The following is a 72,089-nucleotide window of genomic DNA, read 5'->3' on the forward strand; positions in this document are numbered from 1 at the left end:
GAGTCTATGCACGATTCTGGGAGCCACGAGATTCTGAAACATACAGGAGAAAACTGGAAAATTTCAACCCTGAATAGATGGAATCATATTATCTGTGAGAGTTTTAAAAGAAAGATAACATAGGAATGTTTCATAGGAGACATTCCTATAAAAAGCCCTCAAGAAGTGCCAAGAACCCATTTATAGGAAATAAGACCTCAGTATAACCTGAGCTCTTTGTGGGGTCCATCCTAGATATACCAGACGTCCTTAAAATATACAGGGTTCTTGTGCTTAGTCACTCTGTCATGTCCTACCTTTTGCGACTCTTTGGACTGTAACCTACCAGGTTCCTCTGTCCATGAAATTTCCCAGCAATGACACTGGAGTCAGTTGCCATTTTCTCTAGGGGATCTTCCCAACCCAGGGATCGAACTCACATTTCTGGTGGTTCCTGCATTGCAGGCAGATTCTTTACCCGAAAAGCCACTAGGGCTTTAAATACACAGGGTACTCCACATAAAAGCCCTGAGCTCCAATAAACTCTGCCTGACCCACATAAAAGAGATTCAGAATCTCTTCCCTGAAGCAATATATTTTATTGAAATTAACTCTTCTTTAATGTTTGAGTGACTGAACATGTACCAAAATGGAGATAGTTCCTCTAAGTGATCCTAGAACACCAAAGTCAGAGGCTTGAGAAATTATTTTTAATTGAAAGAAAAATAACAGGATTATATATATTTATTTCCTCCAAAAGAGCCTGGACTACAATTAAAATAATTTTCTGAATTTTAATTGAAGTGCAAACAGTGTTCAGAGATTCAAAGTCCTAACAATTGTCTGTTTGAACTCCTTTAAATGAATTTGACAATTGATATATGCCTGAATTAATATTATTAGTATATTATATAACAGATATATATTTACATATATAATTATTAATAAAATTAATGGTTTCTCCTTCCGTCCAGTGAAATGTCCTAGAGGCAACATCTTCTCAGATGGGACCAGCTTAATATGTAAATTAAAGCCCAGATTATAGTTTCTAAAATTAACTTTCTGTGGAAAGGAGGCAGGATTTTTTGGAAAGATAAATGATTCTATGTCTAGGAAAGGAAGGTATAAAAGAACGCAGAATTTCTTTATCAGAAACCAGGGTTTTATTCAAGGGTTAGTGAAATATCAGATCAACAGAGAAGTCTTTGTCATATGAGCCAGCAGAGAAACCAAACTTCTGCAGACTTTTGTGAGCAGACAGAATTATATCCATCCTCTGTTGAAATTAGGAAGGAACTGTCATAATAACTAAAAAGCTTTAAAGTGTTTCTTCAGAGAGATGAGAATCTAAATTTATTTCCTTGGGCAAACTCTAGAAGCAAATAACCTAATTAACTGGACTATTAACTGACTTGTGTAATTGGGTTAGCACCTTTTAACCCTAGGGACATTTGGAAGTAAATATAGGTATTTTTGTGAAAATTATAATAGAGCACTGATATTTTTTTGCATTTCTAATGGATAAAAGAATCTGACCTATTACACTGATAGCCTGGACTCTAATCTGAGATATGCAATCAAGAAATTTACTTAGATGCAACCTTACGTTTAATTTTTAAAAGTTTTTGTTGAAGTATAATGCTTTACAATGTTGTGCTACTTTCTGCTGTACAACAACGTGAATCAGCTGTATGTGTACATATCTCCCCTTCTTGAGCCTCTGTCCCATGCCCCCCGCCCCCAACCGTCTAGGTCATCACAGGGCACATCGCTGCACTATGCTAAGTTTTCCCTAGCTATTGATTAAAGTGTTAGTCGTTTAGTCCTGTCCGACTCTTTCTGACCCTATGGACAGTAGCCCGCCAGGCTCCTCTGTCCATGAAATTCTCCAGGCAAGAATACTGGAGTGGGCTGCCATTTCCATCTGCAGGGGACCTTCCCAACCCAGGGATTGGTATCCTGCATTACAGGCAGATTCTTTACTGTAATGTATTTTACATAGTGTATTTATGTCAATGCCAGTCTCTCAATTCATCCCACCCTCCTTGTCCCCCAAAACTTTACATTTTATAATTCAGTATTAAAACATTTGAAGCTGAAACTCCAACACTTGGGCCACCTGCTGCGATGAGCTGACTCATTTGAAAAGACTCTGATGATGGGAAAGATTGAAGGCAGGAGAAGGGGACGACAGAGGATGAGATGGTTGGATGGCATCACCGACTCGATGGACATGGGTTTGGGTGGACTCTGGGAGTTGGTGATGGACAGGGAGGCCTGGCGTGCTGCGGTTCATGGGGTTGCAAAGAGACAGGACTGAGCAACTGAACTGAACCGAACTGAACTGAACTGAAGAGAACTTTAGGTCTCCATAAATATAAATTTTACTTGTAGGGTGTGAGAATTCTCTATGTTCTACAACCACATTCAAAAAGGAAGTCAAATGGTACACCAATGAAGTGAATTCCTTAATATGAAGTGGAGCATTTTGCAAATTAGTTGATATTTGTGTTTCCTTCACTGTAAAATGCCTGGTTGTGTATTTTATTCATCATTATGTGCTTTGTATTTTCTCCTGTTGATTTTTTAACTAACTCATCCTTAGTTATCTGTGTTGCCCATAACCTTTCCAACTGTTGCTTGTCTTTCCACTTCACTTTCTCTAGAGTGTCTTTCAATTATTGTATCAATGTTTTCCTTTGGACCAGCAATTTTGAAGAAATCCTTTGAATTGAAGTTCTTGTATGTTCTTCTAAAGGTTTTAAAGTACTGCTTGTCCACTTGTCTCCTTTCAGATTGGAGTTCATTTTTGCTAACTGTGTAAGATTTGGATCCAAATTGTTTTGTCTTTATGGATGTGAAATTCCCAGAGTGTTCTTTTCAGTGTTCTCTCTGTCACATGTCATTGCCATTCATACACAGTCTGTTTTGGGCTTGTCTATTCTATTCCGTTGATCAATAGTCAGTCCTGATACCACATCATCCTCCGATGGCTTTACATCTTGATATCTAGCAGAATACGTTCTCTCACCTTCATCTTTTTCTGTATGAACAACTTGGATATACTTGGAGGTCTGCTCTTCTGTACAAATTTTTAAATCAGCTTGTCAAGGTCCTTATAAAACACTTGAGATTTTCAGTGAAATGTCAATGAATGGATAGGTAATCTGTGGATCACAGATACCTGTGTGATGCTGAGTTTTCTATCCACTAAATTGTTTTATCTTTCCATTTATTTGTGTCTTGTTTAGATTATTTAAATAAGGTTTGTAATTTTCTCCACACGGCTGTCATATCTGTTAGTTTTATTACAAGGCAACATTTTTGTTACTATTAGAAATAATATGTTTTTTAAATGTATGCCTTCTCTTTTTGCTAGTTTAAAGAAATACTATTGATTTTTGCATAAATATCTTAACCTATACACTTTGCTAAACCGCGACTAGAGCTAATAATTTGCATGAGATCTTTTAAAAATTTTTAATATAGATAATCCAGGATTAATTACTATTTCCTTTTCTTCCCATCCTCATGCTCTCCCCTTTTCTTCTTTTTTTACTACATGAGCCAGTATTTTCGGTGCAATGCTTAATGAGTGGTATGTGCTCGGTCATGTCCGACTCTGCGCCCCCAGGGACTGTAGCCACCAGTCTCCTCTGTCTATGAAGTGTTTCAGGCAAGGATACTGGAGTGGGTTGCCATTTTCTCCTCTGGGGGATCTTCCTGACCCAGGGATCGAAGCTGCATCTCTTGCATCTCCTACATTGGCGGGCAGATTCTTTACCACTGTGCCACCTGAGAAGCCCACAGTATTTTTAATAGGTGTGGTAATAATAAACTTTTACTTTATTACCAAAAGTTCCTGATATTAAAGGAAATTCTTGGTTTTTGTTTTTATTTACACTTACAGCCTCTGCAGTTTCCGGAAGGCTTGTGTTAATGAAGCTTCTAACCGAGAATGATCTTTTCCAGGTAATAAAAATTAACTGGGCCCAGTAGTGTCCTTAAGTGGGGGATATGATTTCTCCAAAAGCAAGAAGGGCTGTAAGAGTTTAGGCTTCTTATTTAGTCTTAAAAGGGAGGTGGGGAGCAAGAAGGTTTCATTCCTATTGGTCTGCAGTGTATCACAGGGCATGCCAGCCCATGGAATCCTCCCAAAGTTTACAGTTTATGCAAAGTTCTGGATTTTTTTCGGGGTTCATAAACCATTTGCTATTGGTCATATGATCATTGGAAATATGCTTTTAGGTTGATTCTCAGTTTCAGAAATAATCATAATGTCATCTGTATCATGGACTACAGCACTATAATCACACCATATAGTAACATCACACCAGGTCTGCCTCACTGGACTGTGACAGTACACAGGAAATTTCAAATATCCTTGAGGCAAAAGTACATTGGGAACCATTCCACATGAATGCACGCTGTTGATAACTCTCCCTAGCAAGCAATATAGAAAAAAGGCCTTAGCCAAGTCAACTATGGAAAACCGGTCATCTTTAGCTTGTGGAATAATCTGTGTAGCAGCTGAATACTCTGGCCCATATGGGGACTGCAGAAGCTATTGGGGTGCTGTTCACTGGCATCCCCTGTTGTCCAGGGCAACATCTACAATCTATCCATCTTCCTCACCAGCATCATCTCATTGCTGTGGGATGAGGGTGCAGGGCCCACTCGGCTACATCTAACATGTCCTTCATTAGGCAGTAATTTTTTGTGGCTGTAGGTATAGGATAGTGATTATAATTAACCATTTTAAAACTCTAAGGGCTCCCATCAAGCTTCCCTAGATTCCCTAGATTCTTAACCAAGAATCTGCCTGCAATACAAGAGACCCAGGTTCGATCCCTGAGTCAGGAAGATCCCCTGGAGTAGGAAATGGCAACCCACTTGGCTACCCAAGTATTATTGCTTGGAGAAGTCCATGGCCAGCTGGCCAGCTAGTCTATAGGGTCACAAAGAGTTGGACATGGCTGAGCAACTAACACACACACATACACAAGGGCTCCCATTATTGAAATCCAATTAGTACTGGATTTAGGACAGATTTGCAAGTTGTTTCTTTTTGTTAGTTTCCTCAGCACTAGGAAAGAGTTTCAGCCAATCATTATATTGATTGCATTCAGGTAAGGAGACACTCCCACAGTAGACTTTTATTAAAAATCACTTATTTCAACTTTCAACGAGAGTTTAATTTTTATTCTTAGAGGAGCATCTCCATGTCCACCTGAATTAATTCTACCACCTATGTAAGGGGCTCATGAGCAGGCCCAGGCTGTCTTCCTGTGTCCCCCTGACCCCAAAGAGCTTCTTCTCCAACTGCAGGCCATTTCACCCACACATTTATAAAAGGCCATGGTCTTTGCAAAGGAATTGGTCAGGAGACTGTATCCTTCATGTTATGCCCTTCCTCTATTACTGTCTGTGGTTGGCAGAATTCTAAAGATGTCCTACTGACCTCCCCTCATGACTCATAGGAGGAAGTCGAGATTAAAGATCCAAAACTGCCTCTTTTGTGTCCTCTGAGGTCTCAAGAACAAAATCACATGTTGGGTCCATGGTGGTGGCGCTACTTCTCTCATGACCTGGGTGAGGGGCATTGAATAGGAAGCTCGTTCCGCTGTCACAGAGCCAGCTCAGCAGTGCTTGCATCAGCAGCATTTCTGCAGCTTCAGTAGATACTGACATTTCAATGACAAGGGAAGGACAGAGCAATTACCCTTCTCTGGGAATGAATGGCCTCTGTCCTAATCCATTCTAGTCAGCAAGGATTTTTCCTAGAACTGTCCCCACAAAGGCAGTAGCCACAGAGGATCTGGGGTGAGTGCAAACAGTGTCCACAGCCAGAGACCCTGGAACTTGATCCAAAATTCTCAGGAGGGGCTTTGCCGGTGGCTCAGTGGTAAGGAATCCGCCTGCCAATGCAGGAGACACGGGGTCCATCCCTGGTCCAGAAAGATCCCACTGAGCCTGTGCACCGCAACTACTGAGCGTGTTCTCTAGAGCCCTGGAAGCCACAGCTACTGAAACTAGCGTGTGCTAGAGCCTGTGCTGTGCAATGAGAAGCTCAAGCACTGCAGCTAGAGAGCAGCCCCCAACTAGAGAAAGGCTGTGGAGAGCAGCAAAGAACAGCCCCCACCTGCCACACACTTGTACTTGTGTGTGTTATAAACTCATTGTTTTGTGGTCAGAGAATATATTGATAATAGCACTTTTTTTTTTCAATCTGTTGAAACTTACTTTATGATACACTAAGCACATGATTTTCTCTTACCTTTTCCGTGTATATATACTCCCTGCTTGTTGAATGAAGAGCTCTATAAATGTCCACTTTGTCTTCAAACTTTTGGTCTCAGGACCTCTGTATATTCTTATAAATACACTGAGGACACCAGACAACTTTCTTTTATTCTGTGGGTTCAATCTAACAATATTTCCCATATTGGACATTAAAACTAAGGCATTTAAAAATATTAATAAAAGTTTTAATTTTCATTTAAAATTAACAAGAAAACCATTATATACAACATCAAGAAATAACAACTCTAAAAAAGTAATCTTTTTCTAGTTCTTCTCATGTATGTTATGCAAAGGAATCTAAAAATGAACATATATTCTGAATTTATTTTCCCTCAACACCACTAAATGAGTTCTGCAGACTGGAAGAAAGAGCATCAGCCAGAAAATTGTGAGACATGCAAATTCAGAACTACTGACTCAGATTCTATAAGGAATGGTTGGAAACGGTGTTTTATCAGGCTGTCCAGCTAACTGATGCTTAGTTCATTTGAGAAGCCCTACTGTAATGATCCTTACATTAAAAAAAATAGTTTTGTTCTTATTTTTAAACTTTATTGATAGAGTCTACATACAGAAAAGTACATTAATCATAAAGGCAGAACTCAGTGCTTGTTTACAAAGTGAACACATCTGTGTAAGAACACTAAGATCAAGAAAGAAAACACCACCTGTACTGTTGACTTTCAACACTTGAGATTAATTTGCCTGTTGTTTGAGCTTTACGTTCAAACCATACCATACAGTGAGTACCTTTCTTTGGTTTTTCATTTTTGCTCAACATTTTGTTCATGAGATGCATCCATGCAGTGCCCTCCACAAAAGTGTATTCATTCTCATTGCCATAGCAATATAGCACATTGCTATAGCATCCATCTGGAGGAGGAAATGGCAGCCCACTCTAGTATTCTTGCCTGGAAAAATCCCATGGACACAGGAGCCTGGTGGGCTACAATCTGTGGGGTTGCAGAGAGTCGGACACAACTGAGCAACTGAACACACACACACATACACACGTAGCCATCCTGATATTAGACATTTGAGTTGTTCAGTTTTTCACAAGCAGACTTGTTACAGACATTCTTGTACTTGCCTCTTGGTGAGAATGTGTATGCATAATACATAAGGCATATTTATATATAATATGTAGTTCACTTGAAAAACTTTCTAAGAACATGTCATATTTAATACAGAACCTTCTACATGTCAAGGAAATTCATCACCACTGGAGACACATAAGCAGGAAAAACACACTTTTTTATTAATATTTAAAATGTACTTCGTATTATACTGTAAGTTTACTAAATACAAGTTCTAGCATTGGTAAATTTAGACTGTTTTGTTTTTTATTTTGTATTGGGGTATAGCTGATTAACAAGGTTGTGATAGTTTCAGGGGAGCAGCATGGGGCCTCAGCCATACATAAACATGTATCCATTTTTCCCCAAACCCTCTCCCATCCGGGCTGCCACATAACACTGAGCAGAGTTCCCTGTGCTCTATAGCAGGTCCTTGTTGGTTATCCATTTTAAATATGGCAGCCTGTTTTCCATGTTAAAAAAACTCTTTACAGGTTTGTTTTGACCATTTTCAGTCAATGCTCTATTCTGATCATTTTCAGATTGTCTAGGTCAGTGGTGTGCAATGGAAATATAATGCAAGCCACATATATAGCTTTAAATTTTCTAGTAGTCACTGAAAAATAAAAAGAAACCTGAAATTAATTTTAATGTATTTTATGAATTCATACCTAAAATATTATAATTTCAACATAATTAAGATGAGAAACTTTACTATCTTCATAGTACAATGCATATTTACAGTTTTCCAGCCACATAAACATTTTCCAGTAACTGAACCAAGTATCAGATTTAGCATTTATTAAAATTAAATAGAACTAGTTAACTCCATCACACTAGACACATGTGACTAGTGGTTATGTTACTGGAAAGAACAGGCCTAGGTCAAGAGTGGTTTTGTTGTCCTCCCCATGCTAACCTAAGCGGTGATAAAATTAAAGAAGTTTTTCTTTTACCTTCTGTGGAAGGCAAAATTTTGAAATAGACTGAGAAGTTTTTAGTCTACTTCTTTGGGAAGATTCTTTTGTACTTTCCTCTCAATTATGCTATGCACTTAAAACTGCTTTTAAAAAATAAAGCCTTTAAAAAAATGCAACATAGAATTTTGCTCATGGCACACATGCTGATGGTAGTAACATTCAATCCAATGATGAAGTTTGTTTTACACAAGGTACAAGAGATGAAGATGGCATGGCTAGTTCACCAGGGAATGGTTGCTAGTGGTGCCTCCAGAGGGGAGGATGGGACTAATGGGAGTGGTTAGAGGAAACAACAGACAAGGAAAGTACTAACAGGGAGTGTAGAGCTGTAATTTTATCCTGTATCCCAGTGAGCAGGGGTAAAGCTAAAGTAATCTGACTGTGTAATAAAATTCTAAATGGTATTTCTGAAACATTCATCTAGCAAGTGATGCACAGAGTGCCTTAGAAGGGAAACCTGAGGCTAGGAGCCCAATTATTCAAGCAAGAGAAGGTGAGGCCCTGATGTGGGGATAATAGAGATGGAGAAAATGGGGGTGGACTGAAGACACATTGAGGTAGTAAAAGCAACAAGATGTTGTGAGTAGTCGGATATGGAAAATATGAAGTAGGCAAGTACCTAGCCTAACTTCCAGGGAAACTGGCCAAACATTTGTACCATTAGCCAAAATAAGTTGAGTGAAAAAGGAGACGAGGGAGAGAGGGAGAATATCCTACAGTGGAAAGGAATCCTAAGAGCTGTAGTGTCATTTTACAGAAAGAATTCCAGCTCTGGAATCTGAAACTTGGTTTCCAACAGCAATTCCATCATTTTCAATTATTAAGCAAATTACCTCCAAACCTCTAGACCCTCATTTATACTATTTGTTACTTTGAGAACTTTCATGAAGAATGAATATTTATGCATGTTAAACTCATAGAATAAATTAGATGCTCAGTTTAAAAGTATATGTATTTGGATCTGCTGAATGCCTGCACTGGATACTACGCTGACTGCATAAACAAGACGAAACCTAGAGTTTGCTCTCAATCAGATTATAACTTAATCTTCTGGTCTTTAGGAATAATAGTTTTCTCGGGCTCAAAAAAATCACTGCAGATGGTGACTGCAGCCATGAAATTAAAAGACACTTACTCCTTGGAAGAAAAGCTGTGACCAACTTAGACAGCATATTAAAAAGCAGAGACATTACTTTACCTCCAAAGCTCTGTCTAGTGAAAGCCATGGTTTTTCCAGTGGTCATGTAAGGATGTGAGAGTTGGAACACAAAGAAAGCTGAGCACCAGAAGAATTGATGCTTTTGAATTGTGGCATTGGAGAAGACTCCTCAGAGTCCCTTGGGCAGCAAGGAGATCAAACCAATCCAACCTAAAGGAAATCAGTCCTGAATATACATCGAAAGGACTGATGCTGAAGCTGAAGCACCAGTACTTTGGTCACCTCATGTAAAGAACTGACTCACTGGAAAAGTCCTTGATGCTGGGAAAGATCAAAGAGGAGAAGGGGAGAACAGGATGAGATGGTTGGATGGCATCACCAACTTGATGGACATGAATTTGAGCAAGCTCTGGGAGTTAAGGATGGACAGGGAAGCGTGGTGTACTGCAGTTCATGGGTCGCAAAGAGTCCGGCACGAATGAAGGAACTGAACTAACTAATGAGCCTTCTGCCTCATAGAATTTTGAACCTATGGTGAATGGGCTGACATCATAATCCATTTTTTTCTCATAACACATACTCAATAATTGGTAGTAGTTCCTGCAGCGATCACTATCATATAAAACTCAATAGCTTTTACGAATAACTTTAATGTAGAAAACCACACAGCAATATAAATATTTTATAGCAGGTAGTTTACTTATTTCAAAAATCAGGAAACTTGAACAAATCATAAAAAAATCACATCCCATGATTAACTTCATGTTTTCACGTTTCAAATGAAACACTTTTTAAAAGGAAGGCTTAGCTGGTAAAAACGCATTAATGGAGTTTACTTCTGTGAAACAGATCTCGCAGGTTGCAAACGGGGGTCAAAGAAAATTCCAAACTCATTCTGCAAATACATGTAGGGTTACTCGGCATTCAGAGTCTTCCAGCTTTCCACTGTTAAGACCCATCTTTTTTCAGGACTACCAACTGAATAAGAGCAGCAGGTGAAAGAGATGGCAGGATTAAATCTCTAGCGTTGCCAGTCTACCTCGTCTTCCGTTCAAATACTGGCGCGTATTTAACTTCCGGCAAGGACCCCCTGGCGCCCACGCCCGCACCCTAGGTTCCCACGCTCCCGGAGGCGGTCCCGGGCGCAGGAGCTTCGGGGCCGCGATCGCGCATGCGTGCCAGTCCCGCGCATGCGTGCCGGCCCCGCTCGGGCCCCGCGGCTCCGCGCATGCTCAGAGGCGGAGGTCGGCGGGGCCTGGGCGGGTGTCGGAGGCCGGCTCCCCCCGCCCGCCTCCGCAGCCCCGCGCTTCCCTTCCGCGGCGCGGCCGCCGGTGCTCGTTTCTGTCGCGGGCGCTGAGTCGGCTCTGGCAGCGCCTGTGCGGCGAGCATGGCATCTTGGAGGCGCGGACCCGCCCTGCGACTGTGGGCCGCAGGTAGAGGCCGCGGGGGCGGTGCGGGCGGGCACGGGGACCGTCTCCGGGAGGGGAGAGGCCTGCGCGGTCGCCGAGATGCTTTCCCGTCCCGGGTCCCGGGTCCCGACACGGAGTGGGCGCTGTGGGGCCCTTAACCCGACGCGGCTCCGCTGGAGACGCGCGCCTTCCGACCGGCCGTCGGGGCGGTAGGGGGTTCGCGGAGCGCGGGCTCCGTCGGCTGGCGTCGAGGGCGCTCCTTCCCGGCGGGCGCGCACACCTGCTCGGCCCTGGGCTCTGAGCCTGGCCAGCTCGGAGGCATCCTCGCCCGCGCGGGCGCATCCTGGCCGGGCCCGGGGGCTGTGCGGTGTGGCCTGGGGACCGGCTGGTCCTGCTCAGTCTCGAGCCCGCCTCGCCGTCCTCCCCACGACGGGTCCACTCGCACCGTTTAGCTCCCACCGCGTGCCTGGCGCTGCTCCGTGATCAGTTTTTAGGAGTCCAACCCAATTTTGTTTCTCAGTTTCGGGGGGGGGCGGGGGCAATATTTTTGAATGGCATTTGAAGTTTATCAATGAGAAGATAATTGCTTCTAGAGAAAAAGAAATATAGACAACGTTCACGTCTACCCCAAAAACTGAGATGGTGAAAAACAGGATGAAAGTAAAAATTTATTTAAAAAGAACTTCCGTCCTTTAGAATTACTGGCCTAGGTAGAACTTGCTGTCACCACATGGTCATAAATATTTATTAAACAGGTGAACGACTTATGCTTTTGCCTAATTTGTGTCCTCGGATGGATGAATGATGTGTTTTTTGGGAGGTTGTAAAAAACCGGGAACATTTTATAGGTGAATAAGCGTATAATGGAAGCCATAAGATGAATTAGCATGTATTTTACTGTATACATTTTGTCTTTTGTTTTCAGTTTTTCTGCTGGATCTGGCTTTCTGTAAAGGACAGGTGGAAGATCTAGATGACTCGTGAGTATACATGTTTTTAAATAGTATCTTCATTTCTTCCAGCTGTGATGTTATATGAATACCGGTATGAGTCTAGTATTTTTTAAAATAACACTTGTTTTATTGAGCGCGTAAATCTGTGGTACGTAATTTGCTAATTTTGTTTGGAGGTAGATTTTTTTTTTTTCTTTGAAGTGTAGTTGACTTACATGTTAGTTTCAAGTGCACTACATTGTGTGAATATAATCTTTTAATAGCAAACAATGGCCAATGCTTACCTAGCACCAGTTTTGCTCCAGGAGTTGCACTAAGTGCTGTATATGCACAAAATAGGATTGCACTCGGCAGTTCTATGAACAGTCATAAGAGTAAAAACTGCTAGAGTCTTCTGTTTTACCTGTATATTGTTAGTCACTGCTGAGTGGGTGCTGGAGTTTGGTAACCATCCAGTAACACAGCGTGAATCCCCAGGCCTTGCTTGTTGTAGGTGAGGAGTCCAGCTTCAGACCAGAATCCTGTGTATGGCTTTCAGGCCTGAGCATGGGCAGTGACATGGCTTTTCCTGGCAGGGCTCTGGGGGGAAGCTGCTCTCCCCACACCAGACATGGGGCACAGACAGTGCACCGCGCTCTCTGGGGTGGGGTGAGCCCTAGTCGCAGACTCAGGCCCCCAGGCCAGCTGGGCTCTTGTGTGTGCGTCTGCATTCTCAGCCTGGGGATCCCTTTTGGAGACATGCTGGTGGGGGCCTCGCCTCAGGCATTGCTTAGGGAAACCTCCTTATTGAGGGGCTTAGCTGAGACCCTTTCTGCACGTGGACTCGGTATCTCTCCTCTCCTGTCCCTTCCCTCATCCCTCCCCTCTCCGCGTGGGTCCTCGGCGAGGCAGATGCCTTTGGTTCGGGCCTCCTCCCGGGTGAGATGCATCTCTCAGTGCTGAGGAGCTGGCAGCTCATTTCTGTCTGCCGGCCTGCACTGGCGCAGTGAGTGAGTCAAGTCTTGACTCTCCGTTTGGCTAGTTGTCCTCGTTCACCACCCCTGCCCGCAGCAGGGTACTCTGATGAGCAGAGAGCCCCAGGGTCCCGCGGGGCACTCAGCAGCCTTCCTGGTGGGTATTGGGCACCCTTGTGGATTGTTACAGGCGCTTCGATTCTCAGAGAAGCTGCTGTTAACACTGAGGTGATTTTGTTATAGTTTGTGGTGCCCTGAAGGGTGTGGCACCCCAGATCTGCTCCTTTCCGAGGAGGAGAAAGCGGGAGTGAGCCGGTGCATGAGTCTGGGACCCTGACTTTCCTCAGCTGGATGCTGCTGAACTGACAGGGTTGGCCCTCCTGTAATGCGCTTCCCACGTGGTAAAGAAGCCGCCTGCCAGTGCAGGAGATGAGGTTCAATCCCTGGGTCAGGAGGATCCCCTGGAGAAGGGAATGGCAAGCCACTCTAGGATTCTTGCCTGGGAAATCTTGCAGAGGAGCCTGGAGGGATACAGTCCATGGGGTCGCAGAGAGTTGGACATGACTGAGCAGCTAAGCAACAACAGAGTCTCCTGTAAGTGAAAAGCTTGTCTGGCCCGCCTTCCTAGCGTCCGCGGCTGCCCAAGCCTCCTGTGAGCTCCTGGATCTGAGGTGAGGGATCAAGGACAGTGGGCAAGGAGGCCGTTAACCGGGCCTGGGTTCTGGATTTGTGCTTTCTGCTCCTGCCTGTTGCTGGACCCCTGTGAAAATGAAGCCCTGGGATTAGGGTCGGTCCTGCCCCTGATAGGTGCTCTGTTCTGTCCATGACGCTCACCAGAATGGCCCTGTGCTGACTAAGGGACTAAGGGAAGTAGCCAACGAGCATCCTATGCTTGTCAGCTAAACACGGGGACTGAACTATTCTTCATCCCAGAGCGAGCGGACGTGCAGTGAATTGCCTCCTGGGCCCACAAGAGGATGGCCCTTGGAAATTCAGGCACCGTCCTAGCTTGGGCTGGTGAGCAGGGATTGCCATGGCTGAAGAAGACTGAACCGGAGTGAGAAGGCTGCCCTGCTTGTCTAACCCTGGCCGGGGCTAAACTAACTCCCCAGGGACTGATGACCACGCCGGGCCAGAGTGTTCTCAGCAGATGGAGCGCCTTGGCTCCTCATTGCCCCATAGACCCTCTGGATCCTGACTGCAGATGACACTCTCTCTAGGTGGGTCCAGCTGTCCCCGTGCCCTGCACTGACTTGGGCCGCACTGTCAGGTCCCGTGAGACCATGTTTGTTTGCTGTGTAGATTCCCCGAGGGCACTGGGTCTGGTGATGCCTAGGGTTTGCAGCCCCAGCCCCACGTCAGTGAGCGCAGTCATGGGTGTACAGTGGACCCTCCATATTAGCCCTGACACCTTCCTTTCCACGTGGGGCCCTGTCTGGGATTCTGTACCAGTCAGCTCCTTCCTATCGATGGGATAGGAGAGGCTGCTGCTGCTAAGTCATTTCAGTCGTGTCCGGCTCTGTGTGACCTCATAGACGGCAGCCCACCGGGCTCCGCAGTCCCTGGGATTCTCCAGGCAAGAACACTGGAGTAGGTTGCCATTTCCTTCTCCAGTGCATGAAAGTAAAAAGTGAAAGTGAAGTTGCTTAGTCGTGTCCGACTCGCAGCGACCCCAGGGATTGCAGCACCAGGCTCCTCTCTCCATGGGATTTTCCAGGCAAGAGTACTGGAGTGGGGTGCCATTGCCTAGGAGAGAGGCTATTAAGCATCAAATGATGGGAGACAGTGGCCCCCGCCCTTTACCTCTGGGTGCAGAGCTGCCTGCAGAGACATCAAGAATAATGACCATTGGTTAGAGCGTTCTGGTTGAACAGTTTGCTTAAGGTGGCCATGACACTTTCTTGGGTAGCCCCACAAGATGAATATAAAATAGAACTTTTTACTGTAAACCTCTTAACGGGAAATGGGGGAACCCGCCTGAGAGTCAGGTCCCCCGATCCCACCCAGGGGCCAGGCCTGCCAGCAGACTTCCTAAGGCTCACCCCTGCCCCGCCCTGCTCTGTTCACTGTTAGGCACAGGTGTAAGTGGAGGAGAGGGGCTCCAAGCTGAAGCATTTGTTTCTAAGGAGTCCCACTTGAATTTTTACTCCTAATTACTTTATCATTGCTCTTGTTTTATTAAGGTGTTAAATGGATAAGATCTAGAGGTCACTGAGTAAAATTTTGAAGTAAAACTTATTGAAAAATTTGTCCTGTGCCCCTGTATTTATCAATTTGTTATCTTTACCTGTGCTATTCTGTTGTAAAGTGGAAACCTACAGTCAAGATCTGTGTTCTTGTTTTTTAGGTTTAAAGAAAATCGAAAAGATGACATTTGGCTTGTAGATGTGAGTATTTAAATTTTTTGTACAGATCAACCATCCCTCTCCTGTTTTAAATGTGACTTTCCATTCTCCTCACCCAAATGTGGTAACAGACAGTACCAGGACCAGTGTGCATAACCCACTTTGTCTTCTCAGGTAGTACTGTCAGGGTTTTTATATTAAAGTGAACCTCAGAGCCTTAGGATCTCTGGCAGGAGAACCTGTTTTTGATGAAATTCTCACAAGGTCCACTTGTGCATGATGTCTGAGGGAGATTATGGTATGGTTTTATCACAGAATTCACTCAGTATTTCATTTCATCCAAGAGATTGAGTGTATTAGTATCACTTGGCAATCAAAGTCATATTTTCATCTTGGTAGTGAGAGAATCAGCTTTCCATCTTCTTTTCCTCGCTTTGACGTTTTGAATGTGTTTAAACCCTGTGATGTCTGGGGTGCATTTTGACATGCCTCAGTGAGAAAGTGGGGTGAGTGGCAGCGAGAGAGATGGAATGAGACGCGTAGAGCTGACGGTCACTGAAGCCAGGCAGCGAGGCGTGAAGCTCCCTGGTTTGTCTGTCTCTTTTGATATATGTTTGAATGTTTCCATAGGCTGATACTGCAAGAGAGTTAAATCTTATTTCATAAATGTACAAAACAAACAGATTTTGTTATGCTACCTAATGGGAGGCACCTGAGTACCACCCCAACCATCTGGTGACCCTGAAGAAGGAAGAACCAGGATTTTAGTTTCATCAGCCTGACTTGTCGCTGTGCCAAACCGTCTTACCAGTGATTATACTTACAGGAGCAGAGTCACCTACTGTATTGCAGTTTTTGCAATAAAAAGAAGTTGATGTTTATCATTAACACTTAAGGGGTGTGCATGTGATATGTGAAGTGTATTTGGTGGTTTAATTTTATATCTAACGTGGACATACTCATTTGGGAGCAGAGATGTTTTTAATTGTAAATTATCTATTTTAAATAGACATCTGAAATAGATATCAGTGGCCATTTAAAATGACTTTAATATCAGTTAAAGTGTTGAGTTGTATCCTGGAGGTTGACATGTCTAGATTTGTGTGTGTGTGTTATTGTGTAACCACTTTAAAAATTATATTTAGACTTTTGGTCTAAAATAGATTATTATCCAATCGTTTAGGGAGAAAGATTCTTTTACAGTTACGATTGACATCCACAGTAATAACAACATCTTCGTGGTTTTCCCTCTCTTTTTTTTCAAACAAGTTTTATGCACCATGGTGTGGCCATTGTAAAAAGCTGGAACCAATTTGGAATGAAGTCGGTCTTGAGATGAAAAGCATCGGTTCTCCAGTGAAAGTGGGAAAGATGGATGCTACTTCCTATTCCAGTAAGCAGCTATTCAGTTTATTGTTTTTCTGTTCTCGTAATGCAAGTGTTTTAGTGTTTTAATTACAGGAAGCAGTATTTAAGGTAACAGGAAGAAGAGATTTCAGACTGTGTTTTACAAGTTAGGTGAACTGTTGAACGTGTGATAGGCAATCTCTGTTAATCTTATACTCAGTACAGATGTAGAAGTCCCTGTTCCTACTGGGAGCCCACTTGAGATAATCAGTTGCTTGAGACAGCTACAGGAGATGGAGTGGTGAACTCTGGATATCGCTGTGAGGGTGAAGAAGGAGAGTTTGTTGTCTGAGCAGCCTGAGTGGCATGGTAGAGGAGTCCACCGGAGCTCAAAAGATGAGGCGAGCTCACATACACGCAAGTGGGGATCAGGAGCGTTCTCACATTAGAGAGGGCATTACAGCGAAATTGTAGAGCTGAAGATGAGTTCAGCGAGTCTGTACCAGACACTAGAATGTCTTCAGGCAGAGGCTGGCAGACCGCAGCCCCGGACAGTCTGGCCCCCTCCCGCTTTGTGCATGGAGCTCCGCTGGACCAGAGTCACACCTGTGTTTACTGTTGTCTCTGTGGCTGTTTTTGTGACCCAGAGGCAGAATCAAGTATTTACAACAGAGACTGTCGCCCCACAAAGCCTAAAATGTTTATTATCAGACCCTGTACAGGTAAAGTTTACCAATACCTGTCTTAAAGGATTTGGGAAAAGGCAAAATTAAGTTCAGAGAATATGAGGTGTCACAGACTTGGGGAGAGCATGGCTCAGAAAGTAGATTAGATCCCACTCTGCCTGCTGCTGTTTTCCGTAGCCTGGGGAACATTTCTTAACATTTAACAAATCGCTAAACTTTGATTTCTACACCACTAAGTGTTTAATTATGATGCATTTTGTATTGGTGTTTTGAGATTAAAATGATACAGCACATGTACAATCCCTTGTGTGCAATAAAATGTAGGTTCCTTTTTCCATTAATTAATGAAGAAAGTGGAAGTATGACATAGAAATGTGTACTTCATTCTAGGAAGTCAGCATTGTACTCTGGGTATAAATTTAGAAGAAGACAAACCTAGGTTTTAAATCCAGGTCAGTCGTCTCTTTCTTTTGTGGCTTTGGGGGAGTGTTAACCTCTCTGAATGTTAGTTCCCTTGTCTGTAAATGAGAGAGTGATAATTCTCAAGGTTGTGAGGATTGTATTAATATTTCTTATTCAGAAGCCCGGGCACAATGGCTTCACTTGTCAAGTGCTGAGGATAGTACCAGACTTTAAGAGCCTCTCAGGTGGGACAAGGTGTTTTGGGTTCTGTCAGTTATCAGTAGAGCGCTAACACACATTTTTGAGAAGGCAGATGATTTGATAAAAATGCTTTTGGCAGAAACCTGTAGGATGAAAAGAGCAGTTATAGGCAAAAAGATTATTTAAGCTGACTTTTGTATGCATCTTGATATAGGATACTGGGAGGCCAGACTTGAGTGATTGGCAGGGGAGTAAAGAGACAGTAATTCTTAATAGACATTTGCAAGGGTTAAATCACAGATGTGATATATTGGCTCTGGTATAAAGAAAAACAATTGAAAATAATAGTGTAAGAGTCTTAGCAAAACTCACCCTGAACTATATTACCATCACCAGGAAAAAAACAATTACATTTAATTCTGTGTTTTTGTGTTAGTAGCTGTTCCAACTTTGCGGTGTTTTGCTTTATTGATGCTTGGGAACATGGGGAGCTAGAGTGCAGGTGAGATATTAGAACGAGAACTGTTGAATCACACAGGTGAACTGCTGCGACTTTAGGAGAGGGTGAGATGGATGGTGAGAAGTTAGAAGATAATATGGTCGAGTTGATATTTCTTGATATCTTTTACAGTGTTTAAGAAATCACTCCGTTAACTGTTGTGAAAGTAAATGCTTATGTCTAGGCGTGTATGTTGATTAGATGTGCATACACGTGCACTTGTCTATATAGTAATTTATTTGTTTCACTGAGTCAAAGGGTAGTTGATAAACATAAGTAAATTGTCTAGTAGTTGATGTCAGCGATGGATGCATTTTTCACCTTATAGATCAAGAAGATGTTTTTTGTACTATGGAGAAAAATACCATCTTCCTTACAAAAAAAGAAAGTTGTTAAGTATTCAAAAACTACTGTTTAGAGATTACAAATAGATTTTTGGCATATAATTCTTACAGCTTTCTTGAATATTTCAGGGCAGCTCAAATACAGGCATTTTAGTAGAACTTGGACTCAAACAGGCGAAGAAATTGCATTTCCTTTTCAGGCTGGAGGCAGTGTTCTGCCTCTAACGGTGGAGCCCTGGAGGACTGGCAGTTTCCTACGTGTCTCTTCCATCTCCACAGGCAGCTTTGCAGATGGTCACGGCATCAGTGTTTCCCAGCGTTTAGTCTGCAGGCTACCTGTGTTAGGATACCTGGGTGCTCAGTATGAATTCAGATTCCAAAGGCCCACACCTCCCCTACCAAATGAAAATCAGATTGAGTCATGAGAATCTGTATTTTTAACATGGACTTCAGGTGATTCTTGAGTTAGAGAATCATTAAGTAAAGTATAATTTTGATGGCTCGTTAAGGGATTTCAGTTTGGCATGGGATAGGATTATTCAGTGATCACGTAGAGAAAATCTCTCAGACTATTTGAGGGTAGCTTAGTTCTCAATCATGTAATTGCAATGATTAAAATAAACACCATCATATTCAATCCAGCAAGTCTCTGTGTATAGACTTGTTGAATGTGAGAGATTTGAACTTTTCTGATTTATCCTGCAATATGTATTTGGAATTGTATCAGATATTTCTTAATGGCGTGGTTTTAACTATTTATACAACTTCTTAGTGTTATTTGATGTATTATGTCCAGTGTAAATTCAGATGTTACTTTGGCCTTTCTTTTTCTACATATTCCTTAAAAAATGAGGACAAAAAGGTTCTCATCCAAAAGTTAAAATGTTACCATGTTACCTGTAATCACATACTTATTTCTATTATGAAACCACTGAAAATTCCACTTATTCCTCTGCCTGAGTGTGACATCATTTTATATAAAGATCATATTTTACCTCTCTGTGGTGTATAAACTTTCAGGGGCATTTGGCCAGTAAGATTCTTATTCTCATTCTGTGATTGCAGATACATTTGCAGATCAGTCGTACATTTCTAGAGTATAACCCTTCTAGTCAGTGACTGTATTTCAAGGTTGTTCTGACTTGGTCCGGTGGACATTTGGGGCCAGAAGACCTTTTGGGGGGAGAAGAGTTTCCTGTGCATTGTCGGATGTTCAGCCCCGACCTTGGCCTCTGCTCACTGGATGCTGGTAGCTCCCTTCTCCTCCCTCCCCCAGCACGTCAGCTGAAATTCTATCAGGGATGGAAGTTAATGTTCAAAGAACCAAGTGACTAAAGGGTGGGTGGCATCAACTCCATTTTAAAGGCAAGAAAACTGAGGTTGAGGAGATTAAGTGATGGCACGAAGTGTGGAGCTGGGATTCTCTCACTGCAGCCTGTTACGAGAACTGTAACATCAGCTATACAATTCCACCACCATTTTTCTCGTTGATTGCCTGTTTCATTTTCTTTATTTGATTTGTGTGCAGATTTTACGCTGTGTTATGTAAGCAGTTGCTACTGGGTATACCCTCCCTCTCCAGATCAGTGACATTTGTCTCTGTATTTTGGCACTTCTTAATTAGGTGCAGTTGAAGGTGATCAGGGCTTATGTTTGCCTGCCTTCTTAATTTGAGGTGAGGAGCATTAAGAACATATTTACTCACATAATCTCTATCTTTACTCAGAAGAGGGCAATTTCAGTAACAACAGTATTCAGTTAGAATATCCTTGACCCAGAAGTATTTGCAAATGATATGACTAATAAGAGTTTAATACCAAAATATAGAAACAGCTTATATAAAAAAACTACCTGCTTAAAAAATGGGGAGAAGACCTAAATAGACTTTTCTCCAAAAAAAGACATACAAATGGCTAACAGGCATGTGAAAAGATGCTTAACATCACTAATTATTAGAGAAATGCAAATCAAAGCCACAAAGGTATGTCATCTCTCATCTCTCAGAATGGCCATTATCAAAAAGTCTATAAATGACCTATGTCGGCAAGGATGTGGAGAAAACAGTTGTGTACTGTAGGTGGGAATTAAATTGATATAGCCACTTTGGAAAACAGTATGGAGCTTCCTTAAAAATCTAGAACTACCCTATGATCCAGCAATCCCACTCCTGGGTCTATATCTTGAAAAATGAAAACTCTAATTTGAAAAGATAAATGCACACCCCAATAGCAGCAGTATTTATAATACCTTAGACATGGAAACAATCCAAGTGCCCATCAACAGATGATTGCTTTAAAAAGATGTGCTATATATGGAGAGAGAGACACATATACACACAGTGGAATATTTAGTCATAAAAGAGTGAAATTCTGCCATTTGCAGCAACATGAGTGGACCTAAAAAGTAATATGCTTAGTGAAATAAGGCAGGCAAAAAACGATAAATATTGTATGCTATCACTTGTTGGTGGAGTCTGACAAATAAAACCAATGTATAGGTGAGGTGAAGTCACTCAGTCGTGTCTGACTCTGCGACCCCGTGGACTGTAACCTACTAGGCTTCTCTGTCCATGGGATTCTCCAGGCAAGAATACTGGAGTGGATTGCCATTTCCTTCTCCAGGGGATCTTCCCGACCCAGGGATCGAACCTGAATCTCCCGCATTGGAGGCAGATGCTTTAACCTCTGAGCCACCAGGGAAGCCCTAACCAATGTATATATTTATATCAAAACTCCATTCTGAAGGAGATCAGCCCTGGGATTTCTTTGGAGGGAATGATGCTAAAGCTGAAACTCCAGTACTTTGGCCACCTCATGCGAAGAGTTGACTCATTGGGAAAGACTCTGATGCTGGGAGGGATTGGGGGCAGGAGGAGAAGGGGACGACAGAGGATGAGATGGCTGGATGGCATCACGGACTCGATGGGCATGAATCTGAGTGAACTCCAGGAGTTGGTGATGGACAGGGAGGCCTGGTGTGCTGTGATTCATGGGGTTGCAAAGAGTGGGACACGACTGAGCAACTGAACTAACTAAGGTTACTATATAACCATGTTGCTTATTTACACACTGGTTTGTAGCTCTGAACTCCTATGGATGCCAGGAGGGAGAAGGAAACAGGGTGAGATAGGAACGTGGGGTTCCGAGCTACAAACCAGTGTGTAAATAAGCAACAAGGTTATATTGTACAGCACAGGGAAATACAGCCATGTTTTATAGTAACCTTAGTTCAGTCACTCAATCGTGTCTGACTGTTTGCGACCCCATGAATCGCAGCACACCAGGCCTCCCTGTCCATCACCAACTCCCGGAGTTCACTCAGACTCACGTCCATCGAGTCCGTGATGCCATCCAGCCATCTCATCCTCTGTCGTCCCCTTCTCCTCCTGCCCCCAATCCCTCCCAGCATCGGAGTCTTTTCCAGTGAGTCAACTCTTCGCATGAGGTGGCCAAAGTACTGAGTTTAAGCTTTAGCATCATTCCTCCCAAAGAAATCCCAGGGTTGATCTCCTTTAGGATGGACTGGTTGGATCTCCTTGCAGTCCAAGGGACTCTCAAGAGTCTTCTCCAACACCACACTTCAAAAGCATCAATTCTTCAGCACTCAGCCTTCTTCACAGTCCAACTGTCACATCCATACATGACTACAGGAAAAACTATAGCCTTGACTAGATGGACCTTAGTCGGCAGAGTAATGTCTCTGCTTTTGAATATACCATCTAGGTTGGTCATAACTTTTCTTAGGTAGAGTATACTCTATAAAAACAGTGAGTCACTATACTGTAGCTAACATAATATTGAAAGCCAACTATACTTCAATTATATATATGTATGTGTGTAACACGACAGAATTAAGTCCTAAGTTAGAGATAGGCACAGATAAAATATGTTACTGGTCTAAGCTCACGGGGCTATTCAAAGACAGGACTTGTATCTCCATACATACATACCAGGTTTTTATTTTTGTCACCCCTATCGTTTGTGTCATCTCTAATAAAAGCCATTGTTGATCACTGGTCACCTCTCTTCATGTTTAAGGGAGAAGGTCTAGAGTTGAAAAAGGAAGGACAGATTTTCGGTACTATCTGTCACAAATTCACTTTGTCTTTTTCTTGTGTATTGGTGCGGGGGAGAGAAACCAAGATTAATGATTACTAAAAGTGATTGGTAAATCAGCACCCAGTTTTTTTATACCCAACTGTCATAAAAAATATTCTGGAAATAAGAGAAAATACATACAGTATACTTTGCATAAATTAGGATAGTTGTATAAATATACTATATTTTGTTTACTGAGAATATTTTATTTCTTTTTTTCTGTCCCAGTTGCCTTAAATCTGTAAAGTAGTATAGTTTTGATTTTCTATAGTGATTACTATGCCTCTTAAAGTCGTCTAATTCTGTTTTTTTCCTTATTTTTGTTAATATTTTTTGGTTTCCTTAAAAAGATGCCCTTGTAGTGACTGTATCTCATTTTAATTAATCTGGGGATTTCACAGTAATCTTTGAAGTAACTGAAATTATTAATACTCCAGGTTATTACAAAAGCAAGAACTTTTAAAACAAGTAATGATGCTTTTAGATCATAAATTATTTTTGCAATTATAGTTCATGTTTTTAAAATTAAAGTACAAAGCAGTTCTTTTAAGACTCAGAAAACACTAACAGAAGAGATGGGCCGTTTTTTGGAGAAATGTATGTCCTGTAAATGAAGTCAAATGAAGAGTGAGACTTTGTGTGGGTGTATATATATATATAATTTTTTTAAAAGAACAACGTCTTTTAAAATAAGTACTTTAGAGATAAAATTTACTCTTTTGGAATTTATTTTTTATTTTGTCATAGTATTTTTGTGTAAGTCATAAGTTGGATTATCAAGTAGTTATTTTGTATGAGAATGTCATGTTTTTTCCTTTTTGTGTGTTTACATTATTTTTTAAGAGTTAAGAACAACATATCTATATGGGTTTGTATATTTTTTTTAAGTAAAAGGCTCATTTATTACCTAGTTTCTCATTTTTAAAAAATTTAGAATTATTTATTCTTTTTCTTATCAAGGCATTGCTTCAGAGTTTGGAGTTCGAGGTTATCCAACAATTAAGCTGTAAGTTGAGTGTTGTATGTTTATATGTGTATTTTTATTAGTTCACTCTACTTACATTTTATTACATTAATTGAAGACTTGGGTTCAGCAGTTCTTTCTAGGTGCAGTGTGGTCCAGGGAGAGGGATCCATCTGTGCTTTTCTTTGCACTTAAGTTAATGTGTGGTTTAAGACTAATTCACCAAATGTGTTTTGAGTTGGACTGTGAGAGGCGCTTAGCAGGACAAGGTGTACAGTTGTAAATTACAACAGGTCTTTTACCCCTCAGGTACTCAAGAGTGTATTTTGTTTAACTTGTGAATCCTATCTCGTAACAAATTTTACTTTTCTATAATTAAAATAGACCTATTTCATTAGAGGTGAAAGAAAAAGAATAAAATTGATGGATGTTAGTTATCACCTGTAGATTTGACCACGTCTGTCACAGAGCATATACAGTAAAAAATATCTTGTGATAATTCTAAAGGCCTTGTTTTGTAATCATGGTTTTATTGAATTTTCTCATGAGTTTAATCCTGATCTCATCCTTATTTTGGTAATATGAAGCCTTGAGGAATTACTTGGAAACTTATTTTTGTAATAAAGTAAGTTAGTTTTTTAATTCCTTGGGTTCTGTGTTAGCCTCCCTCCTTCTCCCACTGTTTAAAAATGTTTGCTAAGCCTCTTAGTTACCTGTGTTCAGTTAATTATCTTTTTTATTCCTTTGGTTTAAGTATAGGTGTTCAGTTGCGCTTTCATAACTTTTAAAATTTCAGTTAGTTGGACACAATTCATTGGCAAGATTTTAGAAGATTATTTAATTTTCTAGAAGAGGTGTTTTTAATGCATTGTTTTACTCTGTAATCTTGGTGCATTTATCATGTTACTCTGTTATATTGCTTAAAATTGGTTTTATCTTTACCAAAATATTTTTAATTCCCTGTCTTTTCACTGATCTTTTAATAGAGAAGATAGTAAGACTTATGCTTTGAGTTCTTTACCATGAATGTGTATGTTTTTCATTTATTGAAAGGCATAAATATATGCAGCTATCAAACATAGAGTGAAATATTTTCACATAATTTTAGAAAAATGTAGTTTTTTTCTTTGCATTTTGAGTTGTTGATCCCCTGAAGGCAGCGTTCAGCTGTTTTTTCCCCATGATTATGCTGCTTCTAAAACTCCATTTACTACTTTGTATGCTGTAATTTGTGTAACAATAGAGGGTGATTATCATTAAATATGAAAACAGTTAATGTAAACTTTTATCTTCTTTTCTTCTTTTAAGATTAAAAGGAGACCTAGCATATAATTATAGAGGACCACGAACAAAAGATGATATAATTGAGTTTGCTCACAGAGTGTCAGGGTAAGTTTGTATTATGACAGGCCTTTATGATATCAGTATTTGAAAATTAAATGTATTTTAATAAACTGCACTGAATATACATATTTTTAGGTTTCTAAATAAAATTTGTCTATGAGGAGAGATAGAGTTGCATAGCATACGCAAAGAGCTTCTCTGGAAAAATAAAGGAGCCCATGATGTATGTTACATACTTGTTGACCTCACTCACATTTAAATTGATCTTGTGTATAGAAGAGCTTTTCCCCAGCGGATTTTTTTAATACATTTTCAAGACTTGGTTGCTTCTAACGGGTTTGTGAACCTTAATTTTTATTTTATGATGGTTTCGCCTTTGTACGACCTGGTTTACATTATTTTGCTCATTGTCTAGTTTCAGTGTTAAGAGAAACCCCACAGCGTGATGTTCTGAATAGTCCTAGACTTTAATCCCTAGCCTGTGATATGTGAAGATGCTTTTGAGATGTAGCTAAGATTCTTTCCCTCATCTTTCACATGCTCCTGTATGCCAGCTGTGAGGTATTGTTGCATATTTTGCTTAGAATATAATGTAATTAGAACCCAGAGATCTTTTTGAGTTTCAGATCTCTGAAGTTTTACTGCTAAGAAAACAAATTTTGTCTTTCCTTTTGGTTTGAATCTGGTGATTTTTTTTTTTAATCTACATCTTGCTAGCATATATAGAAAGTTGGTGCAACTTCTTGAAGAGAACATTTATCAAAGTAGGTTACTTTGAAAATATAGTAGCTTATGAGTTTGACAGGATGTAATATATTGATAGCTCTAAATATTTTTAAGTTAAATTGAAATACTAGGGTGGATTTGTTGGGTGGTATGATACTATCTAGCTTAAATTATTTTAGAAAAGACACAGAATTAGGAATGATCTTTGAATATTAAAGTTTGCAAAGCTTTGATAAAGTATAATTTTTACTGTATTTTCTTACTGATTGTATGTTTCATTTTATTTGCTTTGTGAATAATTTTGAGGTAATTTGATAGTATATGAGGGGGTCTCTAGTAGGAGTACTTTATTCCTCTGTGGTTTAGATGAGTCTTTATGTTTTGGCAATTTTAAGGTGGCCTTCTCCTGATGTAACCAGGACTGAATCGACTGCAAAGGAAATTTCAAGAATCACTTCTGGAGTTGCGTCACTTACCAGTTAATTACTCACACATGAAAATAGAGACTAGAATAGAGTGATGCAATGCATTTAAAGAACTGTGCATTTTGAAAATATGTTTGCCTTTGCAGAATACATCTTGTTCTTTTTGCAAATGTGATGGAATAAAAATCTTATAGACCACATTTAGAAGAAGACTGCCTCTTAGCTTTCAATAATATTTCATAAGTCATATGTTTTATAGTCACCTTTGATGTAGTTCATTTCTCAGTTCATTTGGCTTTGAAATATATAATAAAACTTCTTATAGTTTTGTTTTCATAAAATTCTTATGTGCTATCATTTTCCATTTTATTTTTCCTGAGAAGAATAACATACTTAGGAACATTTTAGATTTTAATCTTCATAGGGTGTTTTAAAACTACATAGCATTTAAATGGACAGAGTAAGACATAAATATTCTAAATATAAAGTTATTAACTCCTAGAATAGTATATTTCACAGTGTGTTTGTGTGAATGATCTTTTGAAAGGGAGAAAAAAAAATCACCTCTCATGTGGATGATTTTGTTTTTAGCTGAGGATTCTAAATGGATTATAGTCCCATCTTTGCCTATCCAAACATTGGTTAAAGTGATATTCTCCAGAGGGACATACTTAAAGCTTATTTTTTAAACTGGTAGATCAAATTGTAGGTACTGTGATTTAATAGTGGTCATGGGCTATAGTTTATACGATTTATGTTGATTGAATGATATACTTAAAATGCAGTTCATACAGTAATAAAAGTTTGTGACGTTAGACATGATGGGCTGACATAAATAGAGTATGTACTAGTTTTAGTTCAAGTACAAGGTTTTTTTCATTTGTTCTATTTTCAAACAGGGCTCTAATTCGGCCACTTCCAAGTCAGCAAATGTTTGAACATATGCAGAAGAGACATCGTGTATTTTTTGTATATATAGGTGGAGAGTCACCTCTGAAGGTATCAAATGATTTTATTTTTTAATCCATAAGAACAGATGTATTATAATTTAATTTTCTGTATAATGAAGACTTTCATGAAAAATTCAGGACTTATTTCACCCTTATTAGGAATACTTTCGTTCAATCTAAGTGTTTTTATAATAAAAGCACTTTGTCACATACACTCTATAGTATTTGCCTTCATGAAACAATTGAGTAAAATGGGTGGATGTTGCCTACCTTAGTCTTTCTTCTGTTCTTGACCTGTTTATTTAAATTCTGTATTGCTTTTCAGCATTTTGAGACTTGGAGACTGCAACACGCAGTTGAGGCAAAAGCTCAGTGTTTTAAGATTATTGTATACATGTATGTGTATTTTTTGCATGTGTGGACATGCACTTCTCTCTTCACCAGCAAATTAATAAATATAATTTGAGCTTGTCTTATTTAATGAATGTTATTTGAAAGTGTATAAAAGCACTTAGTTATAATGGTTTTTTGCCTGAGAAACAGTTTATTTATGTTTAATCTTTCCACATGAAAGGATTTAAGGTAGCAAATTGTCATGATCTGTTAATACTTAGCAATGATACTACTTGCTCTGAATGTTTAATGAGGAATGAATTTTGATCTTGATTACTATTTAAAAGTCACCTTTTTTCTGTTTGTATCTTCACAGGAGAAATACATTGATGCTGCTTCAGAATTAATTGTATATACATACTTCTTTTCCGCCTCAGAAGAAGTTGTCCCTGCGGTAATATTTAAAGTTGAATTTTAAGTAATGTGTTAATATGTATATTCAACAACTGTTTATTGTCCTTTAATCGTTGTGGCATGCAGTTTTAAGTCCTGGATTATTGATGACAACCAAAGTCATCAGGACCCTCATACAGTAGAGGTTATGTTCTTGTGGATGGGGAAGTGGATTAAATTTTAGTATTGTAGATGAGTCTTTCTTTGCTTGGGTCCTCAGGAAACAAAGCTATAAACAAGATATCATAACTGCTTTTTAAAAAGAAATAATTAAGCAGCAGTGTAGTCATTTAGAGTCTTCCCTGGTGGCTCAGATGGTAAGTGTCTGCCTGCAATGCAGGAGACCTGGGTTCGATCCCTGGGTTGGGAAGATCTCCTGGAGAAGGAAATAGCAACCCACTCCAGTACTCTTGCCTGGAGAATCCCACAGACGGAGGAGCAGATGGCTGCTCTTGATTGGTTGATCAAGAAGTTTCTGTTTGAGGAGAAAATATATTTGAACTGGGACTTATGGGATGTGAAGGAGCCACACACAGGTCTGTGGCCAAAGTAAACCAGAAACAAGGACCAGAGGATACAAATGCTCTAGATGAGACCCTGCCCGGCATAGTGGCGTGACAGCAGTCACTGCTGTGGCTGTACTGCAGTGAGAAAGGAGACGAGAGGTAGGCAGAGGCCAGTGGAGGCCTTGTTAGGTCATGGCCACGCATGCGAAGGGCTAGGGAAGGACTTGGTCTCAAGTTCGTTTTAAGGACATTGCTCTGCTAAGTGCAAAAAGAACTGGATCAGGATGAGACTCAGTCAGGAAGATCACTTGAGCTCTTGAAACAATCTAGGATTTTGGCTTGAAAGGTAGTAAAAGAATTGGGAGAAGGGAAAGAATTATGTTTGGAGATGGAATTGTTTGAGTTTGCCTTAGAGGAAAGAAGATGAATAAGAAGTCATTATACGTGTTCTCTTGGTTGCAATTCACTTTGATTGAGAAATAAGTTGTTTAGGTTCAAACATGAAAAAACTCTAGCTGTGACTTTGAATTGTTCAATTGCAAAATAAAGATGTGCTTTAGTAATTTAATAAAAGGATGACTCTAGGTTTTTGGTTTGAACAACTGGGTAGGTAGATGGTGGTGTTACTTATGAGCTTGGGAATACTGGGGAAGGAACAAGTTAAGAGTATGGGAGGAATGATCGAGTTTTGAAGGTTTATTTTAAGTAGACATATTAAGCATCCAGGTACAAACATCAAATAAGTTGTTGGATATAAGGGTTGGGAGTTAAGTCATAGCTGCATAAATAATAAAATAAACTTCTCAAACGTGGAGTGCAAATTTGGGGAGGGTGGTTGGTAAAAGGTCCCAGGTCCGAAAGACAGCAGAGGATAATGAGAAAAACTCACCAGTAAAATACCAAAACAAGGTGAAAGGGAAGCCAGGATATAAGGTGTGTAAGAGAAGAGTGGCCAGTTGTGCAAGATGCTTGTGAAACACCAAGATGAGGAGAGGGAGGAACTGTGGTGTTTGTTACCTTGGAGGTTGGTGGTGGTTTTAAGAGAAATGGTTTCAGAGGAGTAATGGGGACAGGTGCCTCACTGGTGTGTGATTTCAGGGAATGGCTCACCCAGGGATGCCCTTGGAAGGGAGGGGCGCGGGATGTTCTGAAATGCTCCGAGAGCGTCAGTGTGGATGGGTGACTAGCGGCGTGCTTGATGGCAGAGCCTCTCCTGAGAGCTTTACTGCTGCCCTTCAGTGGCTGTCTTCATGGTGCTGTGGCATTTTTTAATGCATTGTAACCAGATCATGCTGTATCACCTGAGACATACCTCCCTCCCTTTTAATCTGTCCAGGACAGCTGTCCTTCCTTTTGTTATTTTTATTGTAATAGTCATCTACTGATTTGTTCATTGTTAGGTTCAGTATTACCACACTCACATAGTAATTCTCTGTGGCTTACCCAAGTTACATCTTTCCTGCTCTGATGCCGATTTCTCTGCTATAATTTTTCTCTTTTGAAATTAGTACAACACAGCTCCCCTGGTAGCTCAGTGGGTAGAGAATCTGCCTGCCATGCAGGAGACCTGGGTTCGATCCCCGGGTTGGGAAGATCCCCCGGAGGAGGGCATGGCAACCCACTCCAGTATTCTTGCCTGGAGAATCCCCATGGACAGAGGAGCCTGGTGGGCTGCAGTCCATGGGGTCGTAGAGTCAGACATGACTAAGCACAGCACAGGGCTAAGAAGCAGGCACCCACTGAATGAATTTTTTCTTATTTATTGCCATTATGAGTTCTCATTCATGAACCAGGTTACTGTCGAAGCCCACTCTCGCCTCTCCCATATGTTAGCATCTCTTACTCTCCGGTGAGGTGGTGATGCATCCTGGATTCACAGGAAGCCGACTCACAGGTGCAGTGATGGAGTCTTTGTCACACAGCCTGGGAGCCGGGGGGGGGACGGGCCTGTGCTGCCTCTACCTCTGCCCCAGCTCCTCTGCCATTTCAGCGTGCCGCCTGGACCCCACTTCTTGTGATATCTTTGTCTGTTAGCACCTCTAAGGATATTCCATGGTTCCTCCATAGCAGACAGGGCACGTACCAGGGGATGGATCAACAGGTAACAAGCCTAGTCACTGGATGAGCTTGAGATTGACTGTGTTCTTTTTAACCATTTGTAACTTTTTTGTTAGCATTGTGAGTTTTCCCCCAAGTATCTTTCAATGCTTTTAAAACTCATGGTGATCAACTGAAAATTTTTAACTGTCAAACTCATTTACTCTTCTGGTTTATGCAGTATGTGACCCTGAAAGAGATGCCTGCCGTGCTTGTTTTCAAAGATGAAACCTATTTTGTTTATGATGGTAAGTTCCAGCGTTTTAACTGATGTAAAACAAAACAGCTTATAATTAAAATGCCGTGTCTATTACATGCCTTAGATGTTGACGTCAGATGCACCTACTGTTTACAAAACCCATTAGTTCAGTGACTGCTCGGTTTTTCTTACCCTTCAGCTTCATGTTTTCCACTCAGTGGTCTTTCATTCTGAGTTTCCTTACAATAAATTTCTTTTTCTTTTTTTTAAATCAGATCATTTGCCTTCTTTATAAATGAGCCCTATGCAGTTTCTCTACATTACTTTAAAATATTCAGAATTCATTTTAAAAGGGTCTGACATTTGAGACACACAAAGAAGTGGAAGAAATAAGCCACCCTTCCACAGTGAAGCCTGCTTATCCTGCCTTTTCATTGTTGTTGATAATGTCAGGAGCATGGAGATAAAGCTCAGGGGGAGTGGTATAATTCTTAATGAGTTTTAGTTTTATCACTTTCGTGTATAATCTTTAGAAAATTTGACCTGGAGTGGAGATTGTGACTCAGTATTCAACTTCTAGTTTTATGTGTACTCTCCTAAGTCATCAATCTGAATCCATAAATACTTTGTCAGGTTTGCACTGCATTACTTATGTTATAGGTGTGATAACTTGAAAATGTTCTGTTTAGCAAGTGACCAAAAAAGCACATCTTTCAAGAAGTCAGTAAAATCCAATCTTCCTACAAATCCAATCCAGTCTTCCATCAGCTGCTGTTTCATGCAGTTGTGATCATTTTTCAGACTTATATTTCTAATCAGGGCATAATTCTCTTGGATATTATATTTCCTGTCAGAGGAAGTATATGATATTAGAAAAGGGCTAAAATACTGTGTTTGACATTATATGTGATTTTGTTTTACAAAAGAAAAAGAATGTCATAAAATACAGAAGAGCAAAGAAATTAGAGTAAAATATTGTCCATAGGTACATCATCCAAGAATAATCATCAGCCCAGGAAAACTATTTAGTAGGAGTATATATATATATATATATATATGCCTTCATTGTATCAATCTGTGAGTTTTCTTACATACTTCATTTTTTGCAGTATTACAGTCATGTTGTATTATTTTGTCACCCGCTTTACCCCTTAATTATTGTAATTTTTAAAAATCTATAAATGGCCTTCCTCAGTGTGTACTGTAATGATTTAAATTACTTCTGGTTTAGGGTATTTCAGTTATTTCCTGTGTTTTTATTTATCTTTTGCTGTGTTAATGATGTGGTAATGATGAATTGTTTTGTGTAATAATCCTATTTTTACATTTGATTGTTTGCTTCGAATAGCTTTCTAAAAATGAAATTTATGAATTTAAGATTATGGTCCTGTGTCAGGCATTTTATAAATATTGCTAGCTTTAAACATTGTAAACATTTTAATGTCATATTTACACTCTAATTTATTAACTTTGATTTAAAGAGTATGAAGATGGTGATCTGTCATCTTGGATCAACAGGGAGAGGTTTCAGAATTACCTTACGATGGACGGCTTCCTCTTGTATGAACTTGGAGACACTGGTAACAGCATATGTACAACTCTCCATCACTCTACAAAGCTTTTCCTTAACTGATTACATAAATCTGTAGGAAATGAGTTTTTAATTTCTATTTCATAATATCATTCCTTCTTTCAGACCTGAATGCCAGTTCAACTTTATGAGAATATAGATGAATATTGCCAAAGAATATACATGTGGAATAAAGATTAGCTAGAAAGGGTTCGTTAAAGAATCAATAGTGACAGGGAAAACAGAGCCTGGATAATAAGGAAATAAGAAAAAAATAACCACCAGAAACCTGTCCTCAGAAGACTGATTTCGTAATAGAATTTGGAATACAAGTTATTACAACCTTTGAAAGCACACTTCTACTTGTGTGGAAAATAAGGGTGTCAGGTTGGCATGGTTTCTTGAAGTTACATACTCAAAAATGATAAGCAAAGCAAATATAAATATAGATGCAAAAAGAAAGCTGCAAGAAACTAGCTGAATGGTCTCAAATAGATGTACTACAAAAATTATAGGAAGCCAACCACATAAGTGTTAGGGAGAAGTGCTTTGTTAGTTTGTATTAATTTTCAACAAAATACTTATTTTCATCATGTGAGTTGTGTGAAGGAATGCAGTTTGAGTATATGAATTGTTAAATATTTACCATTATTGGGGCTTTCCTGATAGCTCAGTTGGTAAAGAATATGCCTGCAATGCAGGAGACCCCAGTTCAATTCCTGGGTCGGGAAGATCCACTGGAGAAGGGATAGGCTACCCTCTCTAGTATTCGTGGGCTTCCCTTGTGACTCAGCTGGTAAAGAATCTGCCTGCAGTTCAGGAGACCTAGGTTCTATCTCTAGGTTGAGAAGATCTCCCGGAGAAGGGAAAGGCTACCCACTCCAGTATTCTGGCCTGGAGAATTCCATGGACTGTATAGTCCAGTTCAGTTCAGTTCAGTCGCTCAGTCATGTCCAACTTCTTGTGACCCTGTGAACCGCACGCAGCACGCCAGGCCTCCCTGTCCATCACCAGCTCCCCGAGGCCACCCAAACCCGTGTCCATCAAGTCGGTGATGCCATCCAATGATCTTATCCTCTGCTGTCCCCTTCTCCTCCTGCCCTCAATCTTTCCCGTTGCCAGATGAGTCAGCTCTTCCCATCAGGTGGCCAAAGTACTGGAGTTTCAGCTTCATCATCAGTCCTTCTAATGAATACCCAGGACTGATCTCCTTTAGGATGGACTGGTTGGATCTCCTTGCAGTCCAAGGGACTCTCAAGAGTCTTCCCCAACACCACAGTTCAAAAGCATCAATTCTTCGGTGCTTAGCTTTCTTTTTAGTCCAACTCTTACATCCATACATGACCACTGGAAAAACCATAGCCTTGACTAAACAGACCTTTGTAGGCAAAGTAATGTCTCTGCTTTTTAACACGCTTGTTTAGGTTGGTCATAACTTTCCTTCCAAGGAGTAAGTGTCTTAATTTCATGGCTGCAATCACGATCTGCAGTGATTTTGGAGCCCAGAAAAATAAAGTCTAACACTGTTTCCACTGCTTCCCCATCTATTTCCCATGAAGTGATGGGACCAGATGCCATGATCTTCGTTTTCTGAATGTTGAGCTTTAAGCCAACTTTTTCACTCTCCACTTTCACTTTGATCAAGAGGCTCTTTAGTTCTTCACTTTCTGCCATAAGGGTGGTGTCATCTGCATATCTGAGGTTATTGATATTTCTCCCAGCAGTCTTGATTCCAGCTTGTGCTTCCTCCAGCCCAGCGTTTCTCATGATGTACTCTGCATGGAAGTTAAATAAGTAGGGTGACAATATATAGCCTTGACATACTGTTTGTTGCAAAAAGTCGGACACAACTGAGCGACTTTCATTCACTAGTTGATATTGGGGGTGGGAGGTAGGTTGGGATTTATCACTTGATGTTAAATAATTCAGGGTTTCACTCTGTTAAACATAATATGTTTAAAATAATTGGAATTGGATTTAGAAGCTATACACTGTTTTCCTGTTTGTAAGTACAGTAATAATTGGAAAGTTTGTATAATTAGGATTATTGAATTTAGATATGTCATTCTTCATTTCAGGAAAGCTTGTGGCTATCGCAGTAATTGATGAGAAAAATACATCAGTTGAACATACCAGGTATAGTGCCTTGAAATAGTTTTAAGCTTCAGCTATCATCCAGTTCAGACTTTACATGGCCTTCAGATAAACTTGATATGGTATCTTACTTTTCCTGCAGTGTTAAACATTAGATAAAGCAGCAGATACTATAATTGAATAATTTTATTTTTTCAAGTTGACAAGATGGAATGTTCATGTGTTTTTTATTTTCTTACAGATTAAAATCAATTATTCAGGAAGTTGCTAGAGATTACAGAGACCAGTTTCACAGGTAGGTGTTTGCATTCTGGAAAGCTCCATTATCTTTGTTTCATTATGTTTTATAATACAGTAAAGCAAAAGTAAGGAGTATTCCATACTTTCAAAGATGAATCAAGGAGCTGAAATGAATTACAGCATGTTGCATTTCATTATGAATTATTTGGAGTTGAAGTTTGTTGATATATGTCTTACAAGTTAGGAAAAAAAAAACCCTGCTAATTTGAATCATACCTCCGTCTTGTTAGGATTTAGGGTAAGTGTGTGGTAAGAAAACATGCCCATATACAAGCATATATTTCAGAGGTGTTGCGGACTTGGCCTCAGACCACTGCAATACAGCAAGTCACAAGAAATTTGTTTCCCTAGTACATATAAAAGTTATGTTTGATATATACTGTGGTTTGTTAAGTGTGCAGCAGCACTGTGTCTGAAAAAATGTCCATACTTTAAAAATGCCAATCATCACCCGATCCTTCAGTGAGCTGTAATCTTTTTGCTGGTGGAAGGTTGCCCCCGTGTTGAAGGTTGCTGGCTGACCAGCCCAGGGTGGTTGAGATTAGGGTGGCCATGGCTTTTTCTAAAAATAGAACAATAACATCTGCCTCATGGATCAACTCTTCCTTTCCTGAACAATTTCTCCATAGCACTGACAGCATTTTGCCCACAGTAGAACATCTTTCGGAATCTGAAGGGATCCTCTCAAACCCTGCTCCTTTGTCAGCTAAGTTTATGTAATATTCTGAGTCCACTAAATGTTGTGACTTCAACAGTCTTTGTAACCTCTTGCCCAGGAGTAGATTCCTAGAACCGCTTTCTCTGCTCATCCATAAGAAGCAACTCCTCATCCACTCATATGTTATCATAGGATTGTAGCAGTTCAGGCTCCATTCCTAATCTAGTTTTCTGACTGTTCACTACATCTGTAGTCATTTCCTTCTCTGAAATCTTGAACGACTCAGAATGGTCCATGAGGGTTGGAATCTGCTTCTTCCAAACTCCTCTTGGTGTTGATATTTGACCTCTCCCCATGAATCATGAATGCTCTCAGTGGCATCTAGGATTGTGACTCCCTGCTGGAGGTTTGCAGTTGACTCTGCCCAGACCCACCAGATCTGTCACTGTTTGTGGCAGCTGTGGCCTTAGGAAATGTGCTTCTTCCCTAATAAGACTTGAGAGTCAGAATGACTCCTTGATCCAGGGGCTGCAGAATGAGTGTTGTGTTAACGTTAGCAGGAGGGAACACAATATTCATCTCATTGTATCTCTCCATCAGAGCTCTTGGGGGACCCAAGTGCATTGTCAACAAGCAGAAGTTTGAAGGAGTCTTTTTTTTTTTTTTTCCTGAGCAGTAGGTCTCAAGAGTAGGCCTTAAAATATTATTAAACCATGTTGTAAATAGATATGCTGCACCCAGGCTACGTTGTCATAAAAAGGCAGGGTAGATTTAGCATAATTCTTAAAGACTTTTAATATTTTTAAAATGATTAATGAACATTGGTTTCAACTTAGAGTCACGAACTGTGTTTGCCCCTAACAAGAGAGTCAGCCTGTCCTTTGAAGGTTTAAAAGCCAGGCATAGATGTCTCTTCTCTAGCTCCAATAGTCCTAGATGGCATCTTCCGATAGAAGGCTGTTTCATCTACTCTGAGAATCTCTAGTTGAATGCAGCCACCTTCATTAATGATCTGAGCTGGATCTTCTGGATAGCTTGCTGTGGCTTCTATATCAGCTCTTATTGCCTTACCTTGCACTTTGCTGTTATGCAGAAGGCTTCTGTCCTTAAGTCTAATAAACCACCTTCTGCTGGCTTCAAATTTTCTTCCCAGCTTCCTCACCTCTCTCAGCCTCCATAGAACTGAAGAGAGTTAGGGCCTTGCTCTGGGTTAGGTTTTGGCTTAAGGAAATGTTGTAGCTGCTTTGATCTTCTATCCAGAAACCTCAAAACTCTGCGTATCAGTAATAAGGCTGTTTTACTTGCTTGCCATTTGTGTATTCTCTGGAATAGCACCTTTACTTTCCTTCAAGAACTTTACCTTGGCATTCGCAACTTGGCTGACTGTTTTGCTGTAAGAGGCCTAGCTTTCAGCCTATCTCAACCTTCAACTTCCCTCCCTTTCTGAACTGGATCTTTTATAGCTTTTGATTTAAAGTGAGAGACATGGGACTGTTTCACTTGAACATTCAGAGGCCATTGTAGGGTGATTACCCCGTCTGATTTCAACATTGTTGTGTCTCAGGGAACAGGGAGGCCAGAGGAAAGGGAGAGAGATGGGAGAATGGCTGGTTGTTGGAGAAGTCAGAACACACATTACATTTATTACTTAAAGTGGAAGTCTTACATGGATACAGTTCATGGCACCCCCAAATCACAGCAGTAACATTACAGATCACTGCCCACGTATCATCAGAGCAGATATAAAAATAATGAAAAAGTTTGCAATATTGAGAATTACAAAAAATGTAACACAAAATGAGCAAATACTGTTGGTAAAATAGCACTGATAGACTTACTCAACGGAGTTGCCAGAAACCTTCAATTTGTTAAGGGGAAAAAAAGAAAAAAGCATACTATCTGGGAACTGCTGCTGCTACTGCTAAGTCACTTCAGTCGTGTCTGACTCTGTGCGACCCCGTCGACGGCAGCGCACCAGGCTCCCCCGTCCCTGGGATTCTCCAGGCAAGAACACTGGAGTGGGTTGCCATTTCCTTCTCCAATGCATGAAAGTGAAAAGTGAAAGTGAAGTCACTCCGTCATGTCTGATTCTTAGTGACCCCATGGACTGCAGCCCACCAGGCTCCTCCATCCATGGGATTTTCCAGGCAAGAGTACTGGAGTGGGTCACCGTTGCCTTCTCCAATCTGGGAACTACAGTAAAGCAAAGCCCAGTAAAATGAGATTGCCTGTTTAGTCATGCATTTGAGGTACAGTTCAGTGAGCAGCCACAAGTCAGATGCAGAAAGATGATGATTTTAACAAGAACTCAAAGAAAATGGAACCTAAAAAATAGGTGGTATTTTTCCTGTGTGCTGAGTCAGTTTGTTACTGTCATAAGACAGTCAGTGTAAATCTGTCACCTTACTTGCTTATTATACCTTTTTTATGCTGAGTCTCTTAATGACGTGTCAATTATATATATATATATATATATATATATATATATATAGATTGCATAGTATGAAACAAAATAGAAATGTCTTAAAATTTGCTTGTTATGTCGTGTTTGTATCTCCAAAGCCAGTAGAATTGACACCTTTTAATATTTATTGTATATAATTTATGTTATATGTTTACAGTATTTACATGCTTAGCAAACAATAAATTGAGTGCTTTGTATTTATTCTTGTTTTGTATTTAATATTGCTCTCTTTATCTCTCTTCTTTTTGGTTGTTGATAGGGATTTTCAGTTTGGCCATATGGATGGAAATGACTATATAAATACCTTGCTGATGGAGTAAGTAAAATGCTAAATGACTCAGTGATTTTGCTACCAACTCTTGTTTGTTGTTTCGGCCACACTGTGTGGCTTACAGGATTTCAGTTCTGCGATCAATGTTTGAACGCATGCCCCCTGCAGTAGGAGTGTGGGGTCCTAACCATCAGACCACCAGGGCAGTCCTGACTATCAGCTTTTAGATTTCTGTTTTTCAAAGACAGGTAGAAGGACTAATAGCTGAAAGAAAGCAAACCTTTGTATATGTTAGTAAAGATACATTTCCATTAAATATTTTACTTTAGTTTTTAAAATCTGTATTTGAAACTTAATAAACTTTAAAATTCTCTGTTCTAAAAATATACTGCCATTTTAATGTTGATGACATAGTATTTTGGAAAGAATATCATCATTCAAAAATTTGTAAACTTTGTAGTTTCTGTCTAATATGCACCTTAGTTCAGTTTTAATGAATAAAACTTAATTAGAAAATTTTTAGCATTCAGGGATTAATTACTGTTCTAAAAGAATTTATTTTAACAGACTTAAGAGGAAAACGATGCAGTTTTAAAATAATACTGATTATGCTTATGGTATTAAGATATGATTGGTCACTTCAGCAAGTTGATATTAGAAACCATTTACCAAACCTATACCAAATTAATAAATTTCAAATGAAAGCCTGTTTGATTCAGTGGACATTTAGTGAGTGTTTGCTGTACGTCACATGCTGTGTTTGGCACTGCACTGTTGATGCAAAAAAGTGAGTAGATTCTGGAGTCCCCGTCTTCAGATGTTTCCAGTTTGCTGGGTTAGACAGGATGATGGTTGCAGACTATCTGAGGACATGAGAGACGCCCGCTGCTGCCCTCATCCTGATGCACAGAAGGTGCAGGGCCTCAGAAAATGCTTGCCAGAGAAGGCAGTAATTAAGAGCAGTTCTAAGGAATGAGAAGGTAGCTGAATGAAGAACGCAGAGAGGTCATTTCAGGCAGGGAGCAATAGACAGACACACGCGTGTTTGGAAAATGGTTCTTAAAAAGAGCGCAGGTGTGAAAATGGGGAAATCCCTCCAGAGCCTAAAATTACGAAGTTCGGTTCAGTTCAGGTGCTTGACTCTTTGGCCTCCATGGACTGCAGCACACCAGGCCTCCCTGTCCATCACCAGCTCCAGGAGCTTGCTCAAACTCATGTCCATTGAGTCGGTGATGCCATCCAACCATCTCATCCTCTGTCATCCCCTTCTCCTCCTGCCTTCAATCTTTCCCAGCATCAGGGTCTTTTCAAATGAGTCAGTTCTTTGCATCAGGTGGCCAAAGTATTGGAGTTTCAGCATCAGTCCTTCCAAGGAATATTCAGGATTGATGTCCTTTAGAATTGACTGGTTTGATCTTGCAGTCCAAGGGTCTTCTCCAACACCACAGTTCAAAAGTATCACTTCTTTGGTGCTCAGCTTTCCGTATGGTCCAACTCTCACATCCATGCATGACTACTGGAAAAACCATAGCTTTGACTTTTGTCGGTAAAGTGATGTGTCTCTGCTTCTTAATAGGCTGTCTAGGTTTGTCACAGCTTTTCTTCCAGGGAGCAAACGTCTTAATAATCTTAAAACTACAAAGTAAAGTAGCTTTGTTCATTTATAACCAATTCATTATCCTTATTCTAGTAAGAATTTGAGAGGGTTTACCAAAGATACAAAGTACCAGATTTAATACATAATGAAGAAATCAAGACAAAGGAAAATAAAATATCTATACAGTTATTAAAGGTACTTATTTGAATTTTTAATACTCAATACAAAGTATAAAAACATGGTTTACATATTTCCCATCACCTATAAAATGACTGTTGCTTATAGGAGTTTGGTTGACCTTGTAGAGATGTAAGAGAAATTGCTATGCTGTGTAATCTTATAAAGGGGGCACATTATAATGTGCTCAGTCATGTCCATTTCTTGGAGATCTCATGGATGGATGGTCGTTCACCAAGCTCCTCTGTCCATGGGATTCTCCAGACAAGAACACTGGAGTGGGTTGTCATTTCTTCCTCCTGGGGATCTTCCCAACCCAGAGGTCAAACCTGTGTCTCCTGTATTGGCAAGTGGATTCTTTACCATGCGCCACCTGGGAAGCCCCATATTACAATAGAAATATGTTTTAGTAGGATTTTGTAATACTGCATATAGTCAGGATTTCAATACAACAACTTTTTATAATGTTCTTGGAGGCAAGCCAGTAAAGTGATGCAGTAAAACATTGTGAGCAAGAGGCCAAAGCAGTTTGCGCCTGATAAACATCTCCTTGATTCTGGGTAATACTCAGAATTTCTAGAGATGGATGGACATTCCTTCAGGAGTATTATTTCTAATGTGAGTTATGTGATAGTAGAAGTTTTGCTACTGCTATGGTTAGAAGTTTGTACTTTTTTTTTTTTTTGAGAGAAGAGAGAAAGCATATAATGATGGTTATGTAGTAATTGAAAGTCCTCAATGAGCACTTCTGTGACCAACACTGGACTGGGTGGTCAGCCTGTGTTTTCTGACTTTTACGCCAACTCAGTAAGGTGTAAGTACTATTATTCTTTCCATTTTATATAGATGAGAAAATTGAAATTTCTTAGAAGAAACTCAAGAAAGTTAACTAATAAGCCAAATGATGCCCAGCAAGTAAGTCAAAGAGACCCAGGCCCTGAATCCAGACCTCTCTAACTCCAGAAGCTCCTCACCACTGTACCATCAGTACTGACACATACGTTAATCAGTATTTATGCCTAGAAGTTTTTAACTTAGGGCAAAATATATGATATTACATGATAGTTTAACACGGTAGCTTTGACTATGTTTTTTACTTTTTCTCCAAGGAAATAGGGTCCTCTCAGACCTTTGGCATGTTAAATTATTTTGTATTAGGTGTCTGTGAGATAGGATGAGGGGTTATTTTTCATTGATATTCGAATTGAATTGTCTCAGAAAATACTGTTTCTAGTTCAGCTGTGTATTTTAATTTCTTCATAAAGTATATTTTTGTAGGAAGACCAGGTTCTTAATTCACTCCATAAAAATAGAACTTTGCTACTGATATAATATAGTGATAATTGCTATAAGTCAGCAAGTTGTTTCCTGTTTTTGTGAACAAGAATGAAGCTAAGATTTTTTTTTAATTACACAGTTAATTATTGCCTAATAATACTGGATAATAAAGTACCTTAGTACCCATTGGTGTAAAACAGTAATCATTTATTCTCTCTCGCTTGTCTGGGCTTCGCTAACCTTGTCTGGGCACAGTTCCACGTGGCTCCAGGCTGCCACTTAGGTCCAGGCCTCGCCTCCCTGTCGTCCCCATACTTGGCAGGTAGATCCTCTGCTCGTGGCAATCATGGAAACACGCAAAGATGTGCACATTGTCTCCCTGGGAGCAGCATGTGGTGTGGGGAGGGGTCGAGGATTATTAAGCAAGAAAGCAGCCTCCTGGACTTGGTTACTCATGTGGTGATCATACAGGGCTGTGAATTGTTTCTACTGTGGAGTTGTGTGCTTTTGCATAATAGGAGACACACGAATAGCCATGAACTGATCCAAATAGACACATGACTAACCGTAACCTGATGCGTAGGTAACACACAGAATGAAGCCCCTTTCTATAATTGTGCAGAGTCCTATCCTTGAAGGGAAAAAGATAAAAATTATTTGAAGTAAATGACACATTAGTAATATTATGTTACGGTTTTTGTCTGCAAACTGAACTGACATCTAGTGTGTCCTTGGAGCACCCAGGAGGATGGGTGATTGTACTGTGGGGTGGTGGCAAGTTGAGAGGCTTTGGAATCATGTTTATTGAACCACTGTTCTGTACAAGGGATGTGCTGAATATTTAACTTGAATTTTCTCATTTAACTTCTTTTACAAGAAAAGTCCCCCCTCTTTTCAGTTCAGTTCAGTTCAGTCACTCAGTTGTGTGTGACTCTTTGCGACCCCATGGACTGCAGCATGCCAGGCCTCCCTGTCCATCAACAACTCCCGGAGTTTACTCAAACTCCCCCACCTTTATTTACTTTTAAATGGAAAATATTAGCTTTCAGCCGCATTGTGGGAAAGCATCAGAATGGACCACAGGGAGTGACTCTGGAGACAACATTTCAAAACTGAAGTGGGCTGTGTGTGATTAACAGTGATGGTATTTAATATAGACTTGTGTAAGGAATTATACTGCCCAGAAATGGGCACTTCATACATACTTACTTTTATCTTTAGGTTTAATCATGAATATTTAGCTGTCTGATATTATATGCTAGCAATTCTCATAAGTGTTAATTTAGCTATTTTTTAAATTGATGCATAATTTGAAATTATATAAACAGAGGGAAGGCAAAACCATTATAGCTCCCTTTTGTATTTTTAGTTATTTGGATTTAATTCAAACATCAGAATATTTGTTGTCTCTGTGTTTAACATGTATTTTGACTTCTCTGTTTTTTTTTATTTTCAGTGAATTGAAAGTCCCAACTGTGGTTGTACTGAATACTTCAAACCAGCAGTACTTTTTACTAGATAGACAGATTAAGAATGCAGAAGACATGGTCCAGTTCATTAATAACATCTTGGATGGCACAGTATATGTGAGTTGTTCACTGTAATTTCAAAGGGGTGATGGGAGGACGTAGAGGAGAAATGAGTTCTTTTCCTCCGATTCTGAGATGATGATTCGGCCTCCCCCGGGTGGGGCAGACCTCTGTCCTCCCCAGTTCTCTCTCACTGTAGGTGGAATCAGTTCCGCAGGCTGTCAGTGGCGAGGGCACTGATGGGCGGGACGCTGTTAGGTGGGCATGTCCGGTTGTCATAGTGACGGGGACGTCCTTGACATGTAGAGTCAGACTTGGGGCTCTGGAGGCTGAGAGGTCTGTGGGGGACAGAGCCGTCTGATCGTGAACTAAACAATTCTTATTATCTGGATTCACAAATGCAGTTGAATAAAGTCACTTGGATTAGTTTTCTTTAAAAAACTGTGAATAAAGCCACAGTTTCTTTAAAAGATCAGGAAATGTATTTAGAACCAGCCTGAGTGGACTATTCCAAATAGAATTCTATAAAACATTTCTCAGAATGATGAATGGATAATCTAAACTTATTTTAAGAGAAAATATGAAACTTTTGTGCTTTCATGAAGCTTAACTATGTTGTGAGACTGGTTTCAGCTTTATACAAACTGCATTTGAAAGTTGGCTCACAGAGTAACAAGTATTTCTTCTTTGGGAACACTCTTAACCACATAGTAGGAGTTTTATGTTTGTAAAGGTAGCAGTTGTTCAAGTGAGGCTCACCTGTGTGAGTGAGAGCCCTTCTGTGTCAGTTGGTGAGATTCGGGGAGGGAACAGACTTCAGGGGGTGCTGAATACGGGAACTGGGTGGGTTTCCGTCAGGAACTGTGCCCCATCTGCCCTCCAGCCCTCTTTCCCTTTGGGTTTCATCACCAGGGAGGCTCTCCCTGTAGGACAGGAGAGATACCCAGTAGGACAGGAAAGATACCCTGTAGCAGCTCTGACCACGCTCAGCTAAACTCAGAAACGGGGCGGGCCTGCACCAGAGGGCCTGCTAGGGAGGACACGTTTTCAGAGGAGAGTCAGGCCATGTTCATACAGGAGGACGGAAGCAAGGAGGGACGGAAAGACAAGGAAGGTTTACTCCACGACTCTCAGGTGCTCCGTGTAATCTTTTGTGGTCAACTCTTGACCTACTATCGTAAGAATGATTGCCTAACATAAGAATGAAATGATAGCACTGAAATAACAGTTTGCTTCTTCCTGTTAACTTTAAGGCCCAAGGAGGTGACAGCATTTTGCAGAGATTGAAACGAATAGTATTTGATGCCAAATCTACTGTTGTGGTAAGTTGTGACAGTGTGTTTAGTGTCATTGATAATTGAGAATATAGGGATATAAGTTTTGTCTAAGATATTAATAAAATATGGAGTTTCAAAGGATTTGATAAAAATACATCTTACAAGATGAGATCTAGTACATATTTATGTTAAGAAAAGATACTGATCAAATGGAAATTAAGTTTCTCCAGTTGTTTTTTTCCTGTATGATTGGTGAGGCAACTGGAATTCAGTATCGCTTAACTTAAAGAGCATGACTTGGTGTTTTTCAGAGTTTCTGTCCTCTTCCTACTCTTCTTAGTCCTTGGATCTGAAACCCTCTTGCTGAGAAGTCTAGGAAATCTCTCATTATCCCAGCTTCAGCTGTCAGCTTGGCTGCAGAGTAGCCCTAAATTTGTTGAAGCCTTAAATGTAGTTCTCACTGTCTGTTTTGAGCTACTCCATGTGTGTTTTCATTCATTGTGGCCTAAAGCAACTAAAACAGAACTGATGTTCCACTGGTGGACGTAGCCGCTAATAATCCTGACCTACTCCCGCGCCATCCGTTCGTCGTGACCTTTCCATGGCTTGGGCCCTGGTCACACGCTGTGACTGGCTTCCACGTGGTTTGCTGCTCACTTCCTCCTGCCCTGTCTCCAAGTCCTCTCTGCACCTCTGCATATTAGTGTTACTGCAGTGATCGGCGCTGATCACTCTCCTTCCCTTGGCCAGTGACTCATGTCACTGTTCTCTGTCCGTCTCACATTTTCTCCTTGGTCTGAGCCCACACTGGACCCCGGCCTGCCTTGTTCTTACTCACAGCACCTTGACTCTGTGATGCCGTTTTCCATTATCTCACTCCCAAGTGACCCTGCTCTGTTTTGAATTTGTCTGTTTAGTTCTCGAGTTACAGTCACAATTCATAGACTATAGGATAGCTGAAAAACTCAGTCACGTTGCTTTTGCTTTTCTGGGATCTGAGGGAAATTGCTAAGTTAATTTTAGTAATTTCTAATCAGACAAGTAAAAAATGTTATGTGAAGAGAGTCTTACCTTCCTTATGGTAAATAATCAGCCTTCTCAAGCCAGGATACGGCTGTAAAGCTGTTGGCACATAACAGCCACCTCCAAGAGCTTTGTGATTAATGTGAGGAAACAAATGTCATTTGAAAAGGGAATGGATTGGTGTCTACCTGAGACTATCCGCAGCGTTGTTAATCGGCCATCCTCCAATACAAAATAAAAAGTTTCAATTAAAAAAAGATAATGGAGGATTTGGTGCCCTTTTTTGCTGGCGATAGCTTGACTCCACATACTCACATACACTGATATAAAATGTCTAAAGTGTCTTTCACGGGGTAGTTACTGCAGAAAAACTGACATTGATTCATTGTAACCAAAGGCAGGCTGGCGGGCTGCAGGAGGAGGAACTCTAGCGGCTTTCAGGTTCCTTGCCGGTTTCCTATCAGGTGGTGTCTCAGGGGCCTCCTTGTTTCTCCACAGTCCATATTCAGGAGCTCCCCGCTGATGGGCTGCTTCCTCTTCGGCCTGCCCCTGGGCGTCATCAGCATCATGTGCTACGGCATCTGCACGGCCGACACGGACGGAGGCTACATAGAGGAGCGGTACGAAGTGTCCAAGAGTGAGCCCGACGACGGCCCGGAGTCGGAGGAGAGCCAGGAGCCCCCGCAGCCCCGGGGCGGGGCGTCTCCGCTGCCCGCCCCGCAGGAGCCCAAAGACGTGCTAGAGAAGAAGAAGGATTGAGCCTCGACTCGGATAGACTGTTCGATAGGATTTCACATTATTAAAAGAGTCTATTTATTGAATTTAGACATTTAATCATGACCTTTCCAGAAGAGAACGTGTTATTTGTATTTTGCTAACATCAACTGCATGGGTTATAAAATAGTCCTTCCACAAACGGGGAGATGTTTGGAGCAAAGAGATGGAAAGTTTGTCTAAAACACTCCGTCAGAGTTTACCTTGTAGATGTTGTACTACCAGACCAGTTCTATTTGCATGTTTCTCTATCTGAATATTCTGTGACAGAATTAAGATTCTTGGGCAGAATATTTAAATTGGCCAGTCAGGTAGAAGATACATGTGTGATAGAGAAAAATAACACCTCCACCTCCCACCATGCATTCTTCTCTGCTTTGGAAAAGATTTATATGGACAAAATTAAGTCTTTGAAATTTAGGCACTTTAAAGAGAACTGCTAACTTTTTCCAAGGATCAAATTAAGATTATGAGATAAAACAGTTTGGTTTTCTATAGCATAGTGATTTTATTTTGTTATTATTTTTAAAGGAGAGGAACTGTTACTTTTTACCTTTATACTCAGTTGCATTATAAAACTTTCATAGGGGCCTATATTGTGGGCCCATATTGTCTTATGTTTAATCTTCACCGCATAAACAGGATTTACTTGGATCAGTGATTTCAGATGATGGCTGGGACACGGAGTCAATGTCTCAGCCAACACTGCGGGAAGGGCGGGGCTCTCTGTTACTCCTGCCTCCCCTGCTTTAGCAGAACAGCCTACTCTTGTTTATCTGTTTTATATATTGGGATTTCATCTAAAATTTTTCTCTGATAAAAAGCTCCTGCTGCTTTTTAAAAAGTAATATATATCATATTTTTATGTTTATGGTTTAGTAACTTTATGGTAACTTACGACCTAATGTGTGTGGGTGGGTGTGTGTATGTATATACACATACATATACACATATAGAATTTACTGACATCTGTTATGCTATGGGTGTGCCTGTTCATAATGAGAGACATAATCAGCCTATGAAGAAAATTCACATCCAGTGATTAAAGAGATCTGCCATTTGCTTTCTCCATCCTCCCAGGTGTTACCCATTTCAGCCTGTGACCCTTCATCTCTCCATAATGGAATAACATAGGAATTCTATCCTAAGTAATGTGCAAAATTGGTATTTTTTAAAAATAATAGTATGGTATGTTTATCATAGATTAGCTTATTTTTGAGACCTTTATTTTTTAACTAAGTTTAGGATTTTTATTAAGTGATTGTAATTTGAGTGGTTATTCATTGAATTATTAAACATTTTAAAATGTTTCATCACGTTGAAAGTATGTAATTTGTGGTCCTGATACTGAAGATGTTCAGGGCTGCAGTCCCCAGGGCAGCCTGGGGTTATCTCTGATGCCATGCTTATCACCACTAACCTGAAGCTCTTGTGTCGTAAGTCCTAAGGAGTCACTAGTAATTTGCTTTCTTGTACCCTTTTAGTATACAATAATTATTCTTAAATTTGAGACTTCATCATTATCATTTTTATAAAGGAAGCACATAGGCAGTCACAGGAAATTGCAGGAAACACTAGAATGAAATGGTATTCTTAAATGGAAATTGAATATAAATACTGTTAATTTAACAAGGAAATTTCTCTCTAACGAGTAACAAGTGAGTCTTTTGGAAAATAGGTATTAATGTTGGCAGTGGTCAGGCTTGTTTTGTTTTGTGGCTGTGAAAGTCTTAGTTAAACACAGATCCTCGGGCTCAGCCTGGTAGGGAAGTTACAGCTTAGCCACTACCAGCGACACGAGGAGGTTGTGAGAATGGCATGGCTTTTTTCTTCATGTTTATCACTATCAGGTCTGTCATCTGCGTGGTTTTGTCTTTTGTCAAGCACACCTATAAATTAAACAGCAAAACAGGTAAAAGAAAAAGAGCAAAGCTTAGTATGTATCAACACAGTTCAGTGATCTTTGTATTCTGAGATTTTTCTCATCTATTAAAGCCTTAGTTCTTTGTTACTTTTTTCACAACTCTGTACAGTTGCCTCATATTGTGTGTTTTCAGAATGTGATGTTGGGGAAACAAAAAGTATAGGTGGTTTGTAAGTGATTTTTTAAAAAAATTTTGCTTTTTAGTTGTTTCTAAGATAACTGTCACAGTGTCTTTACAAAACAAATTGAAAATTTTTGCTCACTAGTACGGTTTTCCCTTTAGTGTGATAGCAGGGTTTATTAGGAATGCTGTTTTCATTTTAGGAAAATTTCTTCAAAATAAAGGTAGGTTTTTTAATGAATCTTGTAGAACATAGATACACTGAACATCCTAGTTCAGTGACGAATCTTACTGTGATCATGTCAGTAGGGGGAATATCCTTTAGTAAGCGGGACTTCTGCCTTCTCTTTCAGTTGCAATAAAGTTCTCTAACTTCTGAAATCCAGGATCCTAGATGCTTGCTGTTGCTTAATCCGGTGCTCACAGTTTTTAAAGATGTTTCAGGGAGAGAGTGTTTTTATCAGCAGCGCACTTCATTATAGCTGGCAGTCCTTTTTGCTTCATTGTATGCATTAATATTTCTGAAACTGCCGTCTGAAATCTAGGTGGATTAGACCGGGGATTTCCATTTTCTTCTTCACACATGTGCTCCTTGGTGTCTGAAGTAGATAGAAATAACATGAAGAGCCAGATGTCTAGAGGCTGAATCCGGACGGGTCTGTATGAATAGTAAACCAATTAGTTATACTGTTTTTATTTAGCGGATATTTGTTCTTACTGTTTCTTATGTTTTGTTTCAGGGATGTTTTTGATTTTTCAAAAAGTAAATATTTTCATCATCATATGATACGGAGGTAGGGCAGGGAAAAAATCACTCAGCTATTCTTATTACACAGAGGTTGTTCAGACAAACTGATATTAAGACTATCAGTTCATTGGTGGGATTAGGTTTGCCATTTTATTTTTATAAATATATATTTTTTCTGAACGTGTCTGAGTCCAAGAGTGGGCAGAAAATAATTTTCTACTTTGGACTAATCTATAAAGGTTTTTGAAAGTCTGTATTATTCATACTAACGTGGAATTCTTGATCTGCTGCCTTAAGGCACCAACTGTAAACCTTCGTTTTTCTAAATAAATTAATTGAAAACATGTAACCATTTTATTTTTGCTATTTATCTGTTGGTTGTCTGGGATGTAAATTTTTCTCTGTGCAAGCAAAAAGGGCAGTTGAGACTCATCTTCCGTAAAGTAATTTTTTCCCTCTTGTTAATTGTAAGTTTGTAATTATAGAAACATAGTTTTTTAAAATTTAAACAAAGTTGATAGAGATCAGGTTTGAATGAATTCTTTCATATAGAAGATGAAAAACCTGAGATTCATGAGTTTGATATATCTTGTATTTGTAAAACCTGATCATATTAAGTATTAATTGCAGAGTTTAAAGCTAGAATAATTGGATTTGAGTCCTTGATCCAACTGCTAAATTGTAGTCTTAGATCTAGCACCTCACTCTCTCTGTGAATAAAGTAGAAACCTACAGCCTCAAGGTTTCTTCTCTAACGTAGCATCAAATGGGGAGAGTATTATTGAAAAAACAGAACTTTATTTTGATCATGTATTTTTCACACTGGATACACCTTGAGCATGTCTCCTAGTGAGAATGTCTCTGGCGCAGGAATGACCCATTTGTGTTCCGGCTCCCACGTCCAGGTCCGTCACCAGGCTTTACTGCTCCAGCCTTCCTGACTGCAGCCCAGTGTCAAAGGAGCAGCAAAAGGCGTCCTCTTATAATTTAAGGGGGATCGTGGCATTTGTCTGCTCATAAGATTCCAGTGGCTTCTCTCGTTCAGCATTAATAGCCATGTTACTGATTGAAATATACTCCCCCCCCCCCCAAATTCATACAATGGAGTTGCAACCCCTGGTACCTCAGAATGTGACCTTATTTGGAAGTAGGATTGTTATAGACATAATTAGCATAAGTGTGTGTTTGTCACTCTGTCATGTCTGACTCTATGACCCCATGAACTGTAGCTTTCCAGGCTCCTCTGTCCATAGGATTCTCCAGGCAAGAATACTGGCGTGGGTTGCCATGCCCTTCCCCAGGGGATCTTCCTGTCCCAGCATCAAATCCAGGTCTCCCGGATTTCAGGCAGATTCTTTACCGTCTGAAGGGAAGCCCCAGTCAGCATAAAGCCATACTGAAATGGGGTGTGTCCTAATTCCGTGTGACCGGTGTCCTCACAAAAAGGGGAAATCTGAAGCCAGACACGTAAATGGAGAATGCCAAATGAAGATGAAGGCAGAGGTTGAGGTGAGGCTTCTGCAAGTCAAGGAAGGCCAAAGATCACACCCGCAAACCTCCAGAAGCGGGGAGAGAGACATGGGATGGAAGCTGTCTCATGGCCTCAAGAACTAACCCTGGCGACACCCTTATCTTGGACTGCTGACCTCCAGGGACACTGAGAATAAAATTCTGTTGTTTAAGTCAGCCTGGTTGTGGTACTCGGACAGAGCCTTTGGCACTCCCACGGCTCCCACATATTCCCACTTGCGTCTCCCTGTCTCCCAGCTGCTTGTTCATGCCATAACAGCCTTCTGCTCCTTCCTGTCCCCAGATTCCCCTTTGCCTGGAATAATCTGGATGTCCCCAGGGCTCCCTATTTTAGATCACCTACTCTAATGCCAGTATTAATGAGTGTATCGATTACACCTGCTGGCCGCCCACTCTCCCTAACCCCTTTATCTCGCAGCTTTATTTTGTATAAGCTCTTCTTTATCATATATGTTGTTTGCTGACTGCTTCCCCTCTCAAATACACAATAAATGTAAGCTCCGAATGGCCAGACTTTTTTTTCAAGGCTGTACTCCCAGTTGCTAAAACATGCTTGGCAAGAAGTATGCATTCAGCAAGTGCTTGTAGAATGAGTGAATGAGCAACTGAATATAGTGTATTTATATAATGATGTATTTATTGCTAGTGTGTTTTAGAGTTGAAGGTTTCTGATTATTTTTAAAAAAAGCATTCATGGTATTTTAGTTAATTTTAAATGCATATTCACAAAGTATCAATACTTAATGATTAGGCAATAAAAAATAACAATCATAAGCTTTGAAGATATTTTTGTATTTGTAAAATATATATTAATGTGGAAAATTGTTATTTAGATGACGATCTAAAATCTTAAAATCTATATAGTCACAATAAGAATAGATGGTCAAGAACTGCGGGAAATTTTAGGTAATCTTATTCTCCGTCCCTCAACAGTAGGAAAATAATTATCTGTTTTGTGCATGTCCGTCTAAAATTGTTACCTTTGTAATAATTACTGTGGGTTTCCCTGGTGACTCAAGACAGTAAAGAAGCTATGTGCAATGCAGGAGACCTGGGTTGGATCCCTAATCAGGAAGATCCTCTGGAGGAGTGCATGGCAACCCACTCCAGTATTCTTGCCTGAAGAATTCCTTGGACAGAGGTGCCGGGGGGACTACAGTTCATTATCTTGCAAATAGTCAGACTTTTACAAGATTCTTAACCAGTAGGGCTTATCAGTTCAGTTCAGTCGCTCAGTCGTGTCCAACTCTGCGACCCCATGAATCGCAGCACGCCAGGCCTCCCTGTCCATCACCAACTGCCCAAGTTCACTTAGATTGATGTTCATCGAGTCAGTGATGCCATCCAGCCATCTCATCCTCTGTCATCCCCTTCTCCTCCTGCCCCCAATCCCTCCCAGCATCAAAGTCTTTTTCAATGAGTCAACTCTTCGCATGAGGTGGCCAAAGTACTGGAGTTTCAGCTTGAGCATCATTCCTTCGAAAGAAATCCCAGGGCTGATCTTCAGAATGGACTGGTTGGGTCTCCTTGCAGTCCAAGTGACTCTCAAGAGTCTTCTCCAGCACCACAGTTCAAAAGCATCAATTCTTTGGCGCTCAGCTTTCTTCACAGTCCAACTCTCACATCCATACATGACTACTGAAAAACCATAGCCTTGATTAGACGGACCTTAGTCGACAAAGTAATGTCTCTGCTTTTGAATATACTATCTAGGTTGGTCATAACTTTTCTTCCAAGGAGTAAGCGTCTTTTAATTTCATGGCTGCAGTCACCATCTGCAGTAATTTTGGAGCCCAAGAAGATAAAGTCTGACACTGTTTCCACTGTTTCCCCATCTAATTCCCATGAAGTGATGGGACTGGATACCATGATCTTTGTTTTCTGAATGTTGAGCTTTAAGCCAACTTTTTCACTCTCCTCTTTCACTTTCATCAAGAGGCTTTTTAGTTCCTCTTCACTTTCTGCCATAAGGGTGCTGTGATCTGCATATCTGAGGTTATTGATATTTCTCCCAGCAATCTTGATTCCAGCTTGTGTTTCTTCCACTCCAGCGTTTCTCATGATGTACTCTGCATAGAAGTTAAATAAGCAGGGTGACAATATACAGCCTTGACGTACTCCTTTTCCTATTTGGAACCAGTCTGTTGTTCCATGTCCAGTTCTAACTGTTGTTTCCTGACCTGCATACAGATTTCTCAAGAGGCAGGTCAGGTGGTCTGGTATTCCCATCTCTCTCAGAATTTTCCACAGTTTATTGTGATCCACGCAGTCAAAGGCTTTGGCATAGTCAATAAAACAGAAGTATATGTTTTTCTGGAACTCTCTTGCTTTTCCCATGATCCAGCGGATGTTGGCAATTTGATCTCTGGTTCCTCTGCCTTTTCTAAAACCAGCTTGAACATCAGGAAGTTCCCAGTTCACGTATTGCTGAAGCCTGGCTTGGAGAATTTTGAACATTACTAGCATGTGAGATGAGTGCAATTGTGCGGTAGTTTGAGCATTCTCTGGCATTGCCTTTCTTTGGGATTGGAATGAAAACTGACCTTTTCCAGTTCTGGGGCCACTGCTGAGGTTTCCACATTTGCTAGCATATTGAGTGCAGCACTTTGACAGGATCATCTTTCAGGATTTGAAACAGCTCAACTGGAATTCCATCACCTCCACTAGCTTTGTTCGTAGTGATGCTTTCTAAGGCCAACTTTACTTCACATTCCAGGATGTGTGGCTCTAGATGAGTGATCACATCATCATGATTATCTGGGTCGAGAAGATCTTTTTTGTGTAGTTCTTCTGTGTATTCTTGCCACCTCTTCTTAATATCTTCTGCTTCTGTTAGGTCCAGACCATTTCTGTCCTTTATCGAGCCCATCTTTGCATGAAATGTTCCCTTGGGATTTCTAATTTTCTTGAAGAGATCTCTAGTCTTTCCCATTCTGTTGTTTTCCTGTATTTCTTTGCATTGATTGCTGAAGAAGGCTTTCTTATCTCTTCTTGCTGTTCTTTGCAACTCTGCATTCAGATGCTTATATCTTTCCTTTTCTCCTTTGCTTTTCACCTCTCTTCTTTTCACAGCTGTTTGTAAGGCCTCCCCAGACAGCCATTTTGCTTCTTTGCATTTCTTTTCCATTGGGATGGTCTTGATCCCTGTCTCCTGTACAATGTCACGAACCTCATTCCATAGTTCATCTGGCACTCTCTCTATCAGATCTAGGCCCTTAAATCTATTTCTCACTTCCACTGTCTAATCATAAGGGATTTGATTTAGGTCGTACCTGAATGGTCTAGCGGTTTTCCCTACTTTCTTCAATTTCAGTCTGAATTTGGCAATAAGGAGTTCATGATCTGAGCCACAGTCAGCTCCTGGTCTTGTTTTTGTTGACTGTATAGAGCTTCTCCATCTTTGGCTGCAAAGAATATAATCAATTTGAATTCAGTGTTGACCATCTAGTGATGTCCACGTGTGGAGTCTTCTCTTGTGTTGTTGGAAGATGGTGTTTGCTATGACCAGTGCATTTTCTTGGCAAAACTCTATTAGTCTTTGCCCTGCTTCATTCCTCATTCCAAGGCCAAATTTGCCTGTTACCCCAGGTGTTTCTTCACTTCCTACTTTTGCATTCCAGTCCCCTATAATGAAAGGACATCTTTTTTGGGTGTTAGTTCTAAAGGGTCTTGTAGGTCTTCATAGAACCGTTCAACTTCAGCTTCTTCAGCGTTACTGGTCGGAGCAAAGACTTGGATTACCGTGATATTGAATGGTTTGCTTTAGAGATGAACAGAGATCATTCTGTCGTTTTTGAGATTGCATCCAAATACTGCGTTTTGGACTCTTTTGTTGACCATGATGGCTACTCCATTTCTTCTGAGGGATTCCTGCCCATAGTAGTAGATATAATGGTCATCTGAATTAAATTCACCCATTCCAGTCCATTTTAGTTCTCTGATTCCTAGAATATCGATGTTCACCCTTGCCATCTCTTGTTTGACCACTTCCAATTTGCCTTGATTCATGGACCTGACATTCCAGGTTCCTATGCAATATTGCTCTTTACAGCATCGGATCTTGCTTCTATCACCAGTCACATCCACAACTGGGTATTGTTTTTGCTTTGGCTCCATCCTTTCATTCTTTCTGGACTTATTTCTCCACTGATCTCCAGTAGCATATTGGGCATCTACTGACCTGGGGAGTTCCTCTTTCGGTATCCTATCATTTTGCCTTTTCATACTGTTCATGGCGTTCTCAAGGCAAGAATACTGAAGTGGTTTGCCATTCCCTTCTCCAGTGGACCACATTCTGTTAGACCTCTCCACCATGACCCGCCCGCCCTGGGTTGCCCCACGGACATAGCTTAGTTTCATTGAGCTAGACAAGGCTGTGGTCCTAGTGTGATCGGATTGACTAGGTTTCTGTGAGTATGGTTTCAGTGTGTCTGCTCTCTGATGCCCTCTTGTAACACCTACCATGTTACTTGGGTTTCTCTTACCTTGGGCATGAGGTATCTCTTCACGGGTGCTCCAGGAAAGCACAGCCGCTGCTCCTTACCTTGGATGAGGGGTATCTCCTCACCGCTGCCCTTCCTGAGCTTCAACGTGGGATGGCTCCTCTAGGCCCTCCTGTGCCCACACAGCCACTGCTTCCCTGGTGGCTCAGAGGTTAAAGCGTCTGCCCGCAATGCGGGAGACCCAGGTTCAATCCCTGGGTCAGGAAGATCCCCTGGAGAAGGAAATGGCAACCCACTCCAGTATTCTTGCCTGGAGAATCCCATGGACAGAAGAGCTTGGTAAGCTACAGTCCACGGGGTCACAAAGGGTCTGATACGACTGAGCAACTTCACTTTCTGTAGGGCTTATCAGGGACTCTTAACCAGAAAGCTTATCAGATTACAAGTGCATCAGTTGCCTCTGATGAAACACGTATAAATCCTAGAAAATCTATTTGGCTGGTCTTGGATGAACGTCTGCTTGAAGCCAAAACAAAGTGAAAAAACCTTCCCTGGTTGATTTTGACATGTCTCTCACGTGGTGAACCAATGGCTTAACTAATTACTAGGAGTGGTCAGAGTGTCAGTGCCTTTGAGACAAAGTTTAGTTTTTGTGATTTTCATGTGAGCCTTCAGAAGTCAAAGATGATACCAGAGCGTGACATGCTTCAGTAGCCCCAGCCTGACCCCTCAGCCCCGGCCGACCAGGAGTCAACTTGCCAGCATAACAGTAGCAGCTTCAGGAAAGTGTTTTTTATTCTTGAAGTTAACAAAGTTGGTTATGTTCAGCTGAGATCATCTAACTCTCATTTCCCCTTGAGATGAGCAATGGCGCAATGGACTGAAATCTGCCTCTGTTGACAAGGGCATGCAAGACGGAGGAGCTCTGAGACGTGTGACCTGCCCGGCAAGGTTTCAGACTTCCTGGCTTCATCATCATGAGTCATTTGTATGGAAAACGAATGTAAAATGCAAATGTGTATTCACAGTGGCACTTCTTGCTTCTACGCTATCTAATGTAGAACAAGATTTTATGTGACCAGTTCAGTTGCTCAGTTGTGTCTGACTCTTTGCGACCCCATGAATCGCAGCACACCAGCCCTCTCTGTCCATCACCAACTCCTGGAGTTCACCCAAACTCATGTCCATCGAGTCGGTGATGCCATCCAGCCATCTCATCCTCTGTCATCCCCTTCTCCTGCCCCCAATCACTCCCAGCATCAGCGTCTTTTCCAATGAGTCAAATCTTCGCATGAGGTGGCCAAAGTATTGGGGTTTCAGCTTCAACATCAGTCCTTCCAGTGACCACCCAGGACAGATCTTTAGGATGGACTGATTGGATCTCCTTGCAGTCCAAGGGATTCTCTAGAGTCTTCTCCAACACCACAGCTCAAAAGCATCAATTCTTCGGCTCTCAGCCTTCTTCACAGTCCAACTCTGACGTCCAAACATGACCACTGGAAAAACCATAGCCTTGACTAGACGGACCTTTGCTGGCAAAGTAATATCTCTGCTTTTAATTGGTCCCAAATATAAATTGTGTGCCAAGATGTTCACTTAGCAATGTAAAACCAAAATTCAGAAATAGCCAACACACAGTTCTGCAGGAAGGCATTTCTGCTGGACCATCTAGAGTGTGATTCCCTGGTGGCTCAGTCAGTAGAGAATCTGACTGCCGTGCGGGAGACCTTGGTTCAATCCCTGAGTTGGGAAGATCCCCTGGAGGAGGGTATGGTAATCCACTCCTGTATTCTTGCCTGGAGAATCCCCATAGACAGAAGAATCTGGTGGGCTACAGTGCATGGGGTTGCAAAGAGTTGAACAGGACTAAGGGACTAAGCATAGCACGTCCAAGAGTGCAGTTCAGTTCTAGACAGTGGGACTTTTGTGATGAGAGCAGTTTCTTCACTAGGAAATTGGGTTATTTGACTCTAAGTTGTAGAATAATAAGCAAACAAGAAGAACTAAATTTCCAGGTGCCCATGGAGTGATACTGGCCAGAAAGGAAGAGATGGTGCCATGGCTTTGTCCCAGTTCTGCTTTTTATCAGGTTTATGTATTCTAGGTTTTTGTTTGTTTGTTTGTTTGTTTGTTTGTTTGTTTTTACAAAACCATGTTATAAAGACTTCTTCTTATGTATATACAGAGGAAAATAAGCAAATATGGCTCAATGTTTACAATTGGTAATTCTAGGTAAATGCTATATAGGTATTATGTACCCTTCACCTAGAATCACCAATTGTACTATTCTGGCAACTTTTATGTAGGTTTAAACTTCTAAAAAAATAAATGTTAAGGGACAAAACAGAGTAAGCATTATAGTAAACTCTTGTTTCCTTGTCACAGTCTTGGAAATACAGCCAGAGGGGTTTTGTTTTTGTTTTTTTTTCTAAACACATAAACACTTGTTTTCAGTTCACTTCCCAAGTCTGAGTAAAATTGGCTCTGAAAGGCCTCAAAACACGGCAATATAGAAACATTTTCTTTAAAGCCCCACAAGGGGTCAGCAAACTGTTTTCTGTAAAGGGCCAGATGATACATAATTTAGGCTTGGAGGACCACGTATGGACTCTGTCACATATTCTTTACTTTTTTTTTTTAACTCAAAAAAATGTAGAAATATTTTTTTTAGCTTAAAGCGTCTTCAAAAATAAGCTGCAGGCTGGATCTGGCCAGCATGCCACAGCTTCCCTGGTAGAGAGTAGTTACCAGATCAACAGCTACATTCCAGATACGAGGCGGTGTGTTCTGTGCTCTGGCGAAGAAGCCACATCTGGAACAGAAGCTGCAGGTGGAGTTGCCACCTGATTAAATTTTCAATAATCCACTTTCATTCTTCAATACCCATCTGTTTTCTATACAGGCACAGCAGGCTATTTGAATGGAACTAACACCCCTGCATTTTTTATGTCCTTGATGATGGCAATAAGTCCTGTGTCCTTCCAGGAATGGGGTATTGCCTTTGGTTTACTATTTTTCAAAGGCAGAGCCTTTGAATCAAGGGAGGGAAAGATTGGGAATTCGAGGTTAGCATATGCAAACTATTATATACAGGATGGATAAACAACAAGCCCAGAGTTTTGTATTCACTATCCTGTGATAAACCATAAAGGAAAAGACTGTGAAAAAGAATATGTATATAAGTGTATAAATGAACCATTTTGCTGTACAGCAGAAATTAATACAACATTGTAGATCAAGTATACTTCAATAAAATGTGAAAAAAAAAAAAAAAAGGCAGAGCCAGTTTCAGGGCCTTCCATTTAACTCTCCCTGTTAAATGGCCCTCATGCCACGTTCAGGTGACATGTGGAAATCCTGAGAAGCGCTATACATTATTTCTAATTACCCATTCCAGAACCAGGAAAATAATCACAGAGATAGGAGAGCTGCTGTGAGATGGACTTGAGACCAAACCCTATGGCTTATCTGTCCTGCTAGCTCCTTGCTCTTTCTGGTGCACCACAGAAAGTACTGTAAATTTTGACCCAATGTCCACAAATCTTTAATATCTGATTTTTTCTTCCCCAAAGCCTTCATCCTGATAACAGGACAACAAGACATTTAAAGGCCAGCAAAGAAGATGATTTACACTCTAATTTTTTTTTCCTTTGCTATGTAGTAGCATCTTTAATTAAAAGATGCTTAATTAAAATTAAAAGATGCTTACTCCTTGGAAGAAAAGTTATGACCAACCTAGATAGCATATTCAAAAGCAGAGACATTACTTTGCCAACAAAGGTCCATCTAGTCAAAGCTATGATTTTTCCATTGGTCATGTATGGATGTGAGAGTTGGACTGTGAAGAAAGCTGAGCGCCGAAGAATTGATGCTTTTGAACTGTGGTGTTGGAAAAGACTCTTGAGAGTCCCTTGGACTGCAAGGAGATCCAACCAGTCCATTCTGAAGGAGATCAACCCTGGGATTTCTTTCGAAGGAATGATTCTGAAGCTGAAACTCCAATACTTTGGCCACCTCATGCAAAGAGTTGACTCATTGGAAAAGACTTTGATGCTGGGAGTGATTGGGGGCAGGAGGAGAAGGGAACGACCGAGGATGAGATGGCTGGATGGCATCACTGACTCGGTGGACGTGAGTCTGAGTGAACTCTGGGAGTTGGTGATGGACAAGGAGGCCTGGCATGCTGCGATTCGTGGGGTCGCAAAGAGTCAGACACAACTGAGCGACTGAACTGAACTGAGCATCTTTTCATCAATGGGACCTGATTTCCCCTGAATTTGAGCATCTCTGGATGTGTGAACTGGGAATTGATTGAGGGCCATTGGCCCTCTTTGGGGGGATTCAATTCAGACTTCAGGTTGTCAGGTTTGCATGCATGCTCTATCGCTCAGTAATGTTCAACTCTTTGTGACCCCATGGACTGTAGCCCTCCAGGCTCCTCTGTCCATGGGATTCTCCAGGCAAGAATACTGGAGTGGGTTGCCGTGCCCTCCTCCAGGGGATCTTCCTGACCCAGGGATCAAACCCATGTCACCTGCATTGGCAGGCATATTCTTTACCATCAAACCAGGCCTGCAGCTGGAACTAATGGGAAACATACAGAAAAAACAATTCTGGAAAATGCTTTTCAGCCTAGTCCAGTAGATGCATAACAAAACCATCTCATGTGGTTATTCACACAAAGCAGCGCTATCCTGAATTGCATGTTTCGTTCCTTCACACTTTTAAAAAATGATTTGTCATATATATATATATATATATATATATCCCTACACACTTTTAAAAAATGATTTGTCATATATATATATATATATATATATATATATATATATATATCCCTACACAATGTTATTTAGTTTTGCATGTCTAAGCAACAGTTAGAACTAGACATGGAACAACAGACTGGTTCCAAATAGGAAAAGGAGTACGTCACGGCTGTATATCGCCACCCTGCTTATTTAACTTCTGTGCAGAGTACATCATGAGAAACGCTGGAGTGGAAGAAACACAAGCTGGAATCAAGATTGCCGGGAGAAATATAAAGAACCTCAGATATGCAGATGACAACACCCTTATGGCAGAAAGTGAAGAGGAACTAAAAAGCCTCTTGATGAAAGTGAAAGAGGAGAGTGAAAAAGTTGGCTTAAAGCTCAACATTCAGAAAACGAAGATCATGGCATCTGGTCAGTGTCAGACTTTATTTTTGGGCGCTCCAAAATCACTGCAGATGGTGATTGCAGCCATGAAATTAAAATAGGCTTACTCCTTGGAAGAAAAGTTATGACCAACCTAGATAGCATATTCAAAAACAGAGACATTACTTTGCCGACTAAGGTCCATCTAGTCAAGGCTATGTTTTTTCCTGTGGTCATGTATGGATGTGAGAGTTGGACTGTGAAGAAGGCTGAACGCCGAAGAATTAATGCTTTTGAACTGTGGTGTTGGAGAAGACTCTTGAGAGTCTCTTGGACTGCAACGAGATCTAACCAGTCCATTCTGAAGGAGATCAGCCCTGGGATTTCTTTGGAAGGACTGATGCTAAAACTGAAACTCCAGTACTTTGGCCACCTCATGCGAAGAGTTGAATCATTGGAAAAGACTCTGATGCTGGGAGGGATTGGGGGCAGGAGGAGAGGGGGATGACAGAGGGTGAGATGGCTGGATGGCATCACTGACTCGATGAACGTGAGTCTGAGTGAACTCTGGGAGTTGGTGATGGACAGGGAGGCCTGGCGTGCTGCGATTCATGGGGTCGCAAAGAGGAGGACACGACTGAGTGACTGAACTGAACTGAACTGAAGCTCTGTATAATACTCTGTGAACTCTTCTGCAAGTTTTTTTTTCAATAAAAATTGTTTTTGAGATTAATTATCCTACTTTTGATTGTCTCAGAAGCAGACCCTGAAATAGGATCTGAGTGAAGGCAGTTTTTGTGGAAATTTCTGAAAACACCAGTGGATAAATGGACTGATACAGGTGGGCAGAGGCAGCCAATAAAGATTCTGTATTAAAGCATCAAGCGCAGTGGGTGATGGAGACTTAACTGTGTAGGGGCACAGACACTTTCTGCAGAAGGCAGGCTCTGGCAGCTGAAACCTGGCTGAACTCTCTCTCTGAATGACTGAGACAACCTTGAGAGGACAAGTAACTAATGTTTATTTCTGCTCAGAGAACCAAATGTAACATTAAAGAAAAACACTTGGAAATTTTGACTCCAGGTGACACTACTTGGGCTCCCCAAGTGTGCTAGTGGTAAAGAATCCACTTGTCAATGCAGGGGACGTTTAAGAGACGGTGGTTCAATCCCTAGGTAAGGAAGATCCCCTGGAGGAGGGCATGGCAACCCACTCCAGTATTCTTGCTTGGAGAATCCCATGGACAGAGGAGCCTTGAGGGCAAGTCCAAGGGGTTGAAAAGAGCTGGATACTACTGAAGCAACTTAGTATGTCACTACTTACTGGAAAAAAAAAATAGACTAATCTATTTGAATGTGTTTGTTTTCTCATATGCAATATGGAGGTATTAATCACACTTACATCATAGGGTAATTATGAGAATTAAGCATGGTCATCAGTGTACAACATGCTCCATATGTGTCAGAGTGCATCTCTGTCTGTGTTTCCCTCCTGCCAGCACACATCTGGGCTCCTTTCCCAGCCACACTCCGTGGCTGGGACACTGTGACACCAGCCAACGGGATGTGAGTGAAAAATGACTTGTAACATTTCCAAGCCTGGTGCAGAAGAAGAGTATGGTTCCAGCAGGCTGGAAGAGAGACAACCCCTAGGGAAAACTTGGAAAGTAAAGATAGTGGAAACTTTCTTATCCTGGATCCAGAAATGACTGCATGAGAGTAAACCACATTATGCTGTTGGCTGACAAGTACCATTGGGCAGGCTAGAAACAGACTTATCTGATTTTTTTTTTTTTAACTTTACACATTTGGGGACTAATTACAATTATAGCAACTTGCATTAAACTAAATAAAACACTATTATTTTGAAATCCATGACTGGAGGCAAGTTTCTTATGCCAAACCCTACAGAGAGTCATTTTATTTATGACATTGAATTACACTATAATGGATTATGAAAAATGTTCACTGCATATCTACTTTGTGTATAATGAAAATACATAAAGGATTTTGGAACTTAGTTTGTAAAAGCAAGCGTTAAAAAAAGTGCAGAGAGCTCAGCTCAGTGCTCCGTGATGGCTTATAAGTGTGGGATGGGGGGGATGGTCCTGGGAAGGAGGTCCCAGAGGGAGGGGATGTATGTATGCGTGTAACTGATTCACTTCATTGTACAGCAGAAACCAATACGATGTTGTAATTATACTCCAAATATAGATATATATATATATGTATGTATGTATATATGCTGCTGCTGCTAAGTCGCTTAAGTCATGTCTGACTCTGTGTGACCCCATAGACGGCAGCCCACCAGGCTCCCCGTCCCTGGGATTCTCCAGGCAAGAACACTGGAGTTGGTTGCCATTTCCTTCTCCAATGCATGAAAGTGAAAAGTGAAAGTGAAGTTGCTCTGTCATGTCCGACCCCATGGACTGCAGCCTTCCAGGCTCCTCCGTCCATGGGATTTCCCAGGCAAGAGTACTGGAGTGGGGTGCCATTGCCTTCTTCATATATATGTATATATATAAATATATAAATAATTGAAGACTCTTGAGAGTCCCTTGGAGAGCGAGGAAGTCAAACCAGTCAATCCTAGAAGAAATCAACCCTGAATATTCACTGGAAGGACTGATGCTGAAGCCGAAGCCCCAATCCTTTGGCCACCTGATCCAAAGAACTGACTCACTGGAAAAGACCCTGATGCTGAGAAAGACTGAAGGCAGGAGGAGAAGAGGCAACAGAGGATGAGATGGTTGGATGGCATGACTGATTCAGTGGATATGATTTTGAGCAAACTCCAGGAGACAGTGAAGGAGAGGGAAGCCTGGCATGCCACAGTCCATGGGATTGCAGACAGTCAGACATGGCTTAGCAACTGAACAGCAACAACAAAGAACAATTAAGCAGTGTCTCAATTGTTTATTATAATTTGCTTCTCAGAGTTTATAATGTTCACGATTATGCCATGGAACTACCCAAAGGATACTGGTATGCCAGAGAATGAACCCAGAACAAATACTGTGTGATCTCCTTTATAAGTGGAATCTGACAGAAGTGGAGAGTAGAATGGTGGTTTCTGGGTGCTGGGGAGTGGAGGAAATGGGGAGATCAGTCAAAAGGGACAAAGTTTCAATTATGCAGGATGAATAAATTCTGGGGAGCTAATGTATTGCATGGTGACTATCATTAATAATACTGTATTATATACTAGAAATTTGCCAAGAGAGTAGATTTTAAGTGTTCTCTCCTCACAGAGAAGGAAACTATACAAGGTGATGGATGTGTTAACTAGTTGACTGTGATAATCATTTCACGGTGTTTACATATATCAAAATATCACCTTGTATATCTTACAGACATACAATGTTTATTTGTCAATTATACCTCAATAAAGCCAGGAAAATTTTTTGCTTTTCAGTTACATAACAGCCACTGATGGTGCCTGCAGGATTTACCCTTAGGAAAAGATGTTGATTTAATCCTATATCCAGTTTCTTCACTTGTCCCCAAGTTAGTCTTGGTAATCCAATTTTCCTTGCCAGTGACTGAAACCACCCACCCATTAGAAATGGGCTTGGGGCATATTTTCTGTCATTTCTCCCCTCAGAATGCTTACTTTCAGAACAAAAGACACACAGGAAGAAATTTCTCATTTTCCTGCTGATTGCTGTGGAGTCAGCATGAGACTACTGGAACTCTGGCACCCATCTTGTGTCTATGAGACGCTATGCTGAGAGCCACTCAGGCAGTGTGACAGGATGAAGAGAACTCTGAGCTTAAGCTCACTTAGCTCTCCACCTGCTCTCCTCAGAACTTGCTATGTGAGATAAGGCATTTTTATCACTGTTTAAACTGGCTTGAGATGAAATTTTCTGTTACTGTCAGCTGTATGCATCTTAAATCTTCCACTATCTTCAACATGTTTATGAAGAACATTTTGTTTATGAAGAACAGGTAGATGCAAATACTTATTTTTTGATTAATTTTTCATATCTATTCTCATTTAATCTCTATTTTCTAGTATTTAAATAAAGAGAAAAAAATCATTGAAACAGACATATTTAAGAAAATAAAAATTGTATACCCTTTTTCCTAATTTAGTGTGATAAGGATGAGTAGTAAGGGAATTTCTTCACAGGATGAAAGTATAAGTAATCACTGTCATATTGATCAAGGGAGATACCAACTTCATATTCATAGATGTGTTTCTGCTTTATGATCCTTCAAGATTGACTAGCAAGGTTAGAATTTCTGACAACTGAGTCAAAGTTGAGCAATCTTCTTAATATGCACATGAATAAAATAAGTCACTTTTCGGGGGTAAGAAAAAATAATGCCTAACTTACTTATTAAGTGTATAACATTTTTTTGCAGCAGATCTTTTCAAAGTTAGCTTTTAAAGAAACCATCTCTTGCCCTGGTCTTGATGGAAGGCAGAAACTAAATCTGTAATGCCTGTGGTGTGTGAATGTGTGTATTTCTCATTGCTGCTGGTGTATTTTCTGTTGGTTGATTATCGTTATTTTGATACATACATACAGGTGCCGTGTGTGCTAAGTCGCTTTAGTCATGTCTCCCTCTGTGCTACCCAATAGACTGTAGCCTGCCAGGCTCCTCTGTCCATGGGATTTCCCAGGCAAGAATAGTGGGTTGCCATTCTTTCTTCAGGGGATCTTCCCAACCCAGGGATCAAACCTGCATTTCCTGTGTCTCCTGTAGTGCAAGTGGATTCTTTACCTCTAAACCACCAGGGAAGTCCTTTGTACGGGTATGTGATATAAATTATACAGCAACTATTTCCAAACAATTCTGCAGTCTGTTTTATCAGATTAAAAAGTCAATTTTTATTTTAATACACCCCAAAGTGTTATTTTTGAGAATAAAACTTAACATGTAAGTATACAGAAGTGGCTTAAATTTACCGTTTTTGAGAAAATAGGTGAATACCATCTAAATACATTTTTGCCATACTCTAGTTAATGACAAGAAAAGGGCCCAGAATTTCTACTGCTGTGTTATTTCAAGTTAAATAGAGACAGGATACAGACAGGAATCAAAAGCAGAGCAATAAGAGAGAGTTCCATGGACTGGAATCAGGTTAGGATGGGCATGGATATAAGGAATTTGAAAACCGATTTTTTTAAAGGCTACAAACAGGAATGAGGTCAGGTATAAAGAAGGCTGGACACAGTGGGGTTAAGGAAGTAAATGTTTCATGTTCACAAATGAAATTGGCCGGGCTGTGTGGAATCTTCGTGACCTGTGGGACCTGGTCTTATCTCCTTCATCTGACACAAACTCAGATGTTAACATTCAACATAACTAGCTTGGCATTTGTCTTGAAGTTATCAAGGATTTATACTTATATGTGCCTCTCCAGATGTCTTACTAGAGTTCTTTTTAAAACAAACTGTATTTTTAGACACGTATTTTAAACTGTATTTTTAGAACTGTATTTTAGTTTTAGGTTCACAGCAAAACTGAGTGGTGAGTATGGAGATTTCCTGTCCATCCTCTTCGCCTCACCAGAGCACAGTCTCCCGTTAGCCACATTCCCAACCAGAGTGGTACATTTGTTACCAAGTATGAACCTACTGGGCTTCCCTGGTGGCTCAGATGGTAAAGCATCTGCCTGCAATGCAGGAGACTTGGGTTCGATCCCTGGGTCAGGAAGATCCCCTGGAGAAGGAAATGGCAACCCACTCTAGCATTCTTGCCTGAAAAATCCCAGGGTCAGAGTAGCCTGATAAGTTACAGTCCATGGGGTCGCAAAGAGTCGGACATGACTAAGAGACTTCACTTCACTTCATGAACCTACGGTGACACATGGTAATCATCCAAAGTCCATAGTTCACCTTCGGGTTCATTCTTTATCTGTACATTCTACAGGGTTGGACGAATAGAAGTATCCAAGCATTTCTCCATCACTGTGGGATCACACGGAGTATTTTCACTGCCAAAGTTCGCTGTGCAGCCCCTATTTACTCCTCTCTCCCCATAACTCCTAGCAAAAACTGGTCATTTCACTTTTCCAGATTGGAATCATACAGTATTGTAGTGCTTTCAGATTGGGTCCTTTCACTTGGTAATATGCATGCAAGGTTCCTCCATGACTTTTCATGGCTTGATGACTCAGTTCTTTTTAGCCCTGAATAACACTCTGTTCTCTGGGTGTACCACAGTTGATTTATCCATTCACCTTCTGAAGTACATCTCGGTTGCCTCCAAGTTTCGACAGTTATGAACAAAGCTGCTGGACACGTTCTTGAGCAGGTTTTTTGTACGCACATAAGCGTTCACTTCCTTTAGGTAAACACCAAGGAACATAGTTGCCAGATCATAGGGTAGGAAGTATACTTCGTAAGAAACTGTCAAATTGTCTTCCCAAGTGGCTGCCCATTTACATTCCCAACAGCAGTTAATAAGGGTTCTTATTAATCCACATCCTCACAGGCATTTGGTGTTGTCAGTGTTTTGGATTCCACAGTCTAATATGTGTGTAGTTTTAATTTTTAATTGTTTTGGTTTGTGTTTCCCTGATGATATATCATGTTGTCAGTCAGTCAGTTCAGTCGCTCAGTCGTGTCCGACTCTTTGCAACCCCATGAATCGCAGGACATGTTGAGTATCTTTTAAATGCTTATTTGCTATCTGTATCTCTTCTTTCATGAGGTGTCTATTCAGATCATTTGCCCATTTTCAAACTGGGCTGTTTGCTTTCCTACTGTTGAGTTTTAAGAGTATTTGCATATTTTGGAATCCATTCTTTTATCAGCTTTATTTTTTGCAAATATTTTCTCCCAATCTGTAGCTTGTCTTTTCATTCTATTGGCAATATCTTTAATGAAGCAGAAGTCTGAATTTTAATAATTCTAACATCAATTATTTTTTCATTAATCATGCCTTTGTATCTTAAAAGTCATTGTCATTCCCAAGGTCATGTAGACTTTCTCTTATATTATCTTTTAGGAATTCTATACCTTCGCATTTATTTCTGTGGTACATTTTGAGTTAACTGTGAATGCTATAACCCAATGACTTTTTAATATACATTTTTGTATTTTATTACATGGAATCATTACAGATTACTGAATAATTTGTCTGGTATTAGGAAACGGTTTTTTAGAAAACATGTCACATAAGTAAGAGACAAAGGTTTAGTTTTCAGTTAATCATAAAGAAAAATCAAGACCTTGGTATTGGCTTAATTATGTTAGTTAATTATCTACTCAGATTTGATCATTCTAGTTCACTCTTCTTAAGACTAATGTTTTAGAGGAAATTTCCAAAGTTAGGGAACCAGTCAGAGAACTTGCTTTTTGATAAAATTAACAGTTGCTTAAACAATATTCCCTACTCTTATGAACAAGATCTTATTATGCCCCATCTTATAGATGAGGAAACTTGAGTAAACAGATTTTAACCTATTTGTGCAAGATCTCAAATCTAGAATATGATGGTCACCAAAATTAATTTTCCCTACAGCTTCCCAATTGCTCTCAGTGTAGCAGGAACTTGGAGCCGTCCATTTTCAAATTCCTCTTTTTCCTTTCTTGGCTGATTCCTACTCAGTTGTATTTTTCTCAGTGTATGTGATCTTCTTGTCAGTGATTTTTATTACTGCTTTGTCCTAAAACAAGGTTTCATTTCCATCACAAGAGAGTCCCTGCTTTGTTTATTTACTCCTCCAATATTTTGTTCCAGAGAGAAACTCTCCTAAAGAAATCACTCAAATGCTTTAATCACTTTTGAAGGAAAGAGGTAGTGAAATGTCAAGTGAGAGCCATCAAGTTAAACTCATTTGTTAATCTATTTAGTCATCTGGTTGAAAGAATAAGAAAAATAACCCATCCATCTCTAAGCAAATTTTACTGAAACGGGTATTTGTTAAGCACTCTACTCTCTACATGTTTTGCAGAAGACAATAAAGTTTCTGCACAAATTTTTTAGCATCACTAAGTTTGCAATCTATTCTGGAGGGTAAGACAAACAAAATACACTGTGTTATTCAACCACTAGGTCCTATACTTAGACCCCAAGTGTAACAGTAGCATCTAGACATTTATGGAAGAGGGCATGGCAACCCACTCCAATATTCTTGCCTGGAGAATCCCCATGGACAGAGGAGCCTGGAGGGCTACCATCCATGGGGTCACTAAGAGTTGGACACAACTGAACAACTAAGCACAGACATTTAAAAACAATTTACATGTTATATAACTTCTGAGGATTACTTGTTTTAAATTATTTCATTATAGAATAACTGTATACTTCAGAAATAGGTATAATTATCATTCAGCTTTACAAATGAGGAATCTGAAGCTAAAGTGAAATAAACAATGTGCCCCATGTTATAGGAGTAAACATTTAAGCCAGAACTCAATTGCAAAGCTTTTCATTATGCTTTCGTTGCACACTTCTGAAGAATTTCATGGATTACACCAGTTGGGGTAGGTTTTTGAAGTGAATGTTAGATAAGAAATGATTGCCAGGATTTAAATGAGCATTGGTAACAAGGAAAGAAATCCAAGATCATAGAATAAAATAAAGCAGGTCATGAATCAATGTGCTGCTAGTAATACGTGAATTACTGTGCAAACCTGAAGGGTTTATGACTGAGAGTAATGGTGAATAATACTGTATTGTACAAATAGCAATCAACACTGGTTGTTGATTTGCAGTTTCAGCTTGTAACACTATGTCGTTTACTGCTTCTGAATTCTTGAGATGTATTGACATATAATCTGAGTATATATAAACAAATGATGCTGAAAATTGCTAAAGGCAACATGATTTATGGCTGATATATTTCTGAAACAGTATAATTATTGAAATGTACATTCTATTTATTCAGATTTTTATTCTTTCTTTAGTTGAAGGTGAAATATGATTATCTCAAGGGACCCAGAGTGATGCGATATATACAAAGAGGAAAAAAAAGTCATAGAATCTGAAATCATCAGTGGATTAGTGATTTACTGACAAGACTGTTTGGCAGAAAGTTGGCTTTAGGAGGTTGGGTAGCCAGCAGTTTCACACGAATAATAATAAATCTGAATTATAGGAAAGGAATGATGACTTAATTCACATTATACTATTTGTTCCAAAGTTTTCCACTTGGTTGAAATATTAGTACTCTGAATAAAAACTCTGAAACTAATATTGTTCAAGGACATCCCCTCTGATTCCTTATTTCTCCTCCTTAGTGATGTATGTGTGTATTAGTTGCTCAGTCATGTCTGACTCTTCGTGACCCCGTGGACTATAGCCTGTCAGACTCCTCTATCCATGGGATTCTCCAGGCAAGAACACTGGAGTGGGTTCCCATTCCCTTCTCCAGGGGATCTTCCAGACCCAGGGATTGAACCCGGGTCTTGCACATTGCAGGCAGATTCTTTACCATCTGAGCCACCAGGGAAGACTAGAAGCAACTATAAGGTAATAAAGTACATTTGAAATATGGTTACTTCTCACGAATATGATAGCCTAGAGAACAAAAATTATTTTAAAACCCTTGGTAAATCCAAAGCAGTATAAGAATACCAAATGATTGGGCAAAGCTTGCTGGTGAGGAAGACGAGGGCAGTGACTGTAATATGTGAAGCAATTCAGAATGTATTTAATTATTTGAAAGTCAGATGGGCATAAGCAGTTGACTTCAAAGTATATCAGAGGGCTATAAAAAGAGGATGTGGGTTGTGTGTTTGTATGTGTGTGGGCCATGTTGATGAAAATGCATAGAAAAAAATAAACAATTTCAGTTATTTTATTTTAAAAGTCTGTATAATGAATAAATTGGGTAGATTGAATTCAGGTAGACTTTATCATCCCCTACACATTAAATGCTATATTTGGTATTAAGAATTTTTAAAGATTTAGACATTAGGGGTCCCTCTCAGTTCTGAGGGGGAAACATATGTGGGAAAGTTATATAATCAAGGTGGTTAAGACTATAAGGTGATTCTTCAGCTATTGAAGCACAGAAATAAATACAGCTTCCCTGACCTACACCTGTGCCCACTTTCAGGTGCATGAATGCGGGTTGAAAATTGCTTTGGGCTTTGTTGTTGTTTTCGAGGTACTGTTTTCATGACCTCTTTAAACTGTTTCTGTTCAAACTGTTGAAATTGTACCTTGGTGATAATTTTGAAGGTGAGAAAATACTTATCACAAATTTAGAACAAATTGTGAGAAGCTTACATTTACAGATAGACTCAGCACCAAGAAAATCTAGAACTATAAATTGCTATTATTCTGGTTGCTTGTGTGACTTAGAGGAGACAACTTATCAAAATTGTTTATCAACTAAGCATTTTCAGAGTGGAAAGTGCCTCCTCCCTGCCCTCTTTTTGTATACAGCACAGAGGATACGTTTTGCACTATGACATAGTAGTGTTTTTTCCCTAGTTACCCATTCTGCATGTCACATAGCTTGTTATTAACCTGGTTATTGAAATAAGATAAATAGAATACTCTCAGCCTTCTGAAGAGGAAAAGAAATGCTTCAAGGTAATTCTTTAATATTTAACTAAAAATCTCCTCATTGGTAATAAATGATAAGAAATTTTTAATAGCCTGTCATATTTTATATTTTTCTCTCCACATCCAAGAGCAGGACCTTATAATAAAACAGACTGTTGTTATCTTATAATCTAATTAATAAATATGTCATTTAATTGTAGCCTTTTATCAATAAAAAAGATCAAAATTTGATTTCTTTGTCATTGGTCTTAAATCATAAAGAAATGCATGCTAATAACTTCCACTCTTTACTCCTTGCAGTTATTTTGGTCTTATCATTTGCTGCTCATTTTGATCCTACTTGAAATTTTAGGATCAGCTGCACCCGATTAATTAAAAATAAGAGGTACAGCTTATGTTATTTTCAAGAGGAAAGGAACTCTCTGGGGTGCTCAGAATTTCCTCCTGTTGTTTATACTCATTTTTAAAAATGGAATCCTGGCAGCAAATAACACCACAATCTGTAAGTAATAACCTGTTGGGATGGCTGGAGGGGCAGCAAATTGATGACAATGATGTTAATCAATACTGTGGGAGTTGGTAATGTTATATGAATTATTTAGTTTTACATTTCTTTCTTAGGAAAAAAAAAGTTCAGTGGTTGAGCAAACAAATGTTCTCATTACATCCTGTCAGTCATCTATAACCACATATTGTTGGGTGGTTATTTAGAGAAAGATTATATCTGGAGGAACAAGTACCAACTCAGTGACTTTCCAATAAAACACAGCAAAACTTTGAAAGAGCAGGTTTCCAGGGACAAATCAGCCCCTGTGGCGCCCCAGTAAAGTTTATTATCTCTGAGCCATGCTGAGCAGTATTTCTTAAATAAAAGGATAGCTTTGCACAGATCCTCTTGAAAGAGTAAATAGAATATCAGGCCAGTGTGCTGACCTATGGTGACCAGCTGTATTTAAAATTATGAATTTGGTTATGAGTGAGCAAACTCCGGGTGGGTTCAGCTGCCTTCCAATTCCTCTCCAGCTCTCCAGCCAGCTCAGGGTATTCTACTGAGAATCAAAAGGAAACAGACTATTAAGAAAGACAACTCCTGCTAAGAGGCAAGAGATCTCTCTGGAGGACATTCATGAGGACTCTACTCTCGCGACCTTGGCACCTCCCAAAGGCCTCACCTCCTAATGCTCATCAGTTCTGCTGCTGCTCCTGCGAAGTCGCTTTGGTCGTGTCCGACTCTGTGCGACCCCACAGACGGCAGCCCACCAGGCTCCGCCGTCCCTGGGATTCTCCAGGCAACAACATTGGAGTGGGTTGCCATTTCCTTCTCCAATGCATGAAAGTGAAAAGTGAAAGTGAAGTCGTTCAGTTGTGTCCGACTCTTCGCGACCCCATGGACTGCAGCCTACCAGGCTCCTCCATCCATGGGATTTGCCAGGCAAGAGTACTGGAGCGAGGTGCCATTGTCTTCTCTGGCCCATTAGCTCTAGACTTAGGATTTCAACGCTTGAATTGGGGTTGGGGGAAGGGCACAAACATTCAGACCATAGGTCATTCAAAGGAAGGTGAAAGCGATTCTGGCCCACAGCATCAGTCGGCTCTGTCTGAAGAACGGGAATATAGTAATAAGGCTCAGGGAACGGGACCAGTTGATCCCTTTCCTGCCTTTCGATGAGACTAGCTCTCTGGAACGGTAAAATTTATAGATTACCATATTTCTCCATATGTGACCAAAATGACATTTTTATTAGGCATGGAATGGCCTTTTCCAATGAAGTCAGTTCCTGCTGACATTCCTTGTATCAGCATAGTTATTCTGTGATCAAATTAGTAGAACATTCTGTTTGTTTCATCTAAAAATCAGTCTCAGCTATTAAACACAAATTCTTAGTTAAAAAATCATGGTATTTTTATGTTCCAATGTAATATGGTTGATAGCACATGGATAGGCTATTTGTCCATGACAGTTGGTAGA

At 40.4% G+C, this 72,089-nt stretch overlaps 1 protein-coding gene across 1 annotated transcript; it reads left to right on the forward strand.

The window, feature by feature from the left end:
* The first annotated feature begins 10,822 nt into the window (after positions 1 to 10,822).
* On the forward strand, positions 10,823 to 48,865 carry TMX3 (thioredoxin related transmembrane protein 3). The gene is made up of 16 exons (XM_052660302.1): positions 10,823 to 10,930; positions 11,832 to 11,886; positions 15,160 to 15,199; positions 16,427 to 16,550; positions 23,694 to 23,739; positions 25,006 to 25,086; positions 27,092 to 27,191; positions 27,852 to 27,929; positions 30,713 to 30,779; positions 32,212 to 32,310; positions 34,379 to 34,436; positions 34,636 to 34,689; positions 38,076 to 38,132; positions 42,596 to 42,725; positions 43,922 to 43,990; positions 45,467 to 48,865. Exons 1-16 carry the CDS (start codon positions 10,885 to 10,887, stop codon positions 45,725 to 45,727), a joined length of 1,365 nt encoding a protein of 454 aa, XP_052516262.1. The 5' UTR covers positions 10,823 to 10,884; the 3' UTR covers positions 45,728 to 48,865.
* The last annotated feature ends 23,224 nt before the right edge of the window (positions 48,866 to 72,089 follow it).

This window comes from Budorcas taxicolor, chromosome 22 (genome assembly GCF_023091745.1).
Source record: "Budorcas taxicolor isolate Tak-1 chromosome 22, Takin1.1, whole genome shotgun sequence".
NCBI classification, from domain to species: Eukaryota; Metazoa; Chordata; class Mammalia; order Artiodactyla; family Bovidae; genus Budorcas; species Budorcas taxicolor.

What these genes read in the sequence shown, in the direction of transcription:
- TMX3 (XM_052660302.1), top strand. Translation starts at nt 10,885, where the DNA reads ATGGCATCTTGGAGGCGCGGACCCGCCCTGCGACTGTGGGCCGCAG. An exon ending in GGATGCTACTTCCTATTCCA is followed by an intron (nt 16,551 to 23,693) that starts GTAAGCAGCTAT and finishes TTTCTTATCAAG; the next exon opens with GCATTGCTTCAGAGTTTGGA. An exon ending in ATAAATACCTTGCTGATGGA is followed by an intron (nt 38,133 to 42,595) that starts GTAAGTAAAATG and finishes TTTTATTTTCAG; the next exon opens with TGAATTGAAAGTCCCAACTG.